The following is a 56,872-nucleotide window of genomic DNA, read 5'->3' on the forward strand; positions in this document are numbered from 1 at the left end:
ACGAAAGAAAGATAACATGACAGCAAGTCTCAGAGAACAGGTGCGGAATACAAACAGAGACGAGACTCACAAAAAATAAAACAGCATGAACGTTCAAGACTGAAACCACAAAATAACTTCATGACAGGTCCAAGCGTCTTTATTAGCAAAATTCAAGAGAGAAATTCAAAGGAATGATATAGTATCTCAGCTGTGTTTGTGGCAGACAGAGATCTTTCAAATTAGCTTACGTATTCATCACAGTGTGTAGGTGTTTCTGGAAAATCGGCCTATAAATCGAACAGGTCAGGGAGAGCTGCTATGTGTCACTTCGCTTTTGTTGTGTTTCCTGTCAAACGACCGATTGTGCGAATCTTGCTTCATTTCCAGCTAAACGTTTCCTCAAGGACATCATTATCAACAGGCAAAGCTCTTAAAGTCTCAGCGAATTTGAAAACCAGATGTTACGATGTAACCAAACCAGAGACCTTGACATGACGTAGCTAAACGGGCAGATTTGTGTTTCGTTTGTAACAGAAAGATGGGATATAGAGGAACTGAACACTTACACAAACTGAAAGCCACATCATTAGAATAGAATCATTATTTAAAGTAGTGATCATAAAAAAGTTTTTTTTTGTTAATCAGACCTGCTACTGTCAACAAACACTGTGCTGTATTCTACTGGACTGAATCAGTACTTTACTGTACCAAACATTACATAGTAAAGTATAGTAGTGTTCTCAATCTCTACTGTACTAAATAGTACTGTACACATTCTGTACTGTAATCTACTCTACTGTACTTCGCTGTACTCAATTTACACTCTATTGTACTGTATAAAAACAGTACTGTACACTACTGTAGTTAGTAGTATCTACTGTACTGAGTCTGTAGTGTGCTCCACTTTACCATTCACTGCTGTACTGTACACTACTGTACACAATCTCTGCTATAGACTAAAGTGAATCTGTACTCTACAGTATAGTACACTACTGTTTTCAATACTCTGCTGTAATGAATGTCCACTACTGTACACTACTGTTCTCAATCTTTACTATATTCTACTGTACTTTACACTCCTGTACTTATAATAATCTCTACTGTACTGAATAGGAAGTCATCTCTATTGTATCAAAAATACTGTACTCAATTCTTACTGTACATGACTGTACATTGTAAAACTTAGACGTAGTTTTTGCTGCAGGTTTGCCAGTAATTTACTGTAGATTTAATAACTACTTCATATACTTTCCCATCAGTACTGTTTTCAATTACTTTAATAAAAATGAATATACTTAGACCGTTGTGATTCAAAATGAACAAGAAGAGACTGGCATCAACACAGAAACACTGCAAAAAATGACATTCTACACAAGCATTTTTCTATTGTTTATTGTAAAAATATTGACACATTTACATAACAAGAAAAATGATGCAAGATATTAAGTCTTGTTTTATGAAAGAAAAATATATAAACTAGGTAAGTTTATGCTGGAAACTATATTTGACATTAAATTTACAGTAATTTACTGGCAAGCCTGCAGCGAAAGTACAGCAAAATTTGACAGTGTACTTACAGTAATCTCTACGGCGCTGTACCGTACAACACAATATGGAACTGTACACTGCCGTACTCCATCTTTACTGTACTCTACTCTAAGGCATGTGCTCCCTACTATACACTACTGTTCTAAATCTCTACTGTATTCTATTGTACTTTACACTCCTGTATTTACAGTAATCTCTACTGTTCTGAATCTGTCTACTTCACCATACACTTCTGTACTGTACACTACTGTACTCGAGCTGTACTATACTCAAAAGTACTGAATCTGTACTCTACAGTACTGTTTTCAATACTAATGTTCTCCACTGCACTACTGTACTCTACTGTGCCGTACACAATGGAACTGTCCACTACCATACTCAACCTTTACTGTACTCTACTGTAATGAATGTGCTCTCTACTGTACACTACTGTTCACAATGTCTACTAACATATCTAACACAAAGCATCTTCAAAACTACCTAAATAGAAACTGTCGACTGACTCACAGTACTTCAACTTTTACTGCATGCTGCTAAACCGAAACAAAATCAAAACAAGTGAATGGAGTTCTGAGGCCTGGTGACGTCTCTAAAACATGCTTTGAGTCCACTTATGGCTTCATCAGACGTTTTGTCGAGCACCTTTCCTACCTACCGGCAACCATTTATACACTGTTCTGGGAACTCATTCAAAGTGCTCATTCAGAGCGTGTTTTTAAGTGTGGATGGCAGCGGTATGTGGCCACGCACAGGGGCGTCATGCGTCCTCCAGGTAGAGTCCCCGTGGATAGGGTGGTCACATTAATGACCATCTGCTCACAAAGACCCAGTCAACGCCTCTTTAATGAAGATGAATGTGACGAGGGCCAGACCAGGAGGCATTCGGCAGGGGTCTAATGACACACCTTCAGCTGCTAACCTGCCACCCCGCTGTGACTGATGCGTAACCACCACTCCATGAACTTACAAACCAACGCTCCTGCAGAAGTTTTTAAAGTAGCGGACACTGACTCTTTCTCGGACTCGATGGCTTCAAGGCCACAGCAGTACTCTCATAGAGTACTGTAAACAAAAGGAAAGAAATACAGAAACATTAAGATTCTTGAGCATGTGCATTTAGTGTCATCATCAATGCATTGACCAGAAAATATTTCCCAAGAAAATCATAAAGAAATAACATCAACTGATCAACCGGTTGAATACAATTGAAGAGTCGGAAGTTTTGTCATAAGTGGGGCTTAACAATACAAACAATATGGATCGATGCTTCAACTACATTTCCAACGATGTCACGCGTAAAAAATCGATATGAGGTAACATGCCGTTTTCAAAGAGTTTAATTAAACGTTCAGTTGATATATTTTGGTTGCATTTGTAAATAAAAATGCTATTAAAAAGTGCTTGTGTAAACTAGGCAAGTTATAACAAAATATGATAAATTAATTTGATCATAATTGTATCAATGTATGAACTGTCTGATTTACAACACCTATTCATAACAAAGTTGAATTAGAGAGATCTATTTGAACGGTTAGTTCAGCTAAAATTGAAATTCTTCAAAATTATTTCCTCAACCTCACATGATTCCAAACGTGTATACAGTGTGGGACAAGTTACTCTGAAAAATGAATTACTAGTTACTAATTACATATACAATAGTGTAATTAGATTACCGTACAAATTACTCTCTCTAAAAAGCATTTAATTACTTATTACTAAAGATCTCAGTCTTGATTAATTAAGTGATTCAAGGATAGACAGAAGATAGTTTTAAATCATTCAAATAACTAATATAAAACTACATAAAGTAGTATTATTATCTGACGAATGTATTGGAAATGTGAGAATTATACATTAAAGCACAGATTTTAAAGTTACATTGTGAACTTTGACGTCCTTTCCACTATTGCACACATATATATTACACAAAGTATTTAGTTTAATTACTTCAGAAGTAATCCCTTACTTTACTTTTTCAAGGTCAAATAATTAAATGACAGTAACTGGTAGTTGTTACACCCAACACTAAAAAATCAACAGAAGAAGATTGGAAAAATGTGGGTCCCTATTGACATCCATCACAAAACCATTCAGACATTCCTCTAAATATCCTCCTATGTGTTCCACCAAAGAAAGTCCATGAAAATCCATCTCAACCAAGACCAACATTTTAAACTGTACATATGGACTACATTTGGACTACATTATTTTCACCCCCTACTGAAAAGAACTGCTGGTCCCCAGTCTTTTCCAAACACAAGTATCCTCTCAGGCCAAAGCAGAGTCCTGATACCATCTGTTAAGCTTGTTGGGTTTACACAGGACAAATGAAGAGGTAAATGCATTTCCGTTCCTTTAGATAGTGTGTGTATTTAACAGCAGTGGGTAATGGACGCCTCTTGACCACGAGAGTACACAAAAGCCGAACGTTATCATCACACAGAACACCGGCAGCTGTTTAACATCACAGAGCCAAAGAGCGTAGAGTCAATCGGTCGGTCGTTAACAGTGTTTTTAATTGGAGAAACATTAAAGTAACTGTGGTAAGAAGGAAGAGGACCTGACAGAGCACATGCAGAACTTCTCCCCCGTTCAAAAGATTTCATATATTTTATTGGGTCTGTGAAAACCGCGCTGACATATTTTATTGGATTTTTAAGAACTCTGTTGACACAGTGAATTTCATAGATGTTTAATGTGTATCTTGTGCAGCCCTGCAACCCCGGTCGATGCCGCAGCTCCGCCACGACAATAAAAAGCAAACAAACTGTAATCAAATCATACTTTGATCCATCGTCTTGCTTTTTTCAAATCAAATAGTCATAACTCAAAACAGCAGGTGCGGCGAGTAAAAACCGGCGTAATGAAGTCATATTCACAAAAACTTTATGATCTCCAGACGACTTCCTGCGGCGTGTATGGTTCCGTTATGTAATTTTAGGGAGTCACAGTATTGAAGAAAAATATGTGACACACAAAAGCAAATACAGATGTGAGTGCTCGGCAAAAAATACTAAAGCAGACAACCAGATTTCTGCTTCTGGAGCAACAGTTGGAAGAAAATCTCAGTTAGTCTGTTATCATCCTTGAATGACATCAGGTTCATTTTAAAGTCACCATGCAATCAAACAGGAAAAGTGTTTTACACAGTTTTTTAATAAATTACTTATCGGTGCACACCATTTGTTTATTTATTCATTTGCACTTGTAATCTTTAAGCAAAAACGTAAAGCTCCTCTCCCCCTCTCAACAACAACTCTTCACCACACGACGTCAGCAACAATAAAGAGGCGGGACTGTACCGACTGTCCAATAGGAAGGCATTTTTAACCCTCCCGTCCAGGCCCAACTTACAACAAACCAATCAAAAAAGGAAGAGCAAAATTAAATCCCGCCCTACATTTTTTTCTAATTTCAGAAACCGTTTCACTCGGATACACGTCACGATATGGAAAAGAAGTCTCAACTTCCGTTTCATGGTGACTTTAACGCAAGTCTGCCATCCCTTCATGAACAGAGCTTCGTAATCGTCATAGAAACGCAAGACCACACACTCACATGTCTGGTCTAAGAGTCTTGTGTAGGCCTACGTTCAGGGCCTGAAACTACTTTCACATGTCATATCAGATCTAAGTGTGAGCGATTAAACTTCTTCGGCGGGTCCGTTGAGTAGTCTTAATAACTCATCATAACCTAAGAGGGGGTGTTACGCCTCCGGACAGAACCCTGAGCGAAATCTAAAAACAAATTAAAAACAAGATCTGTGCCTAATGGCTCTTTCAACAGACGCTGTGATGATTCAGCCGGAGTTTATTGCCGCTGCCCAGTGCCCTCTCAACAAAAAAATGAACACGACTACCATGAAAATACAGAAGATGGCAAGAGTGCAGTCGCGGAGAACTTTAATGTCTTTTCATTTCTTCGGCGTGTATCTGATCACCTCGAGCCATTCATCGTGTTCAATGAACGCCTGCTTTGCCTGGAAGCATTTGAAAACAGCAGAAGAATTTAGATAAGGCGAAAGGAGGATGAAATAAAGCCCTCTCTCTCTTTCCCCCGATGATCTGACGTGAACACGCAGGGGTCTGCAGACGCCCCCCCCCTCACATCACCGTGACATTCACACCGTGCGTGACATTATACAGCAGAAAGCCATTGAAACGAGTTCTCTGAGCTTTTAAAATGGTGCCGCACTCTCATTAATCACCTCCAGACTTATTTCTGTTATCCAGGCCATTTCTCTGTGTGAAGACCTGCCTTTTATTCAAAAACAGGAGGAAACGTTCAGGGACAGCCAAGTAAATGAAATGTTTGCTGGTAACTTTCATTATGCACAGGAACACAATACAGGACCGAAATCTAATTTTAAGAACAATAGTCTGACCTTCAATGATGTAAATGATGTGATTCGAATCGATACTGAAAACGTGTGGGGCAACAAATAGCCGTCACGTTAAAAAAGAAATAAAAGCAAATGTTTTTGTAGCAGACGGCTCATCTAAAAGACTGAAAACGACTACAATGCCATTGGGAAAGAAACATCCACTTATCCGTTCTCTACCTTGTCCATTACCTTATTACAGTTCTTGGTAAGGAAAAGAAATGACTTAAATGTAGTGTATATAATGCAAAGTACAGTTTCATAGCTGGCACATTTTCTGAATTCAGAAGCCAGTGCATTGTAAATCTTGGGCCACGTTTGCAGGTCATGAATGTTGGAATTGATTTATAAAGCCAATATGCATGATCACTAATCCTGTGTCTCTGTTTATCGAATGAAGGTTTGTTTTTTGTACACATAATTTTTGCGTATGGTGATTATAAACACTCCCGAGACCTTCAGGAGAGAACATGAATTCCGGCACTGTGACATTGATGATAACAATATTTTTGGTGAATTTAGTTCAACATCAGCTCTCACATGCAGAGCGGATGCTGCTAATGTAAATGTGTCTCTCAGTGGTACAGAAACAGATTGACAAGGTGATTTGCTAGTTTTGTAAGGAGCCCATCTAGCCATTTAAAAGTATGAAAATTGATTGAGGGAAATCTCGGTTCCATTTTATAGTTTGACAACAATAACAGCCTTCTGTTTCTAGCTCTCCACAGCCAAAATTAATATAGCAATCATCATAGTGAAGCATTCACATGCAGAATTGTGAGTGCTTGTAATAGCAGATAGATGTCTGTGTCGGTCTGTGAATGTTCTTATACTGACACCTGCTGGCGAGAAACAATAACTACCTCAGTCTGAGTGTTCAGATAAATCATGCAATGCTTTCAAATTGAATCAACAAAGTTATAAAATAGTGATAAGCAGATATAAAGGTTCATTTGTAGGCCACTTGAGATTATCAAGAAATGTTTATTTGTTCATGGTAGAGCATTAAGTTAGCATGTAAAGGTCATGTTACAAAATTTCATAAAAATATTATATATATAAAATATAGTAAATATTGTGCTCAAAGTGCTCATTTAATTTCGGTATTTATGATGACAATGATATGCATAAAGGAGCATTATGTCATCACAAGGAAGAGTTCACCCAAACATTCTCTCATCATTCATTTACTGTCAGGTCATTGCAAGCCTAGATGACTTTCTTCTACAAAACGCAAAAGAAGATATTTTGGGTGAACTCTTCCTTGTGATGACATAATGCTCCATAATGCATATCATTGTCATCATAAATACCGAAATTAAATAAGCACTTTGAGCACAATATTTTTTTTTTTTTTTTACTAGATTTTGTAACTGGATACAAGGGAATTTAATATCTGGGTTTGAACCCCATGACCTATTCTTCATGCTAACACAACACAACATTTCTTGATGATCTCAAGCAGTATCGTCTGAGACTATTCAACGTAGTCTGATAATTACAGAGCGAAACACAAAACCTCCTTATTATTACCCAATAAATGCAACGGGCACCTCAGTGGCCCTATAAGAAGTTAATGATGAGACTGACTCATCAGTAACTTGTTTATTACAATTCTATATAAATAAACTTGAATTGACTGACTCTGTAAACATATTTTCCACATCTCGCAGCTTCGCAGTAATTGCAATGTCATTTTCCCCTGCAATTTCCACTAGAGGCCAGCACTTAATTCCCGTTTGGTCACCCAGAAGACAGATCTGATCAACAGAGGACCTGACACTTACAGCCTCAATACATCCAGAAAACACACACAGAATTATCTTCATATGAGTCATGTAATAACACTGAGCTTTTATTAGACCTGTGTTACTCCTCCACGCTTCTCTCCAGTAACTTGACTTGGCCAGGTCTCATGAAGAATAAACAATGAAGTTGCCGTGACAACAAGAAGCAGAACTCACTGTGCAAACATTCAAACTGGATGTGGTGCGCAGAAGAGCCTGGACTGAAACACACAGGTATCAGCTCAAATGGGAGGATCACTTTATAGAAGCAATGATGTGTCCTCACGGGGACAAAATATGAAAGCTCAAGAATTGATAAAGGTAAAGTAAAAAAAACAATTAACAAATAACAAAATAGTACAAGAGGACGATATTATGAAAGAGGTTACATTGCAAGTCACTGAAAATAAAATAAAATAAATGAAATAAATAAATAACAATAAACTAAACTAAACTAAATTAAATTAAATTAAATTAAATTAAATTAAATTAAATTAAATTAAATTAAATTAAATTAAATTAAATTAAATTAAATTAAATTAAATTAAATTAATAACTTAACAAAACAAAACATAAATACAAATACAAATATTTACAGAAAATACATAAAATAGAATAAAATATATAAAATAAAATACATAAAATAAAATATAATACAATTAATAACAAAACTAAACTAAACTTAACTAAACTAAATAAATAAATAACAATAGAATCAAACACATAAAATAAATAAAACAAACAAACAAACAAACAAACAAATAAAAAATAAAATAAAATAATAAAATAAAATAAAATAAAAAAATAAAATAAAAAATAAATAAATAAAAACAAAAATAAAACAAAAATAAATCAATCAATCAATCAATCAATCAATCAATCAATCAATAATAAAATAAAATAAATCAAAAAACAAACAAACAAATAAAACTAAACTAAACTAAATAAATAAATAAATAAATAAATAAATAAATAAATAAATAAAATAATAATAATAATATTAATAATATTAAAACAACAAGGTACATTCTTAAAAGTAAGTATAGAAAAAAAGTCTAAATAGATGCATATACCTACATTAACAATTCTATCCTAATTCAATACATCTTGGAGAGCATTTTGATGTGCTATTTCTTATTACTACATATATTAAAAGTATTTTAAAAAGAGGACAACATTCAAATGTCTGAAAACATCATCTTCATTCTCTGTACATCACATTATATGATAAATCATGATAAACATTATAAACTCTATTATGCAAATATATGACACGTATTAAAGTCCCCCATTATATATGTAAATCTCTGTAATTATTGACATTAGAAGTATGTGTGGGGTTCTAGATAAATCCAAATATGGTGCCTTGGGGACGCACGTGACGTAATGCTGCCAAACATTCACATGCTGCAGGTTTGTGGGGCAATAGGGCAAATAAGGCTGAACTACCCGCCCCTGACAACCATCACAAAGCCACACAAACCAGCAGCACATTCATCTGAATGACAGCAACATGAAACTCTGCACTAAACATACTTCATGCACACAAACAAACTAAAAACTTACTGAACTCTCTCTTTCAACGATTCTGCGGATCAGCGCTGATGACACAAGAGCTCGTCGATTATTGATCAAAGTGATCTGACGAGATTTTACAGGTGAGTTGAAGACATTAAGACTTTTAATCGTCTGGTTTTGGGAAAAATCATTCGTTTTTTCTCATTAAATGCGACAGATAAACTTGAATGTGTTGTTTTTATTTACGTTTTGAAGGACATCGTTTATGATGAACCTGCCACTTAAAAATGCGCTTATTTTAGTTTATAATAAATCACAAAAAAATGTAGAATGCGAATCTCAATTGAAGAGTTTCCGCGAAATATTGTCATAATAAAAGTTTTTTGTTGTTTACATGGTGCCGACTAGTTGGAGCGTTATGAAGACTACCACGACATAACACATTTATCAAATGAAAAAAATGTATAAAAATATAAACATTTCTCCCTAAAGTTGATAAAATCTCTACACTTAAATCTTTTTTAATTATATTGTGAATTCGGTCTCTAAACATAGAAAAGTAAAGGACTCTTATGCAGAATACTGTTATCTTTGTGATGCTGGGGTAGTTTCATTAATATTTTATCAGTGATTTTGGTAAGCAGGTGACTGAAATCTCTCCACTCAAGCTGAAGATGTCCACCCATCAGAGCAGTGATGGACACGAACAGAAAAGGCTGTAACCTTATGGTTTCTCCATCCAGTATGGCCCAGCCCATCACGGGACACCTGGCACCTCACCTGCGGGTCCACACGGGTCACTCCTTCTCTCCATCGCACCGTCCTGCTCCGACGTCCAGCACTGAAGCGGACATGAGCGCGGGCCCTGGAAACACTTTACTGTTCCCTTCTCTGAGTCTCCGTAGGCAGGTGCTGACCAATGGGAAGCATCATGGAATTCTGCACTTTTCCCAGTCGCCAGAGCATCCAGGTCCTTCGTTGCCATTCTCATCTTCTTCCATACAGTCAGTCCGATCCAGCTGCCATGACAACGGTAAGAAAGGTAAAAAATATGTTTGAGAAGAAGAAATACAGGAAATGTGGGCACATCAAACCTAAGGATTTAAACTTTCCTAAACTTAGGAGAAAGGGATAGCTGTTCGTAGGACTTCCAAATAAGCAAGTGTGTATGTCTTTTTATGGCCCTCTTTAGTTGTAGAGCTGCGATGAGAAAGGTTTACTTGAAGTTGAGAAACTTAACCGTGGAGCAAGATCCTTGTCTTTTGACATTGAGTCATTGGTTTGTGTGATGATCAAAATATCTCTGTTCATCTGGTCTCATCCCTCTGCTCATTTACACACTGCTGTTCATACCTCACTTCACTTCAATGCTGTCCAGCAGCCCGACCACATCTTCTGCACAAGCCCTCGCTCTCATATTTTTGATAATTAACCAAGCAGAAAGTCTCCGCCTAAATGAGCCTTGGAACCAAAGTAGAGACAGAAACTCATTAGTACTTAACAGAGCAGAAACCGTTCCTTGTCTTTACAGGTTTGTTATTGAAATTCCACTAGTGTTCATGTGTTTCTGTTTGATTGAGACACAAAAATCACGTTGAAGAACAAAGGTTTGGAAGCATTTGTCATTTTACTCAGTTTCAGTCAGCTTCTCCGTCACAGTCACGTTCAGTTTTATACTGTAATATCATCTTAATATATTTTATTCTGCAACTAATTAAAAATTACAATATGATTCAGATAGAATATGGGTCACCGTTATAATGAGACTTAGTCTTTTAGAGCTTGACAGATGTGGCCATTATAAACGATAAAAATAACTTGTAAAACGCTTTATGGGTCTTAGCATTTCCAGCATGGTGTGTACTGTTGTGCTTTATAGATCTACACATTGTTTTGAAGACTTTTGGTAATCGATCCATTCACTTGCATTGGTTTTGTCCATAGATTCTTCAAAATATCTTCTTCTGTATTCTGCAGAAAAAAAGAAAGACATACAGGTTCGATATGAGAAGAAGGTGAATTAATGATGGCAGAATTGTGGGTTTTGGGTGGACTATCCCTTTTATAGAGTAAATATTACAATGTCCTTAAAATGAAATTTCATGCAGTTTGTAATGTTGCTGTGTGTGAATACAAAGTTGCAACGCCGAAAGCGAACGAATAACAAAGTTATTGGTTTGGGAAAAAATTAGTCGACTCTGAATCACGCGAACGAGTCGTCTGTCGTTCTACTTTTAGCTCCGGGTCGGATTTGCGTCACTCTGTGTAATGCCCGCCTACGTTCTGACCAATCCGATCAGGGTTGGCTGACAGAAAGGAGGGGATTAGACAGATGAATCGCCGAACGAGTCAGTCAAGAGGTAAAGTCTTTTTTAGAAAATAAAAGTGTTTTTACAAGCATGTATGTACGTAAACTTGTTGTTGGACACTCCATAAGCCAAAGCAGGAACTTAAAAGTCACAAAAAAATTACTCTTTTAAAAAATTCGTCAACACATGAACAGTTCTGGTTCTTTTTTCCAAATCATGTGAGATAAACTGGCCTCTCAATGTGCACCGAACTCTTAAATATGTTACGTCAATGATCTTCACGCTCAACGTGTAGTTTGCAAGCAAACTGTTACGAGGTCTATACGAGGAAAGTAATAAAATGGATTTTCCACAAAAGTTAAGTTAGCTGTATATTGAGCATTCAGGTCATGTAGCTGATCAGACCGATCATAATCCTTTTTGCAGTACAAGGAAGAAAAATAAGTATATCTGCAGGGCAGAACGTCCCTCTGATCTGCTGGAAATGACTTCTGAAGAGGAACACAGACTTTGATTATTAGTTCTCTGCAGGAAATTGGTTTTTAGTCGTTTGAGTAGCAGTTTTTCCTGCTCTTTAATGGCATAATGTTATTATGACTGAAGTTAAGTATTATGGGACTGTAGGAGTGGGTACTTAGACTTTTCACAGTTTTTGTAAGAACTTAAAAGTGTGCTTTTATCGCAGAGGATATTTTAAAGTGAATTATTCAACGACGTGCCCGAAATGTCAAATGAAACTTCATTACGGCTTTACTGTTTCTCAGGTTATTTGTCTGTGGGGCCGAACAGAAAGACACTTGGTCCGCGTGGAGGATCAAACCTGCAGGTGACAAGCAGCGCTATGATGCTTCAGAGTTCTCCATCTGTTCCACAAACATCAACTCATAATTGTCTGTCTCATGCCGTGGGCCTCGTGGTTCCATTTACAGATGCCCGGTAAATCCATAAGAACTCATACCTGCTGTTACATTGTCTTTGTTGAATTTGAACATTTTTAAGAATAGTAGGGTAAATAAAAACAGTTTTAATGTCATCGCAGGTCTTTGCTCTCCAGAGAATCTTTAGCTTCCACCACACTCAGCATTGCTGAGACACAGTCCATACGTAGCAGTAAGTTGGACTGGCCCTTTGGTTATCACGTTCTTCCACCCCTGGGCCAACAGAATGCATCCACGCAGACATCAGAAGCGCTGGACCCCAACCAGGGAACTGCCCTGTCCGAGAGCACCCGTACCGCCAACCCCCCTTCTCTACCCCCTTATCTGTTCAAAGAGGACGCCACCAGCCCGCGTCTCTCGGCTCGATCCAAAAAGAGAGCTCTGTCCCTGTCTCCTCTCTCTGATGGCATCGACCTCAACTCCATCATCCGGACCTCACCCACGTCGTTGGTGGCGTACATCATCGGATCTCGTGCCTCCCCGAGCTCGTATCCCACCCCTTCGCCTCTGCAGTCGGACGTATGCGGCCACCTGCTGGGCGTCAGAGGGAGCTGCATCCCAAACCCACACATTTCTAAAGAGGACGATGTGGCGGACCGGGAAAGTTTCCGCATGCAGCGCTTAGAGGAAGCGACCCTAGAACATCAATTCACCAATCTGGTGGTGGAGCATCAACTTTTGCCCAGACAGGACATCAAAAATGCGACACCTGCCACACAGAGCGCATCCAACAACCTGTCGGCCTCAGTGCAGCTTCGGTTCGAACTTAGAGGCCCCCCGCCACCGTATCACAGCCATCAACACGTACGCAAAGCTCACGGCGAGCTCCCGGGTCACTATCCAGCGGTGACCTCAGATGACGTCAGGGTCCTTCCTGCGACTCTCTGCACCATGCTAGAGGAGGATGAGGAGGAGGATTTTAGTGGAGGCCACTGCTGCTGCTGGTTGGACTGTGGAGCACTTTACAGCCATCGGGAGGAGTTGGTCAAACACATCGAGAAGATCCACATCGATCAGCGCAAAGGTGAGGACTTCACCTGCTTCTGGGCCGGGTGTCCACGGAAAAACAAGCCTTTCAATGCTCGCTACAAACTCCTCATCCACATGAGAGTTCATTCTGGAGAGAAACCCAACAAGTGCTCGGTAAGCAAAGTCAGTATTGATTTTAAAACTTTTGGAATCATATTTATTTAGGCAAAAGTCATGACAACATTGGCTTAACCTTAAATCATTTAATGTCAATAGGCAGGTTGAAGTAAACCTGTAGAATGTTCATTCTTGTACAAACTGAAACACTGTGGACTATGGGAAACCTGTTTGAGAAGCATTATTGTTTTCACAATTACTTCACATTTATACCTCAACACAAACACCCATTTTAGCATTTAAGTATTATCTTTATACAAAATAAACATAAAAATAATTTTAATTCATTAGCATTTTTGAGGATTTGCTCAAAAAAAAAGGGGTAACTACACCCCCCTGTGGTTGTCATGGTAAATTTAGGTGCTGCATCTGTTTCTCTGCAGCACATTGTGATGCTGCAGTGCGCAACTGCTGTCAACAGACGCATTAGGAGAATTGAATGTTTGTACCTCTTTCTGTGCTACAGTCAAACATACTGTAGTAATCAACATTAAGACAAAAAGAAAAGGAAGTGATTCTGCGGTTAAGGCCGTAATCTATGAGTTTTTCTTCTCTCTTATAGCTCCTGCCATCTGCTAATTAGTGATCATCCTTGATAATTGACTTGCGAGTCTGTGCAATTATGGAGTTATTAAAAAAGAGACAAAAGACTGAGATTTAAGAGCTTGCGCAGACACAGCAACACACTTCAATTAACTGGACATGTTGTTTAGCGGCCAGTAAACGGCCAGCGTGTTGGAGATGCGGTCAGAGATGTGTGCATTCAGTGTGAGAGACTTGTTTCTGCACTAGACTTCCCTTTTTAAATCCAGAGTGACTTAATTAAGTAATAATAGCTACAATATTGAAACTAGTTTGTAGACAAGGACATTATTGTGCCAATAATATTACATTGTAAACAACTTTTTAATATTTAAAGTCCAGATGAAATAAAGAATGTCAATTCCTGTTTTTAATGGAATAATGCAGTGTTGATTATAAATAGCTTATCAGTGTGGGTCTTTCTGTTTTTATAATTCATGAAGCCTCAAAAACTTCAATCAAAATCGGAAAATGCACTTCCGCCCTCCAGTAGCTATTCACCTCAGATGAGGTCAGTCAGACGGCTTGGGCAGAGCACCTGTAAGCTCCTCCCCTCAAACTGTCAGTCTGCTGCTATTTTCATTTCAAAATGTAACACCTGTGTTTTACATCCAATCAAATCGCAGTGGAAAACACAAGCCACGGCCACTATTTTTCACAGTCAAATGCTGCGTCCCAATTCGCCTATTTATACTTTGCACTAAAAGTATGTACTGTTTTTGATATGGAAAAGTATATACATTTTAGTGTGTAGCAAAACAATATGAACGAACCGGAAACGGATGTAGCCGTTGTTGCCTAGACAACATTGTGGCCTTTAACTTTCACACACATCAAAATACAACTCTTCTTTCCATTTAAGTATTTATTTTATTCATAGTTTCATATGTAATGTGTTATCTCTTAATGTGTTAATAATTTAGTGATGCATTATTATTTTTTAATGCAGTGGAGCATCACTTAACTAAGTTGTGGGTAATATTAGTAGTTAGTCATTCTGCACTTCGAATTTCTACCGGAAATAGTAGACCGTCTGGGAATCTTTGAAATACTTTATTCAACAAACCACGATTTGGGACATACAAATTCAATTTTCAAATACTATTTAGGACGGAAAGTGTGCGAAATGGGACGGACCAGATATTCTGTTTCACTCCGAAATGTGTCAGAATACGGAAGTAGAAACTATCGCAACTTCCAGTTCTTTAAATAAAATTTGTTAACGGCCCAAAATAGACAGGAAGCCTTCAGTACTGCTTCTAAATAACATCTCAGGATGAGACCTGAAGAAGCTGTATCATTAAAAAAACACTTTTACAAGTTCTAGGGTTACATTAAAGGTTAAACTGAAAATGCTCAAATATAAGTGTTTTAAATTTAAACTTTTCCACAGTTTAATGAGTAGTATTAAAACAAAATAAAATTATAATGAAGAATATGTGATGACCTTAACTCAGTGACCATTTCATACATGCATGTGTGGGCAATAGATGAATGTGGGCGATTCATACAGTTGACAGTTTTCTGCCGTTGTCTGAAAGTATTTGGTCAATCATTAATCCCTCACACATACCTGTGGTCAACCTTCAGCTCCGTATTACTCATTACCAAAAACCTCTTCTGTTGCCATGACGCCACGAACAGTTGGATGGTTTTACGACACGTGTTATCAAGGTCTAAAGAAAGAAAACAACAGGCAAAGACATTAAATGTCGTTTCAGTGTAAACCACATCCTCTGGTTGTCAGCCACATATATTCATCAGGGCTTCATATATTACAAAAACTTCCTAAATTAATATCTGAGAATGTTAATCTTGTTCCAATTAAAATCCCAATGGTCACTAAACAGATTTTGAGTTTTTGAGAAATATCTGAATGGACTGGACTGGTAAACAGACACATGACTCCAGCAGTTTAATGACTTATGTCCAGCACAATCTGCAGGCAGGTCCCAGCATGCTCAGGGACCTACTTGCTCACACAAAAACACACACACACACAATTTGCATACTTATAAATTATTGAAAAATGATTTAGTTTGTTCAGATACCAATGGCACATTACTTTTTGTTTTTAGTTCATGCAATGAAGAAGTTAAACTTTCGGTCTTTTTACAGTGGTGTAATACAGTGATGCTCACAAGTGTCATCTGTCAGGAATTGGGGGTTTTTACAGCTGAAATGTGGGAAAGTACTGTAGCATCTGATGCGAAGGCGCCCTAACCTCTCTTTAAAGAAAGCTGTCTTTGTCAGCGCAGACGTGTCTTTGTTCAAGCAAAATGAGATCATGAGCTTGTCTCAGTTTAACGGATACAACCTCAAACAATAGACATTCAAACAACTGTCACTTCCTAACACATTAAATCCAACGAGTTTCGATTGTTTTGATCCTTGTTAAATTCATCGTTTGATCAACCTTTCAATTCGTAACTGAAATAGGAACTTTACAAAAGAGCCTAACGCTCCGCTTTGTCACGACAGCGCAGCACTTCAAATAATGTAGCCTGCTGAGACGCATTAATCGCCAACATTTCTCAAGCTTAAACAAATGATAATGGAAAAGTTGGAGTCGTCTTGGTGATGTCAAGCACTGGCAGGATGAAACGTTACTTGTTTGCTGGCACGCGCTGCAGCTGCCATTATGCAGCGAGGCATGGCGTGCTGCCACAGCCCGTCAGGGACCGCTTGTGACTCTGAGCAGCACATTGGAGCCATGTTGCCGTCTATTCAGGCCGCTGTCTCTCCGGGCAGCCGACAGGCTCTGAGCTTTATTAAATAAAGTCAGTCTGAAAGGTTCTCTAGTGCACCGGCACGGCCGGACACCGCTGGACGTCTGGCACTTTGTGCTGTGTGATGCGCCGTCTGTTTTCCCAGCAGTCCTGACCTGAATGCTTATTGATTGCCTCCCTTTCTGTGGCTTCGTGTTTGTCAGTCAGTGGACAGCTGGGGTAGTTAAGGTGTAGTTTAGATCTGTGGTGATTTCATGGTAATAAAAGTGCTTGTATTTAGTAGTTTAGACTGTAATGAGTCCTGTCAGTGACCTGAGAGGTTTGTGGTCAAAGTGAAAGCTGCAAAGAATTTCTGTAGAAATTACAGTATTAGTGGCACCAGTTTGCCAATAACTTACTGTAGGTAAACATTTGTGTAATGTACCGGCAACAGTTTGTTCAAAGATAAATGATTATAAAACATGAACAAGTCTTTATCCTTACAGAAAAAAACGATAAAATAACAGCCTCATGCAAAGCATTCTGGGAACCAAAATTAGAAAAAACGCAGAAAAAGGTGTATGTGGAACTTTGGTTCCCAGAATGCTATGCATGAGGCTGTTATTTTATCGTTTTTTTTCTGTAAGGATCAAGACTTGTTAATGTTTAATGATCATTTATCTTTGAACAAAGTGTTGCCAATAAATTCGATAAATATAAATCTACAGTAAGTTAGTGGCAACTAGCTGCATACTACAGCAAATGTTTACAGTGTGACTGTTAGAACAATAAAAATAATAATAATAATAGAAAAGTGTATCATGTAAAAGGATGTCTAAGAAAACTCATCTTCAGTTTGCCACGTGGTTGCATACTGGACCTAAAAATCTCATCCTCTTGTATCATAACGTTTTTATAATACTTTGGTCTCTAGTTATGACTTCAGTCTGTCATTCTCTTGGATTTTTCTAACCTGAGAATAGTCATGAGATGTAACAGCATGTTCTTGTCCGCATCACAAACCATCTTTTTTCTTACTGTATGAGCAACAGTAAAAGTGATGCTAGCTTTAAAAAACATCACACATTAAGACTCATTGTGAAAATTCATGATCATTCAAGTTTGTTTGTGATCAGTATTTACCAGTTGGAAATAAGAAGATCTTGGAAAGCTGACAGCGCGTGCGCGTGAAGAAACTGCAGAACGCCTGCGCCTTTCTCTCGCTGCTTTCAAAAACAATTCTGTTTAATCCCCGCCCAGACACTTCACGTCTAAAACAAACAGCATGTAATGAGAGGGACAAACCGTCAATACTCCAGAAAACCAAACGCCAGACTGGAGGAGAATTCATTTGGCGAGACTTACGATCGTACGTCACCCTATCTGAGAAAAAAGAACGAAATCCCTGTTATTTATCTGTTAAGTGAACTTCTAACGAATCCATACAGTTGAGGAAAACTCATAATGAGGCTGCCAGTTTTTCTATTCTTAAAAAAAACATTCAATTCAATTTTCAGAACAAACTTTTAACACAAACTTTGTGATTAAAATCCCAGTTACACCTACATAGAGATGTTTTACCTCCTGCTGACTGCAAACAAAGTTAATTACTTTATTAATAAAGCAAAATCAAAGCTCCCTGTCCTTACAACAGGGTTTAGAAGAGAAATTAAAGTAGAGAAAAATAGACTTTTAATGTCCAACTAACTGACTTCAGCAGATTCCTGTTATGCATTGTAATGAAAGGAATTTCAGCTATGGGTGAAGTCATTTTTCAGATGATATATTAGATACTCGTTGCTCTCGAAGCCATATTTAGCCAAATTTAACAAGGTCAGAAAGTTTGTTCACAAGTCAATGGTTTCTTGCATTCTTGTGAGCATTAGAAAGGACAAAGATCACAAACTGAACATTCTTTCAGAGTCACAGCATGAAATAACAGTGATGTCATGCAAGTCAGGAAAATGTACAAGATCTGGACTCATTCTTTTCTCCAAGATATTGTTATTGTTATGTTAAAACAATGCAACTATGTGGTGTGTAGTTCATACTATAATAAATTACATGGTGTAGGTTATTGAAGCATAAGAGTAAATTACAACAATTTAAAGGGACAGTTCGCCCCAAAATTCTGGCATCGTTTACTTGCCCTCAAATCTGTCTTTATTCTGATGAACACAGAGAAAGATATTTGTAAAAATGATTGTTACCAAACAGTTCTTGACCCCCATTAACTACCAAAGTAGGAAAACTGTCTTTACAGATATCTTTGTTCTGTTGAACACGAAAGAAGATATTTTGAAAAATGTACGAAAACAAAAAGCTCAGGGGCACTTTGGACTACAATTGTCATTTTTCCTACTAAATTTACAGAAGTTGAGGTTGAGTAAATGATGACAGAATGTTCAATTTTGGCTGAACTGTCCCTTTAACTGTCACGCTCACTCCAGAGATCACTGAGTTTGAGGTTAGAAAATGACTAACTGCGTCACGCTGTAATCTTTCCTATTTAATAATGCATAATTGCACAGAGAGGAGTGATGTTGGCTTTATCACACAAAGATGGCAGAAGTTTTAAACCGTAAAAAAAGCGTCCAGAGTGACAGTTCAGCCCTGTCCTTTATGATCCGTATACATCGAGGACTGGTCATTTAAACAGCAAAACACTGACCCCACCTGGTCGATCTGTGCCATGAAGGGTTTCTACACGTCTGCAGTATGATATGGATGTATCTAGCCCTTTAAATTTGCTGTCTGATTGTATATTTATGTTCCTCTGGTTAGTTTGAGGGCTGTCAGAAGGCATTCTCTCGCCTGGAGAACCTTAAAATCCATCTCAGGAGTCACACAGGCGAGAAGCCCTACGTGTGTCAACACCCCGGCTGTCAGAAAGCCTTCAGCAACTCCAGCGATCGCGCCAAACACCAGCGCACGCACGTCGACACGGTGAGCAGACCCCCCAAATGTTGTGAGCATTATACGAGCTACTATACTAGATTCACGCTTTAACACTCCCACACAAGACACCTGCAAACAAGATGAAAAGAAACTTGTTGTTACAAGTTGTGATGCTCTGCAGAAACCGTACGTGTGTCAGATCCGCGGCTGCATGAAACGATACACGGACCCCAGCTCTCTGCGCAAGCACGTCAAGTCTCACTCTTTGAAGGAGCAACAAGCCAGGAAAAAGGTAAAGATGTGTCAAATGGTTCACCCAAAACTGTGTTTGTGTACTCGGCCCGATGTTCCTTCAAACCTGTGCGAAGCTGTTGGATTATATTGAATAATTCACAAATGTGTAGATTTTATATTTAACTAGATTCACTTCATTCCTTAGTGGAAAGTTCAATCAAAAATAAAAATGAAAACCTGTATAAATGACTTTGTCACAAAGAAAGATATTTGGAAGAATGTTAGTCTTTTTCAGTTCCGGGACATCGTTGACCACCATAGTAGGAAGAATTAAATAATAGGCAAAGATGCCCGAGAATTCTTTGTTTTCATAAATTCTTCAAAATATCTCATTATGTGTTTAACAGAACAAAAAATACAATATTTGTTTCCTACTATGGTAGTGGATGATGTCCCAGAACTGAAAATTGCTGACATTTTTCAAAATATCTTTCTCTGTTGTTCATTGGAACAAAGAAATTTACACAGGTTTGAAACAACCTGAGGGTGAGTAAACGATGACAGATTTTCGGACGAACTATCCCTTTAACTTGCCCGATGTTGTACACGAAAGTGTAACATTCTACCAGAGACGTGTTGACAACGAAGTGTCTAAACTTTAGAGTTGTTAGCAGACTTGTGTAGGAGCCGCGTTCATTAACACCGAGAAAAAATAAAGGTCACGTCACCATAGATACAGATTCCTCAGGTAAAACTGTTCCCGAGAAAGACAAAAATATCCTAGCTTATCCACTTTGCTTAGACTATATCAGTCCAGTTTGTATAGATGCCTTTAATTGTAACTCACGATTGTTAAAAATCACGCTGAATATATTATTATTAGAGTCGCCAAATATATCACACGTCTCTGGAGGTCATGAGCGCCGAATGCAGCGATGTTTCGTATGAAACCGTACACTAAAGATAAACTATTGAACATTCTGCCCAATTAAGCTGAAGATTACGAGTCAATTAGCCAAGCCATTATCTCCAGCTGTTGTCTTTGATTTGCTTTATAGAATCTTGAAAGAAAATGGAGATGACATGAAGTCAAAATCTTATGAGTTTATTAATACACGTTTCTTGTTGTGTGCATAATTTATCAGTGCACGCTATTCTAACAAAGCAATATTTGTATTGACAATTTTACTGTAATGAAACCACTCCTGAATTCAGAATGGGTTTTATTATCCTTTATTTTGTGATTTTGACTGAATTTGATGTGATTTAGCTGAGATGGAGCACAGAAACCAGTCAGGACGGACTTACAGAATGCTTGACTGTTCAGCCACTGCAGCACATCCTCTCTCCACTGGACCTGATTGAAAGCAAGCGTCAGTCCCCTACTGATGATCTGTATGCAGGTAGAAAAAATTGACGCGGTAATATTCAGAATAAAAATTGTGTTTCTTTTTACCAGGGTGATCACAATCATCGCAGTAAAACAATATGTGAACCTGAACGTTTTCTAATTTTCAATTTGAATTAAAACCTCAGGTCACCTCACTGCCAAAAAGTGATATGTGTTTGTTTTCATTTGATGTACCAGGTGTCCTCACCCTAAATCTGCCCGGCCACACTGTCCCCCTGCACAGTCCGATGAAGATCGCAAGTGATCAACGAAACCAAATCTCTCCAAATGAACCCAGTATTCATCTGCCTTCCTTACCACAGAGCAACAGCAGGTACTGAATAAATCACAACGCATTTAACTTCTGAAGTGAAACAGAATATATAAATACAACGTGCAGCCGTTCTTGAATTTATTCACGAGGATTTGATTTTCTTCACCCAAGACGACTTGATTGCATCATCTGGAAAAAAAGAATCATTTCAGAAGAGTGAACTCAAGATGAATCATGCACAATAAGAGCTGAAAAGTGTTGAAGGGACATTTATATTTTATGTTATCTTTCAATTCAACATGATGGTGACCAAGGTTTGAGTGTCGTAGCAATTTTTACTGGCGAGTTTTCAATATTTGAACTGCTTTATGTGAGATTGTATATATAGATTTGATTAATTTATTGAGTAATCTGCTCATTTTTGAGGGACCGATAAATGCAGGCTCTCTCAGAGCCGTTATTACAGATAAGTGCATGTGAGCCTGCTTTTTCTGCTCCTGAGATCCTCAACAACCTCTTTTCTGCAGAGTTTCCAGAATCGTTCAATTCTGAGCGAAATAAAAGGAGAAAAGATCGTTGTTCATGCATCTGTGATTTGGAGAAAATGAAGGTGCATTTGTATTCGCTCAGAGATCAGAGCTGTGAAAAGCAGGTTTGATTCAACATTAAGTTGGCATCAGGTCTATACACTGGTGTCTCTCACAGCCTATTCAAACTTGATGAATTGAGTCTAATAATCTGATGAATGATGCATTTTTTCTATGACCATGTTTTGGTTAAGCCCCAAAGATCTTCTAGTTTACATTCATTTTGAGTTTGTTTGGCTGATTTAAAAGCCTTTTCTTGTCTGATGTGTGATAAATGCGTTCCTGCGCGCCGGTTGTCATGGGTTTACGCCTGTTTGCTTATAGTTACAATAATCGGAATCAAGTCAAGCACTATTTTCTTTTGTGAAAGATTCATTGCGACATTTGTGTGTTTCGCACGTTTACTGTGGCAAAAGTGTTTGGGAAGAGGTGGAGATTTTTGGACGGCCGGCTCATGGACACACATTCCTTCAGAGTTGCACTTCAAAGGACACAGAGAAACCTTTTCTCCTCTCTGGAAGCAGATGCGCATGGCTTCTCGCCGCTTGTGATTGTTCAAGGACCAGCAGTAGGCACGCCATGCGCCGCAGGATCCAAGGAAGACAATTGGCTTGTGAGATGAAGACCTGCTCTGCCTCATCGGTTTCGAGGGACCCGCATTAGCGGATGCTATAGCCACCAACCAGAGCCGACCAGGAATTCAATAAGTGAATCATAAAATCTGAGAAATACCACCTCAGACCAAGCCAAGGGATTGCTGTAATTAGTACCTCGCTTTGTGCTAAATCAGTTGAGAAACACCTCTGCCCCCGTTTTCACACATTTTATAAACACAATTTCTCTTGTTCTAGAGGCACTGTTCTGATGAACTTGTTACGTCCATGAATGCAACATCTTTTAGTACACGAAATTAAAGTAAAATGCAGTTAACATCCTGTTAATTTTTTTTTAATGTTTAGCGAGAAAAAGATGTTAATGCTAAATTGGAAATAGTCTGGATATTGAAAAGTGTCTATATGGCATTTCTGCAGAATAATGTGTCACGAAAAGAGCTGGTTTTGACATAATATTAACAAAAGTGCAGTCTTAAGATATAAGATTTTCGTTTTTTTACCATTTCATCTCTCAGGTTTAGGATTCCTCTGTCACATGAGATGACCCCCGGTCCACCACCGCTGTTACCGCCTACAGTATCTCCATCGCCTCACCTCACGGTGACACGAAACGCCAGCAAACTACCCAGATACTCCAATCCCAGAACATCCCATCTTCCTATTCAGGAGAGTATGTATCTGTTGATAATAGTTTACTTAAATGTCAAATAAAAATGCTCTGTAGGTTTGTAAAGTAGAAATAGCACAAGGTAAAAAAAAACACACACTTCATTATGTAATACATAGTTATGTGTATTATATTGAATTTCGTCAATAGGTCATCTTAATTTTACACACTGGTCCTTTAATATCAATCAAACTGCTATCGGGTTGTCTTGATGAAGCTAACTAACGCAAGAACACAATAAAAGCATGATTTTTAAAATTGTATCTGTTTTTGTAAATACACAGTGTATACATATTTATGTATAAATGTTAAAATGTCATAGAAGTAGGTGACATCAAGCGTTTAATTATCTTTGATATAAAAAAACATGCCTTGATAAACGCTAACAGTGAACTGCCAAACGCCACTCACCTAGCAATACCCTGACAAGCACAGAGAACATTCGCTTAATATTCAGCACTAGAAATGTGCATGTATGTGCAGTTTACAGCAGATGTCAAATGCATATTGAAGATCTGACTGCGGCCAGAGATCAAACTGATCATCAGTCAGTGATTCACACACGGGTCCTCTCTCCTCTTTGGAGCAACAGATGGCAGCCTGTCAGACACTGTTAAAAATAGATCCATCTAATTCACTTCTAATCTCATCATACAGACTGTAAAAAGTTTTTGCGAGCTCAAATAACACTCTAAGGAAATACAGTATCAGACTAAACATAAATGTCATGCTGAGGGAGTTGAGCACCGAGCAAAGCTATAAAGCTATTCTCTCTTGATTTTTTTGTTCAATGTCTATATTGATATTTACCGTAATATGAAGAGATGCAAAAGTCTGAAATAATAACCACATGCTATGTTTTTCTTGCAATAACACCCGCCAGGTTTCTCTGGTGATGCCCAGACCATGTTCTCATACAGTGAGTCTCCGCTAGTTATGCAAATGACTGAGGGCGATTTGGGCTCTTCTGACGCATCTCAGCAGGAGCTTCAGCTGGTGCACAGCGCTCTGTCGGGCATCTCTGGTAAAACGCAAGCAAACACATTTAAGTCAGTATTTTAGAAAAGATCGGACCTTAACTCTGCACGTGTGTTTGTGACAGCTGCGTTTGATTGCCAGGCTGGACCTGAAGACTTTCTAGGGGTGCAGGTGCCGTCAGTGTCCGAGGACAATTACCTCTACATCCACGCCGTGGACAGAAGCCCAAGCCAGACCTCTTGTGTTTATACCTGAGAGTGAATACTGTATATATCTCATCCACCTAAACATTGTCAGCTTCAATTGTTTCGATCATGGAGGTATTTGGTCGCTTAAGACACACCTGAAATATATTAATTTCATAATCGTGTGTGCAAACAAATGATCCTTGATAATACTTGCAGTGACTTGCTGGATGAATGAAGTTCACACAGGTGTCATGCAAAGTAACCACAGGTGTGTTCCACAGTGCCACAGTACTTTTAGTCGAACTTGTGCTATTTTATTTGATTAAATATGCAATTATTGTAGTTAATGGAATGGCACGCAGACATTTTAAAAAGTGACTTAAGTGTCCAAATACAATGAAGGGCCGCTGTATGTATATGCAAAACTGGTAGGTCTTTACACAAAACTGTTAAAAAGATGAAAACTGATATGTAAATATATATGCATAAATCAAATATCTGTACATGAGTTGTATTTGAGGGGTTTATAATTAAGACATCTGTAAGCAGTGATCATGTATGTTAATTATGGATCATTTGTGTTCTAATCCTATGCACATACAGACCAGACATTAGACAACTTTAATATAATACTAATGCCATTTACTCACCTTAATTCTCTGTTGCCATGTTATACTTTAAACCAAATCTGTAACATCTGCATTTTTTATCTTTGGCCAAAATGTCAAATTTCCACAAAAGTCTTTGCTGTTAAAGGTAATTCAGAGTAAAATGATTTATACGTTTCTTTATTCAGCAGGTGTCATCAGTGTTTTAAGTCATTTTTTTGTGTTATATAAACATGACCGAGTAACTCCGCCTCCTCTCAAATCGCCGGTGAAGCCCCGCCCACACATTCGCGCTTTACAAATACAGTCATACAAATTGCGTTGTTTTCTCACGTAACGTCGGTGGGAATAACATTGTCAACTATCCTATAATAAGAAAAACCGACATGATTTTGTTCAGCCGATATGAAGACTTTTGTCAAATATTTTTTTCTTACTATCCTCATCACAGAAACAAAATACACTCGAAATGATGACATCTACAAAGATACTGGAGGTTTGTGACCTATGTAACGTCCCGTTTACCTCAGTTTGAGATATTTCAGTCATCGGTAGCTCCGCCCCTCTCTCTGCGCTTTACATACACCCGTCCCTGACCCCGCCTCTTTCTTCAGCGTCAAGTTCGGTTGCACGGCGAGCTTTATAGCAACCGTTGCCCTGAGCTGCAGCGCCATAGTCACCGTAGTCCTGGCGACTGTAACCCACCAACAATAACAACAACAACCTCCTCCTCTCCGCTCCATCCTTACACCACCTTCCTACCATCCTCATCCTCACACTAGTCCAGGTGAATATTAAAAATATTAACTGCTGCTTTAAAGTCATGTTCGCTGTTTAACCGCCGCGCTGTGTCTGTGTTTTGTGGTTTGTTTTGCATTATTAGAGTCGTGTTAGACGTATTGTGTGTTTCAATGGCTTAAATCGGTGTTCGCCTGCCGTTCTTGTCACGCTCGCTCTTTCTCTGACGGTTCGCTGTGTTCTCGTTGATCCGCCGCGTCCAGATGTTCTCCGCTCATCTGCTTTATTGTGTTAAACCCGACGAGCAGACGACATCCTCCGACCTTTACATAGTGTCTATGCATAAGTGTAACAATACTCAAATAAATGTGTGAAATATCTGAGCGGAACAGTCGACAAAAGCGGGGTTTCATTGAAGCGCAGCATCGTTTTCTCACGAAGCAGGTGTTGCTAAGCGGCTAATATTAGCATCATGATCTGAAAGGAAGCGATTTGTAAATATAAGATGCGGTTGCGTTAGTTCACGCAACGTTTCGTGTATTATTCTTGCTTTTGCTCGTTCAGTGGGATATAAACATTAAAACGGGTCTTTTCAGTGACTGGGTGTTGCATTAACATTAGCTTCATGCTGACGTTCATTTAGCCTGTAAATGAATCGGAATGGTTTTTTCTTCGGTAGGATCTTCGTACTTTTGTTTTCTGTGGATTAATGCTGCCGCGTGGATTTTAAGAGCGATTTAGTGGGATGCAGTGCAGCATAAAAAGGTTTATCTGTCTGTCTTCTATTGTTATAAAGCAGGAGTTACTCTTGCTAAGCTATTGGCCCAAAGCCTCTGTGGTTGTGTCTCAAAACCTAGTAAGCTGCCTACCTAGACGGAGGTTTTGGGGACCAGTTTATTTGGGCATCATGGAAACATTGCTGGCGTAGTCACTAGATTGTATTTTTGGGGCTTCCTATAAAAACCCTAGTGAGCTGCCTATCTAGATAGCATCATTGGTTCATGCTGCATTTCTGCTTATAGACAATGGAAAAATAATAAATGGGGTACCTGTCTACATCTTTAAAAGCACAGTTAGTTCAAGTTGCCTATCCTGACTGCATTTTCAGTGTTAACTCTGAAGGTTTTGCCACAAATGATGGATGTGCTTATGATGGCCCAAATGCTGTCTAGGTAGGCTCTCGTTTGTTATTTTAGACACAACCTTTGTTATCACACTAGCTATTTGCACAGCTGTGTAAAATCCATCTGTTTCTATGCTCTTAACACCCAGCCAGATTCATTTAAAACAAAGCACACTGGCACATTTATGTCCTAGCCTCAGTTACTGAATGTTTTCTGCATTGGATGTGATCATCGCCAGCAGGCAGTCGCTGCTTTCTTGCACAGTTTTTGTTTGGGAGTGTCTTATTTTTTTCATTTGTTTTTCTGGTTGAATGGCATGCCATGAGGTTTTATTGATTCTTATTACTATGGATAAAATGCTGGGAGCACAGACCTCCTCTGTTGAGAACGAGAATGCTTTCGAGATCATATTCCAGTGATGCTGCTGATAAATGTTTGTCAGTGTTGCTCAGTTGCTTCGGTTCATTGAGGTCTTTGACAAGTGTTATCGTGAAAACTGCATGCAGGGAAGAAATGGCTCATTCATTCTGACATCTTGATTTCGTGTCGACATCACATTAAGGCCGTTTTTATAATCCTGCTTCTCAGTTGTATGAGACTAGAGGAATTCTGCATCCGCTCTTGTGAAGGGCCATAATTTGTACTGTCTTATCCTTCACGTATTTCACAACGTTTGCTGTGTATTCCAATGTAAAGGGATGCACAGGTTTGATGGCCATAAGGAATGATGGATGATTAAAATTTGTCAATAACATTGCAAGATTACATTCAACATGACGTGAAAAAATGATGTTACATCTGTAATGCATGTCTGTTTTACATTGAATTTATTAGAATAAACATTTTGGACTGAACATCACACGTTCTTTCACTACAGTAAGCTATGGTCTGAATCAAGCTTCTGAGTTTTCTTGGTCTATGTTTCTGGTTTCCTGTGACAGTAACAATGTCAGTTTTAGAAACATCTGTTTCGTCGTCTCTTAAGGCAGTGGTCTTCAAACTTTTGTGTTGGGTGCATCGCTTCATGGCCCCTTTCAAAAAATACCTATAATCTTAAACTTAGAATTTTAACTACACCAACAACATATACACAATGTTAAAACATCAATTCTTTTGGTTGGTGGTTTATTTCTAAAATGTATGATAAATTGAAAAAATGCCAGAATATCTGTGGCCCCCTGGATCCATCTTGGGACCCCAAGTTTGAGAACCACCATCTCAAGGAGGTGCAGAAATGTGACCTATTCCTGATATTCCAAAGCACTTCTGCTGAAGGTTTTGTTGTGCGAGCCTCGCCACCTAAACAAATCGCTGAGGGTTTCTCAGAATTGCATCAGGTTCCTCTGTGAGATGCCGTGCCGTCTCTGTTCACCTGTTGTCTTCATTATGCGCTGAGGAACAGGTGTGGTACCGTGAGATGCTGGAAAAGACCTGACATGTGCTTAGTGGAGCTACCTGATCTATGCAGCATGGGATAACTCCATCTAAGCAGCTTTATTAAGCCATTAATGCTCCAGTACAAAATGCACATGTTTTTGGAATAAACACAGATTTAATGTCACCTGTTTGAGTTTTGATGGTAATCTATACAGCGTTTTTCTGCGAACATACACAAACCATCCAACTAATGAAGTTCAACGTGTTATTCCAGGTGCTTCTCTAGGGTCCAAAGCTTAAGGCTTATTTCATGACTTTTCCTTCTCTGAGCTACGTTGTTAATGACCAAACCATGAGGACTGGATGTCAGAAAGCGCTAGTTATCAGCTCACATTACCACTTACCTACCGTCAGGTATAGAGTTGAAACGGGGCTGTGCCACCTGTCGGCAGTATCCCGTTGCCTTTCCAATCTCTTTAAGAGATACTGATTGAGTAAATAATTCATATCCATTTCAAGCTAAACCCATTGAGGTTCGTAGCTTACACGTGTGTGGGTGGAAAATGTACGGACAAAATCTTTCAAAGCCTTAAGTTTTTTTAATTAAGATTAATCAAGAGACTATTTTTATTTTGTGTTTTTAAATCATTCTGGCAGGTGATAAATATAAACTCTAAAGAAAAATGGTGCTATAAAGCACTAAAAATGGTTCTTTGTTCGTAATCATATGGGGGACAGCTTTTAGTGCTATATAGCACCATGTCTTGGTGCTTCAGTGGTTCTTCAGAGGTTCTTTGGGGTGACTTAGGTGCTTTATTGTACTCCTTATAAGGAACCTGATAAGCCCCTGTATGGTTCTTCAGTGGTTCTATATAGAACCCAAAGAACCACTGAAGCTCCAAAATATGGTTCTATATACACTATAGCACTATTTTTGTTTGAATGTAGATGTACAATCAGAAATTGATGAGATTTTTGGATAAACACAACAGTGGTCATGTCGAATGACATGGGGTTTTTCAATTGTTGTATGTCGATATCTGGCTATTGTCTAATATAACTATTTATATTGATTTAAGTTATGTTATGTTATATTAATGAATATTATTATTTTATTGTATAATGATTGTATTAAATAAACGATATGTAATTTTATTTTGTTAAATACATATCTTTGAATGGGTTCTGTAGTTTGGTCGCATTTAAATAAACCCTATGGTACACTAACATCTAGCGGTTGAGCTTGGCATCGCATCTTAATTCAAAATATTGGAGAGACAAGTTTAGCCAAGAATCGGTTCTTCTCGGTTTCTTTTGATTGTTATCAGAAATAATCTACAGGCACTCTATTGTTTTTTAACGTGAACCGGACATTTAGTTGGCAGTACGCATGCGCAGTAACGTTTGTTTATGTTGTTAAGATGAAACCGTCTACACAATGATTGTACTAATCACGTAACACAGTTATTTAACAACTTGACAGATATACAGATCTGTCAGTATATCGATGCTGTGATATGTAAACATGTTTGACTCGTCACTCTCTGTCGGTCAGAGGGGTGTGGGGGGTAGAGAGAGCGAGTCTTGCCCTCCTCTTGGGCCTTTGTTACCCTTCGGCTTTGGAGGCTGCAGTTGTTCAGCGGAGCTCTGAGTTTAAGTGGGCCACAGGGGAGTCGATGAATAAGAGGAGGTGAAGTCAGCTGGGGGTGGGGGGGCTTATTCAGACAGGTGCCTGTTTATACACAGCCATAGGGAGCAGGTGGGGTTAAGACAATATAATCTATTGCTTTGCCTTAGAACAGTGAACATTGAGCGGTGACCCAGCACTGTACGAGTATTGTTTATCTATCAGTAATTAATATATGCGAGAATAGACAAAAATAATCATTCAGATGTATTGCCATGGACTTCTTTTACCCAATAATAGGCAGCATTATTAAAATGACTTGGGCTGAACAAGACAAGTGTCAATGTTTAATTTGCTAAAGCTGTGTCTGACTTCGCCCCCCATCTCCTATATAGTGCACTATATCAAGTGTCCGCTGTTTTGTAGTGTTGTCCGAATTCTGAGTAAACGACTAATTTCCTGCATTTGTTTACTACTTTTTACCCATAATGCATTCTGATTTTGAGCATACACTCGCTCACTCATAATTCCCATAATATAACGCGAATCAACCGTCTGGTTAGAATGAGCTGGAGGAGAGTGACCGTTAATGCCACAAATGTACATATAAACGCTATAGCAGTGTTTTATTTTAAATATATCAAGTAATTTTATTAAACTTAATAAATGTGAAAACATTTGTTTTGTTCTCTTTATTAAAAATGAATAGCCTACAATAAACGTGGTGAATAATTAAAAATGAACTTGACCATTTTACAAAACAACCCATAAACCCACACAGGTGTTATATAAGCGTTATGATGAACGACCGCGACCGTACTGTCAGACGCAGGATATATTACGTCAGCGTCCTAAATTGTCACTCATTTTCACTCACTTCTTCCCCATATAGTGGACTATTTAGCATTCATTATTTAGGGAATAGTGCACGAGTGAACAAGTGAGCGAATTCAGACGCAGCTTAAATGTCAATTTAATTAGGTTCATCATTTTTGCATACTCAATTTAATCTTTTTTGAGGATTACAACAGGCCTGTCAAACCTCCGAGTGTCTAGCAATAAATGTAGATTTTACCAGTGATTTCGACTTTGAAAGGAAGCGTTGAACTAATGGCTGATATCACAATCATAAGTCACATCATGTCTCAGATTTGCTGGCATATTTATAAGCAGAACAAGTCATTTAAGGGCTTACACTGCAAATCCACATCTTTGGCAGCATTTGTCAATTGCAAACTTGCTTGAAGCAAGTTGCAGAACCGGTGTTTAGTTAGTCTGTTTAATGAAGCATTCTGGTGGATTTTTGTATTTATTAAGACGATGTTGTGTGTTTAAATGTTGGCGTAATCCAACGGTTATGCTCAGTCATGTAATAAAGGACAACATCAGAAAATCCACAGCCATCTACAGGGCACACAACGTTCCTTTCAATATTATAGCCTTGTTCCAGATCACACCAATATCCAGACCAAGTCTGTTGACTCATTAGCGTGTTCATTGGAAATGGCTGTGATTATGTGTGTGAGGCAGGAATGCTGGGTAATCAGACGTTTAGTGCTGAGGGGGAGGTGAAGTGAACACAACACCACCTGCACCCTTCAGGTAAATGAGGAACAGAGGAAGAGGAGGTGACCGGAGACCTCTGGGGAGAAATGCAGGTCTGTCAGGAGACACGGGGGTAATTAACCTGGAGAGACCTGCTCATGGAAACTTTTAGCCGGCGTACGCTGGGCTTGTTTATGCGCTGCGTTACGGCTATCGAAAGAAAAAAACCAACGCAAGCTGTTCTCATGTGAAAACGTATTTGTATGTTTTGTTCATTTAAGATTGTTTCGCGATTAATTGAAGAGGAACGTTAGCTGTGAATTCTCGACACCTATCTCTTGTAGGGACGGAGGGAGAAACCCACAGAGACCATTAAATATTAACTTCATTTATTGCCGTGGACACGGGCGGCATTCTCCAGTCATTGACTCATCTCACACACAGCACATATAGTAAACTTCATCCACGTCAGAACACTTAAATGTTCAAGTATACAAATCTCACAGGAAGTGATCTTTCAGTGCGTTTACCTAATGATCTTCTGTTATTTAGAAAGGGCCCATGTGATGGGGTTTTATTGGTTGGGTTTGCTAAGGCAAGCATCACTAGTATTAGTATTGCTCTGGGTTAGTGATTTGATCAAATGATTTATCCTGCACAGGTTAAACTCTGACAAAAGGTACATCATAGAGTTTTATGAGATTCAGTCGAGGCCAATATGCTTCAAATTGTGTTGACTTTTGGTTGCGTACTGTATTTAACAGACTGATGACGTTGAATGGATGTAAAAGGTTTCGCTGTGTGTTTCAGGCGCCATGCAGACCCCAGAGGCAGGCGCTGACTCCGCGTCCAATGTGCCCCTCCAGACCAGCGTGCCTGTGCAGCCTGCGGTCAGCGCGCAGCAGGTGGCGTCTCAGGTACCCATCCAGCAACAGGTGATACATGCGCTTCTACCACTTCTTCATGAGTACATAATGGTCAAAGACGAAAAAGAGTTAAAGCATAGAAACATCAGTGTAATGGTGCTTTAAATAGTTGTTGTTAAAAATAAAGGAAAAGTTTTCTGTTTAATATAATTGCATTTTTGTTTTTCTGAGCAAAACATTAATATCATACATTTTTCCCTGATTTACAGAAGACGCCCACTTAAATGTCATTCTCTGTAACAATCTTGTCAGGCATATTCACAACAAAAATCTATTTATGACTTATTAAAAGGCTTATTACTTTCACTCCTAATGCTATTTAGTTGTAATAAAACAAAATGTGTTGCCACTATGGTGGCACTGGGTTTTGTCAGTGAGATTTTTTACTAATTTGAAGCACAATAAAAGGTAATATGCTCCCTTATTCTTTTATATAATTTAATACGTACAAGTCAGAATAAGCTAGTTGTTTGAATTTGTACATAAGTATTGTGTAACACTGAATGACATGTAACATCATTTCAGCCACATTTTGACGTTTTATTCTCCAAAAACTTAAAACCATAAAGTAGACATGTATTTACATTTAATGTGCTTTCTATGGACATAAAATCACTTTTGTACATTTCTTTTGATGGAGAAATCTTAACGTCTTTGACCCATACACACTACAGTGGAAAGGTTTAGGTTCCATATTTAAGAATCAAAGTCAGAAAATACTAACTCATCATCAAAACAAGAATTTCACAAATATAACTTAAAGAATAAATCAATTTATATTTTAGCATCTGCAGTGTAGTAACCATTTGTTTGCTGAAATGTTCTCTTGGTATTTACTATTTTGTCAAGCAGCTTCTTGAGGTCATACTATGAGATGCTTTTTAAGAAGTATTGAATCTATTCTGGGCTAACCGGCTGATTTTTCTTCTTTATTTAGTCAAAGTTATCCATTTCTAAAACATTTTTATTGAATAAAAGATTTGTTTAGTAATGAAAGAAGAAACGAATAAGAGCACAGTTATAATAACTTGTTGACAAATCTTAAGACGTTTCTGCATACGCTGTCTCATTAAAAAAAGTCATGAGACATGTCTTAATGTTGATTGAGCGATGTTGAAAGGTAATTTGTTTTGAGTATCGCATTTGTATTTATCCTGAAAAGTTTTATTGATGAAAAGCAATTTGACTTCTCTTACGTGTGATTTTTGCTGGAGATCCGGCCGAATATATATTTGAGAGCCTGTATTTATTGTCTGTCAGTGTGATGGCGTGTGTTGTGTGGTTACAGGCGCAGACTGTTCAACAGGTCCAGCATGTGTATCAGGCACAGGTGCAGTATGTTCAAGAGGAAAACAACAGCGTTTACACCAATGGAACCATGTAAGTATCTCATTCTGTTTTATTTATCAGTAACATGTAAAAGCTCATTTCCTGACCTGAACCTGCAGTCTTGCATGCTGTTGTAGAAAAAGCGTTGCTCAGACATAGACTTTCGTGAAAAGCCCACAAGCAGTTGTGTTTGTCTGGTGTGTTGTACCCACCCGCTGCTCTGTCAGTAAAATGTGTTCCTCCGAGGGCACCTGAGCATCCATGAGAGATGATCGTGTTCACTCACCTGAAAATGACCACACGTATCGATCAGTTCTTGCCATGAAAGGGCGGAGAGCTTTCTTCTTCCCGAAGAAACGTTCACTTTCAGAAATTTACCTGCGGCCCACCTGAAACTCACCTAAGTGCTGCCTGGTGTTTTTCTCTCAACAGCGTTTGGATCTCTCACATTTAAAACTTCCCTCAGCATGAAGCTCCGATCTTGTAAATTGGCTATTATAAATAAAATGTCATCAGCCGAAAAGAGAAAGCACGTATCAGAATGGCAATCAAAAGCAATGTTCTCTATGAAAACAGTTATGCTTTAGTGATTTGTGTTTCCATGGAAACAGCACTCTCACCTGAAGCTAAAAGGATGCAAAGGCATCAAGACACGACTAATTATGTTTTTCAAGTCGCTTAAAGAAAAGCTTGTGCTGCGATATAATTTATCAATGTCAAAAACCATTTCAACTGGCAGCCGAATCACACAGTGTTTTCTTTTATTGATAGACGGACATATTCTTACTCCGAGCCGCAGCTGTACAACCAGAACAGCGCTGGGAACTACTTCGACACGCAGGGCAGCTCGGCTCAGGTGAGCACCGTGGTAACAACACACAGCATGTCCAACAACGGCAACGGGAACGGCGCTCTGGCCATGGGGCTGTCAGGAGGTCAAATCATCAGCAGCTCTGGAGCTTATCTGATTGGAGGAAACTCCATGGATGGCTCCTCCCCTCACACTGCAGCTCAGAGCACCAGGGCCTCCCCCGCCACGGTGAGTCAGTCACGCCCCATCTGATCAGATCGTGTCAGGACACACAAACATACGGCTTATTATCTTTTATAGGTCCGTGATGAAACCAGATGGCTGGGTCAGAAATCAAAACGATTAGTAATAATTGATGAATCATTTTCTTTCACTAATTGACAAATCAGAGAGCCTGTTTCTTTTTTCTTTCAACACAGTATGTATAACATCATTTATGTGAATGACTATGATCTACTTTAATGAATGAATTAACACTTAATGTTAATAGTTATACAGTATAAGCTGTTATCTATAAATCAACATGGCATATTTGATGCTATAATAAAGAAAAACAAGCCTCACACTTTTTATTGCCAGGGGAGTTTTTTAAGTGGCAACCTCTGACCCTGACAAATCAATCTCATTATGAATGAAATGTTGCTGGGGGACCTACAGTATATCTGACCTGAGGCTACTGGTGGTGGGATTTGGTAGTACTTGCATAAATCTGGGTGTAAACCATATTCCCTGTTATGCTGTGTAAACTTGTGATTGGACGACAGTGAGTGTCCGCTGTGTGTGATTGGTGGCTGGGGTGCTGTAGACGGGTCATTCTCTGCTGCTCATCTCTCTGTCGCTACAGCCTTCGTTTGATTTATTTTCTCTCTGTTTTGTTTCGTTCTACCTTATTCTTTTGCTCTTTGGTCTATTAGATTGAAATGGCGATTGAGACGCTTCAAAAGTCTGAAGGTTTGTCCAGTCAGAGGAGTTCGCTGCTCAACAGCCATGTAAGTTGTAACCATGACAACCATGCACAGCTTCGCTTTGCCCGTCTCCGAGCTGCCTGCTTCGGTACTTTACGCTTTTCTTGTCTCTATGGCAGACTGTCTCTCTACCTCTTATCTCGTGTTTTATAAGATAAACTGTGTGGGCCAATGCTGTTTAGTTTTGTACAGTTGTATTTGTCATTTATCCACTCGCCTGCGTTTTGACTGTTGACCGGAGTTAGCACAGGTCAGTCAAACATTAAGACAGACGAATAATGTTGATTGCTTTAGATTTGAACTAATCGTTAAAAATATGTTTCTACTTTCATTCTTTCAAACATGTTTAATATATGTACAGTTATCTGCGAAAGTCTGTATAAGCATGGAGTTTTAATACAAAATGGATTATTAATATATGTCACGAACAGTGTTACTCTGAAAAAGTAAGTTACTTTAGAAGTAACTGTATTTACATTACAGAAAAAATAAGAGTAATCCCTTATTTTTACTTTTTCAAGGGAAAAGTAATTAAATTACAGTAACTAATTACTAAGTAGCCTGTTACACCCAAAACCGATCATGAATAAATACAGTATAGTGAATATTTGAGCGCTCTATTTTTGAACAGTTGTGAACATTAGATTGATGGGATCTTGTCTGGACGACTGATGCAGATATCTCTCACTTCTCTACAGCTGCAATGGTTACTGGACAACTATGAGACAGCAGAGGGCGTCAGTCTGCCCCGCTCCACCCTCTACAATCACTACCTACGCCACTGTCAAGAGCAGAAGCTCGACCCCGTCAATGCTGCTTCCTTTGGGAAACTCATCCGCTCCATCTTCATGGGACTGCGCACTCGCCGCTTGGGCACCCGGTAAACTCACCCCCTCCGGCTTTCACACTGACACGTCCAACGCCGTCCTGTTCTGTGTAAATTCAGCAGTTTCGTTGTTTCCTTGAATTCAGAGGGAACTCCAAGTACCACTATTATGGGATTCGTGTAAAGCCAGACTCCCCACTGAACCGCCTGCAGGAGGACATGCAGTACATGGCACTGAGACAGCAACCCGTCCAACAGAAGCAGAGGTATTCTCATGCTGTGTTTATTGTGCTTATGAGTTTTAGTTCGGGTCTCTGATGTGTTTCTTGAGGATTTAGCGTTCTGCATTATGCTGGCTATGTACAGAGTTCTAGAGTCCCTCATGAGGTACCATCTCTCTGTCCTATTTCTAGATTCAAGCCAGTGCAGAAGGTTGATGGTGTGACAGGGGACAGCTTCTCCAGCAGTGGCCAGCACACACCCAGCGCTGCAGAGCAGAGCTTCATTGCTCAGAGTCAGCAACATCAGCAGTACCTTGGTACTAATAAAGCTTAATCGCTGAAGAAAGTTAGCACACGTTCAAGGTTTTAGCTGTGCATTTTTCAACCCCACTGTGTGCTCCTTTAGATGCCTCCAGGGCTCTGCCAGAGTTTGTTGAAATTGACCTCGGAGAGCCTGTGGAGGGCATCACCTCAGAGGATTCCAAAGCCCTTCAGACGCTGTACAGAGAACATTGCGAGGTTAGGCATTCAGGAAGTCCGTTGCGATCACTTCACATTGGAGCTTGTTAAATTAAAGTTGTTCTGTTTTCCCCTGCAGGCTATTTTGGACGTGGTGGTCAACCTTCAATTCAATCTCATAGAGAATTTGTGGCAGACTTTCTGGCGCTATTCTCCCTCCAATTCAATAGAGGGCGTAACCATTACAGAAAACAGGTTTGACCTTGGCCTTCTTTGGGGCGATTCACATTTCGTGTCTAAAACTGCTTGGAAAACACAATTGGAAAAATGATTAACTCCTCGATGCGGCGGCTACACAAATGTCTGCCATGAGTCTACATTTTAAATAATGAATTTGCATGCGCAAAAGATGCTAAATGTGAATCGCCCCTAAGTCAGCAATGTTAAGTCTTAACCAGAAGATCAAGCAGATATTTACATTGCAATAAATCTTGTGCAGTGGAATAAGTGAAATCGAGGGCCGTCTGCCGAGGGCCCAACTGATCCTGCTCTGCCAGAATGAGGCGGTCCTGAAGTGGATGAATGTCTGTGATCACCTCATGTATCAGGCCCTTGTGGAAATCCTTATCCCTGATGTTCTGAGACCTATTCCTAGTGAGTCTTTCTATTCTCCCACAGTGTAAGAGCTCTCTCTGAAGTTTTGATCACAAAGTATTACACACACACATATTTCAGTTATTTCTTCAGGGTTGTATGTTAAGGCCTCTTTTTGGGACCCAAGAAATCTGGTCTTGTGTGTCATCTCATTCTATACCTTCTCATTACTCAGGTGCCTTGACTCAAGCCATCCGTAATTTTGCCAAAAGCCTTGAGGGATGGCTCACCAACGCCATGAGCAGTATTCCCCAGAGGATGATCCAAACCAAGGTCAGTGTGGTGTTTCACCAGTCTTAACTGAGTTGTAACCAATGCACGAAACCTGTTCAAAAACACCAGTAGTGTTGAGTCGGTCTTCTCTTGCAGGTTTCAGCTGTTAGTGCCTTCGCTCAGACCCTCCGTAGATACACATCTCTGAATCATCTTGCGCAGGCGGCTCGTGCCGTCTTGCAGAACACCTCCCAGATAAACCAGATGCTCAGCGACCTTAACCGTGTGGACTTCGCCAATGTGCAGGTATGTCACGTTCTCTGTGGCTTCCTTTCTGTAGAGTTTCAAAGAGCTTCGACGCTGCAAGCTTCGACATGATGTTAATCAGAAGACCTGTGTGTTGATGACCTACAGGAACAGGCATCGTGGGTGTGTCAGTGTGAAGAGGGGGTCGTCCAGCGTCTAGAACAGGATTTCAAAGCCACCCTTCAGCAGCAGGGCTCCTTGGAACAGTGGGCAGCTTGGCTGGATAATGTGGTCACTCAAGTTCTCAAACCATACGAAGATCAGCCCAGCCTCCCTAAAGCTGCACGGCAGTTCCTGCTCAAGTGGTCCTTCTATAGGCAAGAAAAATATTGTTTTTCCATGGTTGTTTCAAGCTTTTACATTAAATGCGTGATTTCACGTCAGTCAAACAAACTAAACTCTTGCCACAAGACAGAGTCTGGTGCTCATCTTCATCTCTTAAATGTTCTTGCTTTTTCTGACTCGTCACAGCTCTATGGTCATCAGAGATTTGACCCTCCGCAGCGCAGCCAGTTTTGGCTCTTTTCACCTGATCCGTCTGCTGTATGACGAATACATGTTCTACCTGGTGGAACACCGCGTCGCCCAGGCAACTGGAGATACGGCCATTGGAGTTATGGGAGAGGTAAATACTGTCTTTATGGCCTGGTGCATGCGAAGCCCAGCATGAGCAATGAAAGAAATTAAGTCAGTCTTTCTCTATAATCGTCGTCTCTTTGTGTTGCTATTCCAGTTTCAAGACCTGAACAATATGTCGCCTGCCAACATTGACAAAGGTAAGACCCCAAAAGCTCGGACTTCTAGCAGAGACCTTGTGTCGCCTAATTAAAAGCCACTTAAGCGCAGCAGTAGTCCACTAAGAAACACTTCCACACACTGCTCTGTCGGAAACACTGCAAAGCCCAAAATGCGACCTCTTGTCTACAGCCTTGGTGGCAATGTTGACCTGTTGAATCGAACATTGTTGAGCGTGTCACCATACTTATTCTTTTTCCTGACAGACGAGATCAGCGAGATGGACAGTGACTTGGACGAGGAGCTCGAGGAATCCGACGAGCCGCTCGCCAAGAGAGAGAAGGCCGAGACGGAGGTAATCCAGGTGCTACAGCTGGGGGCGTTGGAAGACGGCAGCAGCGCGGTGGTGGGAGTGGTCCAGCCCAGCATGCTGGGTTCTTTGCCCCAAACCGCTGGCAATCACACAGAGCACATCCTCAGCTCAACTGGAACCAGCACCATCCGCCACTGCGGCAGTGTGGGAAACACATACGCCTCGGTGTGAACGGCGTTTCTCACCTCTCCCTTCGCTTTCTGTCTCTCTCACTACAATCTCTGTCTGTCTGCAGGACATCCCTTCTCATCCTTGGCAAGGATTGTTTTAAATTACAGAAACACAATGTCGATGCACAGCTGCTTCGGTCCGGCCCATCTGAAGCCCTGTGGTGGGTCAACTGCAAAGTTCGACAGAACTAAACGAAGTGAATCAACTTGAAGATGTGAAGAGATGCTGATTGTAATGTTTGAAGCCCTCGCGTTTATAGGACCCAGAACTCAAATCCAAGCCACTAGTTCCACAAGAGAATTCTGAAAAATACCATTTGGCTTGTCAATATTGATTACTTCTCTGTTTTGTACTGATCATTGTTTACAGTTTGTTTAGATTACCTAATTGGCCAAATGTCGCTTGCTGTTGAAGTGTTTGCTGTTTGGTTAGAGTTAAAAAGTCTCGCTGTGTAACTGTGCTGCTATGATAGAAGCAGGCTAGACAAGCGTACCCAACATAATGAGCTCGCCTTTTAACCTTCTGTACTCTGGAGTCTGAGTGTTTCCAATTGCCTTCTGTTTGTAGACTTCGCCGTTTGGTCGATTCAAGAGGAATTTTCTCATTGTACATATATGCTGCATGTACAAACTGTGTCGTGGCTCTAGGAGATTTTTACAGATCGGACCAAAAAACACGAGTGAGAGACGACCGGCTGTCCTGGGCCTTTCTGAAGCTCTGTTGGCTCTCACACCGGTGCGATATTGCAGAACAGAGTGAATGTCAGGGATTTTATGTACCTCGGGTTCAACGTAGTGCCTTAACCCAAACAACAGCTTTTTGTTTTATCTAGACCGCTAATGCGACAGTGAGGAGGTCGTTCGGTTTGGATCGTTAACCACATCGTCAGAGAATATTCATAGTCCCGTCTAGACATTTGGCTCTGGAGTTTATCGCCGTGGACTGTGGCTGGATTTGTGCTCTGATATACAGTAAGTGGTTATTGCTGTGTGATACTGAGCACTCGCGTGGAAACTCAGGAAGGAGGTTCTGCTTGTGCTGTAACACGTGTCTGTTGCTCCCTGTCCAGACCTGTTGTGTCGTTTGCCTTTGGAGTCTAGTGAAGGCATGTGTGCATTTGTCCATATGTGAGAGCTTGAATTGATTTGAACGTTGCTGGAGTGTTTGCCGTTTGATTGTGTGTGTGTGTGTGTGTGTGTGTAAATCGTGTCACCCTACCTCATACTGGCGTCCATGGTCTCCGTCAGAGCGAGTCCAGACGTCTACAATTGTGTTTGATCCTTGCTGGCCCACATGTTGTCACGATTTGAAATTCATATCTGCTGATCCCCCTACAAAAAAAGTGAATATTTGTATTGTGGACCAAAAGTTGATACGCTACCATAGAAATATCTATATATAGGTATAGAAATATATGATTACATGAATCATACGGTTTGTTTTTAACCTGCATGTATAGCTTATGGTCAAGGGTGGTGTTTTGTTTGGTGATAGGTTGTTGTTTGTTTAGTTTTGTTTGCTTTTTAATGACTGTGAAATGGAAAGGAGGATGTTAACCTGATGGTCGTGATGCTGGGCTAGACACTCCATTTCTCTTAAGTGCTGGATTGAAGAAAACGGCATCCATTAGTGTGTATGTTATTGATGAGGTCAGCTGCAGCGTTCGGACTGACTGTTTGTACTTGACCTCAAATCGATTGCTGTCCTATAATGAAAAACACTGGAAAATTGCAGTTGAACTGGAAGCGTTATTTTCTTGACTACTGACGTTTAAAACTTGATTCGTTTATTTTGTTATTGTGCACGGAGGCTGTTAGATTTATGCACCTGTATTATGAATCTTGTTTTTACTGTGAGGGAAATCATTCACAGAGATGAATATGTCTGCTGTAATATCTCTATTAATGGTATGATAGGGATCCAACATTTTCTTTAAAGGAAAACTCGTTGCCGTTTTGTTCGAAAAATCATCTAAGTTACTGATAATCATGAGATTGATTATATTTTTGTGCAATGTGTGGAACATACTGCAACGTCACCTTCTCAACAGTAATGACCAGTTACTAAAGATTTCCTGCCGTGAAGGAACTGCAACTTGTTTCTGAGATTTTGTGATTTACCTGTAATTGTTTCGGTATCATTTGAGGTGGTTTTCTTAACAAAACAACATTTGATTTCTACTTTCTTGGCTTTCTTTGTCTTTTGGTGCCTGGAGCACACAGCTCTTCACTGTTGGATAGTTTCTTAGATGTCTTGATCTTGTGTGATGACACTTAAAGTGCTCTTGGTCTTGCATGCGCCTTTTCTTGTGCTGCTACAATGTTATAAGTTGCTTCTCTGTACTTTTTTGTTTCCTTTTTTTTGTTTTTTAACGGTGTGTTTAGAACAGTTTTTTTATTTCAAATAACATGCCTGTTTCTACTCGAACTTTGCCAAAATACAGATTAAGATTCACATTTTGAAAAGTCTTGGTACATCACATAGGGACACCTGTACTTGTTGTTTGTACCAAGTCGCGGAATTTGGCTCGGCCACCTCCGAAATTGAAATCCTGGTTGAACATTTGCAACTCTGGACATCACTGCAGGCTTTCCAAGTAAATGACAGATATGAACAACATATCAACCCCCTGAGTTAACGCAGCCGGGCGAAAGGGCAGCTTCATGGATGAGAGAATACAGTGCCTTTAATTTCAGACCTCCAGAACCAGTACAAGCCAACAAACAGACGGACCTTCAGCGCACGTCTCCCGGCCCGCCACACTCACCTATGACACATATGCACATACCAGTTTAAAGGCACCCAAACTTCACCTGCTGGTGACGTGAACTGTACGAGCTGCACTATCATTGTCATCAAGACGTTCTTTCCTTTCTATTGTACGCAGAGTGAAACGCTTGTTTTTTTCTCTTTTTTTTATTTTGAGGAATATTTTAAGTGCCATGTGACTGTTTACGTAGTGAGTCATGGCCTGCTGTAGCGCGTTCAAGCACAAGCATCGTGATACTCTGAGAAAACATGTCCTACGTGTAAATAACGAGAAAATGGAAGGATATTTATTTACAGTCCCTTACTTTTCAGCGGTTTAATGCGAATATGTTTGAAAGTGTAAATTGTGATTTTTATTTTATTTTTATTCTTTCCCCTCTCTATGGATTTGGATGATGTACCTTACATATACAGTAGGCTACATATGTGTTTTTTTCTTTTCTGTGTGTTGTTTCAATTGACCTCTTAGTAAATTATATCCTCTGAGAATTGGTAAAAGCTAACTAATAAGTGTAGAGTGATTTGTATTGTGTATTTTACATGAAGGATAACAAAACTGGGGAACTTTTATATTTATAAAATGATATATTAACATTTTAGTGTGTCAATATGAGGAAAATATAGGAATTATCCAAGACACATGTAGTTTGTTTTTTCTGAATATTTCAGACTTCAGCTCAGGCTAGCTTATTAGTGTTGTTTCTTAAATTTGTGGCTTGTCTTTCAATTAATAAACATTTTCTTGTTGAAATGAAGGCTGGTGAGATTATTGTGACGGAATTCAATCAAAGGCATATTTCACCCAAACATACAGTATACGGTCAGTTTCACTATTAAACATGTGACGTTATGCAGTTAAGGATCGTCCAGCTGTGCGAGATGTAAACTAAAAGTTTATTGACAAAAAATCTGCAGCTCTAAAATCTCTTTAATCCGAAACGCTTTAAACATAATGTTACGTGATTCAAACTAATCACTCAATTCCACAGTTAAGATAATAAAGATTAAAGTTAATTTAGTTTATAATTACCTCTTCTGTTTGGTTATTCACATTTATTCATTTGGCAGATGCTTTTATCCAAAGCCACTTACATTGCATTATCTTATACATTTTGTTTCCAAGTATTTGTAATCCCACAACCTTGGATTGTTTACACCATGCTCTTACCACTGAGCTACAGGAAAGGTTATAAGCATTCTTCCAAATATCTTTCTACGTGTACATCAGAAATAAGAAATGTATACAGACTTGGAGCAAATCGATGGTGAATAAATACGATTTTTTTTGGTGAACTGTTCCTTGAACTGTTTGGTGAATACCTCCTGAAATGAAATAGAATATAAACAAATTACTGAATTAAATTAAAGTGGCATTTAAAAAAAATCCTTTCCACATGTGTATCAAGCACGCAGCAGATTATACAAACAGATGCCTGAAACACGTTCAAATATTTTTTTAAATATCTAAAATATCTCATAACCAATGTGTTATTATTGTTTAGCAAACTACAAATGCAAAATATTTTTTTCTTGTAAAAGAGTCGTTATAAACAGGATACATTACGAATAAATCAAAACAAGATATTCCAAAGAAACATCTCCATCATTTTTTATTAGGTAATCGTTTTCTTGTTAAACATCTCGTTTCATACAGAAAATACTAACCTTCACCAAATAAAAGTTGATGTAAAAAAAACTGCATTAAAAGTTTTATTTGGGAGTGTTGTGATATGAAGTCAACGAGAATTCACATAATATAAAAACAAGCAAAAGTTCAAATTAACGGCAAGAATACATTCCCCATCAATTCATGATAGTCCAAACCTGCCACCTTGTGACATAAAGTTTGTCATTTTTTAAACAAAAACCGAAGCTCTGATAACACTGACCGACAAAAATTATACTGCTTTTAATTTCATTCATGTGGTTTTCTAAATTTAAACACAGATTCCAGATCAAAACTTGAATGTCATTTACTAGATGAATAACTGTTCCAAACATCAGAGAGAAATGAAAAACATCTGATGGATTCTTGGTGTAACAGTGCTGTATGTCTTTGAGAAAACGAGATGAAGCCCTTGTAGGATGCCATATAACCAATGCTGTTATCAGAACAAACACATTGCAGTAATCCAGTTGACCAGCACTGATTAACATCTCAGTACCGTCTCTTATTAATAAGAGTGTTAATTTGGTTAAAAGGTCCTCAGAACATTTTATTGACAGGCTGCAAGCAAAGAAACGGAAGATGGAAAAAAGCAAAATACAAATAAAGTGCTAAAACAAGTTATAATAGAACACAGCTAAGATTAAAAAAGCATTTAGAACAATAAAACCCAGCTGGTCTTATTGCTTGTGCATGTATGAATCTGGACTAACCGTTACTTCTTGCTGTCACGGTTAACTATAAATGGCTTAACTAGCCCATTTCATCCATCTCATCTGACAGAAGATGTTTAATGTACATGCAGTCTTTCATTAATCACCTCGGGTGTAAATCACTTTAACTGAAACACAGCACCAGAGAAGAGGAAATGCTACATGATTATCAGGTACACAATAATCGGGAGCATCACACCTCCAAAGTTTTGGCCACAAAAGGAAACGTATGGCCTGAATGGATATCTGATGACACTGTTATTTTTGACTTCACAGTGAACCAGACCGTGATTCTAATGCAATTGTGTTTTGATATTCAGGCAAAAACACTTTCGAGGTTTAATATTTCAACATCTGCATTAACACCACCTGCAGCACGTCACTCACTTGATCAGATTAAAATATGAGAAGAAATGAAACAGGAGAAACAAAAAAGAAAATGAAACTTTTCAATAAGAAGTAAATGAGATTGTGTCAATGAAACAAGGCAACAACTGTCCAGGTGTCCTGTTATGTTGAGCATATCTCAGTGATGTTGACATCTGTAAGAGCAGGAGAACGAGCGTTCGTTCCATTGCTTCAGTCACACAGGTCAGCAGTATCTGTCATTGTGGGAACAGTGTCTCAGTCTAAGGGAGTGGGGTCCGCGATGGGCATTGTGTGGAGAACCTCATCCAACAGCTGCAGCGCCCTGTGCAGGTGAATCTCGATCCAGCATGGGGTTTCTTTGATGCTCTGTCGGGGGTAATCGGGACCCCAGCCCTTGACAAAACTCATGCGCAGAATACAGAGGCGACGGAGGTCATCCACACCGATACCGGCAGCCGCAGACAAACCTGCATGACGGTTTAATATGGAGTGAACACACAGGGACTTTGTTGGATATCATGATAATGTTCATCTAGTATATAAAAATAGTCATATAAATCTGACATGGCCAAAGGGTGTGCGTTTGGGGTGAACTGTGAAATACTTACTGATGGCAGGTGCGATTCCTCCCACAGATCCAGGCCCTGGGATATTTCCAGCCACTGCGGCCGCCTGTGCTGCAGCCGCCGCCTGCGCAGTAGCCGCCTGCTGCTGCATCTGTCTGTGACACTGACGTAAATCAAACACCTGCAGCAGAAACACGAAAACAAGGGCACGATCAGATGGTTATCAGACGGGTCAGCTCCCAAAAATTGCGTGAAGCTGAAATGTTGTTCTGACCTTGATGTATGCACTGGGGTAAATCTTGTGTACAGCGTCTCCAGGAGCCCGGCCGGCCTCACGGTCTAGATAATAGCTCTGGACGAAGACGGCGTGATCGCTTAGACAACGAACCCAGACGTCTCCTTCACCTTTACACTCCAGCTGAACACCCTTTCCTATGTGCAGTCTAAAGACAGATTGGATCGCATCAGACCGGGCCGGTTGAGAATCGGTCAGACGGAGTGTTCACCAATACTGTGCTTACCTCGCCCTCTCAATGGCCTCCGTTCTGTGGACGTTGCTCAGCTGGCCGAGACAGAACCGATCTCCTCCAGAGGGGTCCACATACCCATCCACAGTAACGATTGGACAGGAAGAGAGAACTTTAAACGTCTCGCCCACCTGAACGTCCATCTCGAAGTAAGCAATGGAGCACCAGTATTCTGGAGCTATTGGGTCAATTTCCATAAAATTGAATTTCACAGAGAATTTCCGTCAAAGACTCATATCTAAGCTTTAGAGCAAACTCGGCAAAGTATATTTTCACAATTTTCAAATTTTCCTGGTTTTAATGACATTCCGGTTGAAATTGACAGTCGAAAATGTTCAGGGTGAGACAATTCTTACCGGGGTGGTTGGATAAGGGCGGCTGAAATGCTATGTCGTTGTGTACAGGCCCTGAAAGGAAAGAACATACAAGACAAATAAGAAATTCACATGTGACCACAGAAAACAGTTTTTCAGACATTTCTAACAGAATATTACAGATTTCATTTTATAATGACAATGACCAATTCAAGACTTAATTCCTGTTCACCTGCTACTTTGTACATCCCTGCACAGCATCACAAGACCAACTACTACAATAAGTTTGCATGCCAGGAGCTAGATCTGCTAGTCAAGATGAATCTAAAGAGTATTCTAACAACATCTCCAGCTCACGCGAGACACTCACAGTAATGTGCCGGATGGGCCATGGGTGGATGATGCTGAAGATGGCCGTTCTGATGGTGCGACACACTCGGGGTGAAGTTATTGTTCCTCGTCCAGGTGGAGGTTGCATCTAGTGAGAGAAGAAGAAGAAGAAGAGAGCACATCTTACACGGAACAGGACACATGCATCAAGACAATCGCTGGTCTGAAGTGAGGCTGTGCTGGAGGCAGGAGATGCTGAGAAGCTTCCAGACTCTAACGGGAGCTGCTGGGTGGAGGGACGCTGATGGCTTACTGTGGTGGTACGTGGACGTCTGGCCTGGGGGGAAGCCATTCTGCTGTGAACTCTGCCCAGTCCCTAAGGCAATCTGCAGCAGCCCTTCACTGCTGTGTCTTCCTGTGAGGACACTAGTGGGGTGAGCTGGGGAGAAAGGGGGGGCATGCACATGTCAACACACACACACAAACCATTAAACCCCAGGGATGGCGGCTGGAATGAGCAGACCAGATCTATTATGGTAGACAGCATGTCATTTTCTGCTTGAAATTCAACAACTCCATGAAAGATGATGATAGAAGCATCAGACCGCCAAGTTTAAATTCTCATGACAGGTCCATCTACACTATAAGTACCATATTCTGTAAAATATGTAATACGTGAAAGCTGTACCAATGACACATCAAGCCTTGCTATCCATAGCACTCCACAGAAGCAAAATAAGTTTATACAGTAAAGCAACAGGCAGGAAATTCCATCCCCAACCAAGAGCAAAGACGGACTACTTGTCACATTAATGCTAAATTTACAACACTTAGTATTTAATGCTAAACTTACATCACATGACAGCAGGTTTACTGCACTCAGTTACATCATGCCATTACTATTTTCCCTACTTATAACATTCCTCTGTTATCTGATATGACCACAAAAAAAAGACCTAAACAGTTTCAACAAATGATAAAACTAATAAGCTCTCCCTATTATTCATAGATATTTACTCTAATCAAAGTCAATGAGTGCAGCTGTGACATGTCAGAGGAGAACTGGCCCTCCCAGCTGAGATATTACTTATTAGAAGGATCTAGCTGTGCTGTGTTTCTACCTTTTCTGTGTTTTTCTTATTTTTTGCTTTGGAACAATGCACATTGTAAAAAGCGCTATATAAATGAAATTGAACATGATTTGAGTCACGTCATACCATCCTATTAAAGAGCAACAGAGATCATGACCTATGCCCTAAAGGATATAAAGAATGGAATGGTGGATGTCATACTTGTCGATCCCACTGCAATGCTGGAGAATGCAGAGGTGGAGGCTGAACTGCTGCCCTCTGTGGGAGGCATCATGACCGGGGTGTTGAAGGGCTCTTGGGCCACAGGTCTGACGGGAGGATGTTGAATTGTCTGCATGTGTCCCTCGGTGCTGGGGAGAGATGGCTGACCTTCATAGTCATATTCATCCTTCACCATCAGGCCGGACGGACCTAAAAATATTTATATATATGTGTTCTATCTTTAGCTGTAAAACTGTATTGCGTAGTCAATGAAACCCTTAAGTCGTTAACTGTCATGTAAAAAGCCTGGAAAAACTACCAGAGCCAATTTATTTCAAAAGTATTACATTTCTGAGCAAAACAGGATAAAATAACAGAAAATAACATGTCGCTTATTTTTTTTGAGACTTTATGACTTGATGAAAATCAAGTCCTAAACCTAAACAGGTTCAATTATGAATTCACGTTAGAATTTCTTCAACATGGGGAAACAGCGTCACTCACCAGAGCTTGACAGAGTCAGTCCCGACAGGTCTAAGAAAAAACACATGCCAGTTAAATGATGAACCTCGATATATATGGTTCTAACAAAAACAGAAGTCACATCCCAAACGGACCTATTCCTGGAGACACCACTCTCTCATAATGGTACGGGTTCACACAGACACTGTCACACTTCAAGTCAAAGGCAAACTGGCAGTACTTGACTTGTTTCAACTCGTTCTTATGAAGATCCGGCCAGCGCCATAAGCGTGCGTAAATCACGTGTGGAAAACCTTTACGTCCAGCCACCTGGACACAGCGGGAGAAGACAGTTCAGCCACACAAATCGAACTTGACATTAAAAATCACAAAGACTACTTAATATCTCAATTAAGTTCTAGCTTTACTGTACTCTTATATTTGGTGTTGACAGATCCACACACCTGCAGACGGCCGTCCAGCGTACGCTGTATAGTCACACATTTACTGGGATGAGCTCCGTTTGTGGTGATGGCGGTGATGAGAGAATCCAGCTCATCTTTCTTCTCCTTCAGTTTCTTCACCAGACTCTCGATGGCCCTTTTGGCGAACGTCTCGCTCTCGCCGCCCTGCCTGTGACACATCAGACTGTGCACGATACTCAGACAGGCGTCGTTGCTGGTGGGCGTGTTTGTGATGGACATCCTGAGCTGTTGATTGGCCTCTGACAGATGGTTTATCTTGTCACACTGGGTTCGGACCCTTCAGCACCGACACACTGCTGTCTGTGAGAGGTCCATTCACATAGTGACCTGTGGAAAGATCCAGACTGTGCCGATCATTCAGTTACGGTGCAAATCCCTCTTTAGACTAAACAAAGCACAGTGACACAAACACAGGCATTATATCATCAGAGTATTGACTTTGTAAGACACAGTTTATTACATTTGTGCGCATTCTGACTTCATGAAGGCTAAATGTGATCAAACATTTAAAGCAACAGAACTGATCAAATAAATATAACACTTATGTAAGAAAATAAAGTTCACTATACTGAACGAACAATGTCGTGAGTGTTGAACATTTACTTGAATAAAGAGATAAAGTAATATCCAAAGCCTTCTTGAGTACTCAAATATGATTGGCTTAGAAATGCACTCAATGTGGTTTATAAATAAGCTCGAGAGAATGTAAACAACGTGTTAGCACAACCCCGCTAAACCAAGAGGTCACTTCAGTTTTAAACTATCACATAAACATAAATACACATTATTTGAATATTAACACATGTATAAACTCGAATAGCTGTCCTGTTACCTCTGTGTGAGTTTGTCCGGTTATATTCAGAGTTTTTTGATGTTTTGAAGTAAATCTTGTCAGTGGCTAAAGCGCGTGACACTGATATTTGAACTCGTGTTGGAACGATTTAAAGCGACAGGAGACTTCAAGAGTCCTTCATCTGAGCAAAATACGTTGAATCAGAGATGTGTTTTTTATTAACAAGACCACTGAAAAGTCGAGGCGAGCGATGAAAGTAAACAATGTACCCGCGTTGATTTCGACGCACCGTCTCACGCCCAGCTGCGCAATATGGCGAACCGCGCATGCGCGCTGCATTCAGCGGCACGGATTCAGCCTTCCTGTGCAGCGCTGCCTCTCTGGACCTCTGTTGTGAGGAAGAGCGAATTCAGAGTGTGAACTTCAAACCACTAACTTAGCATTTTAGGGCACAACGTGTCTGTGGCCGAGAAATATCGACTTCGCTGAAAACAACAATAAAAATGAGCACATATGTGACCCTGGACCACTAAACCAGTCTTAACCCTGATAGCACAAATATATCTGGCTTACGTGTAATTTGACGTCTGCATTTACATCTGCAAGACATCTACAATACATAGTTTGCTCATCTGCAATATGTCTGGGAGATATATAGACCTCTAGAAGATGTCTGTAAGACGTTTATGATTTAGAATGGATGTAAAGCTGCTCTTTCTAAAGATGTTTAGCAGATGTGTTTACGCAGCAGATCTCCAGATCTTCAACAGACGTATTACAGACGTCTCCAAGACGTATTGGAGATGAGCAAACTATGTATTGTAGATGTCTTGCAGATGTAACTGCAGTCGTCAAATAGACGTAAACCAGATGGATTGTGCTATTTGGGAAGTATTTGGAAACATTTTTAGTAATGGCCAAAAATACATTGTAGGGATACAAATTACCAAATTTTCTTTTTGCCAAATGTCATTAGGATATTAAGTAAAGATCATGTTCCATGAATATATTTTATACCTTTCCTACCGTGAATGTATGAAAACTTTCTTTTTGGTAGTGGGTGGCCTGCTACAGTGCCTCAGATTAACAACTTCAAAGGCGTTTTTCCTCAATATTTTGCTTTTTTGCACCCTCAGATTCCAGCTTTGTAAACAGTTGTTGTTTCCCATATAGTGTCCTATCCTAACAAACCATATATAAATAGAAAAATTGTTTCTTCAACTTTCAGATGATGTAAACATCTTAATTTAAAAAAATTGACTGGTTTTGTCGTGTTTTCTGGATTGTATGGGGAAGTGTATTGGTTTGAATGTTGGTCTTAACTGGTATTGATCTAGCATATGGGAACCGACAGAACACCATTAAATCTTACTTGAATAATGTTCTCCAAACACACCACATAAAATAATTTTGAAGGGTTTAAATGGTAAAGAGATGTCAGTTCACAGTGGTGTTTATGATAGAAACCCCCAGCAAATACTGAACGTTTCCCTAACGGTAGTTTTTGGTTCCTTTGGGTTATTTTTGGAACCAAATAATAGCGTTTTAAGAATGTTCTTTTCAGGATACTTTTTTACGTAACCAGAAAATAACATTCTCTGATGGTTATTTATTGGGTTTTTTTGGCAACCAGAAAATAACCAGAAAGTAACGCTTCCTGATGGTTATTTATTGGTTATTTTTTGCAACCAGAAAAAAACAGAAGGTAACGTTCCCTGATGGTTATTTCTTGGTTTTTCTTTGCAACCAGAAAAAAACAGAAGGTAACGTTCCCTGATGGATATTTATTGGGTTTTTTTGCAACCAGAAAATAATCAGAAAGTAACGTTCCCTGATGGATATTTATTGGGTTTTTTTGCAACCAGAAAATAATCCGAAATTAACATATCCTGATGGTTATTTCTTGGTTTTTCTTTGCAACCAGAAAATAATCAGGAAGTAGCGTTCCCTGATGGTTATTTACTGGTTCTTTTTTGTAACCAGTAAATAACCGTTATGGTTATTTTTTGGTTATTTTAATAATGGTAAAAATTGTAAAAACTGGTAAATGTCAGTGACACGTGCAATACAGAAATTAAGATCACATTAACACATGTTATACTTACCAAATGAAATGAATAAATGTGACCTTTAATGCCTGAAAATAATAAACTAGTTAAGCTAAATGAAATATGACCTTCCGATTATATAAATCCATTTATGTAAATGTCTCTCAGATTAAACAAAACGCACTCTAAAACTCTACAATTTTCAGTTGTGTGTATCATTGCTGTATCATCCAGCTACCCGGTATGTGTCCTTATCTCTGCTCCTAAAGGTCTTTACATATGAACACTTAGTGCTGTAGATAAGATCCCAAAACGTAACAGATATTTCTTTCATAAGACCTGTTTGATTCAGCTTGAAACACATAAGCAAACAACGTGAGTATCTACAGGTTTATTCACATCGTACACACACAAACTGTGGATGGCTTGTTTAATAGAGAACACAAGAAACATTTCACGTCAGATCTCCTGAAAGTCACACACCAGCTTGTTCGTTTTAATGTGTTGGTTTGTTTTCCTTGTCGGGCTGTTTAAACCTCGCTTTGAGGTCACAGGTCTCTTAAATATATTTCAGGGTATAGGCTTCACATTGCAAGCATGAATCAAGCAGGGTTCGGGCAAAACAAAGTCTAAGTTTTGTTGGAGACTGTTGCTGTTGTGGAATCTGACAGCTCGCTCCAGTCCGCATATGCACCACTTGGAATGAGAACTCGTCCTGAGTGAGGGGTTACGCACTTCTCGGTTTTTGACACCTCCTTATCACAGCTGTGTGGAAGAGGAGGCGTTAGCGGCTCGCACGGCATGCGGGCAACATCAGGGGGAACAGACTGCAGATTATCTGCCCTCGGCATTTTGCATCTATTTAGCAATTTTTTGTATGATGCTAGAAAGGTTAAAAGAGAAGACCGTATTTAAGTTCTAGCTCCAAAATGTTTGATTGTCTTCACAAATTATATTTGAAAATGTGATCTTAATAAAGAGATTTTTCATTCGTTGGTAAAAAAAGAGTGGAAATTCTTCCACGCACACATGCCCATGCCGTTTCAAACCTGTATGACTTTCTTTCTCCTGCATAACACAAAAGAAGATATTTTGAAGAACGTTGGCTGATCCTCAGTATGTGGACACAAGAACACGTAGGCATTCCTCAAAATATCTTCTTTTGAAGGAAAAGTCATTTGTAGAGTTTGAATGGCATGAGCGTGAATAAATGATGAATTTTTATTTTTAGGTGAACCTGTCCCTTTAAAAGCTGTCTGATAACTGGATAGTCAGACAAATTCAATGATATAAAATAAGTGTAATATAATATTATATAATATGATTTGTCACGCAAAGCATGTTGTGTTTCATACTGCACTATTGCAACTATAATGGGGCAAAGAAAATATACCAGTTATCCCAGAAGAATTAGGCCTAAATGAAACGGTGATGTTCCAACACTCCCTTCAGCATCTGATCTCTATCTGACGTGAAGCAGGCGTTCAGACAACAACAAGATTTTCCTATTGTGGTTAATGAGCAGTTAATTTCCTCCGTGATTGGCTTTCTTTAATCAGTTTTGTGTCGAGTTTCTCACGCAATTCCTCTTTTCAAGTTCTTCATTATCTACATCCACATTCTGCCACCACCATTCCCTCGTATTTATGTTTCAAAACCACAACACCATTTTGATTTTGATACAGAAGGGAGATTGGGTCTAACTTGGTAGGCACACAGCAGGCTTTGCCGGCTTTTTGGGGACTCTTCAAATTGAGCAATGTCTGGATTATAGCATGTTTGGTGGGCGTCACGTCTGAAGCTAGGGGATAACTGCACACGCCGCGGCAAGTGAAAGCTTGATAACCACCGGGTGCGACGACCCACGAGTCCCAGCCTATGTCCTTAAAATCGACATACATCTCAGTCCTTTTGCAGTACTCAACTTTAGCGCTGCGACGCATGCGTGGCCCGTTGTCGTAGATTGCGTTTGATCGCATCTGCATTAACAGTGCCTCGTCCTGCTCGGCCTCTTTCTCATCATCTTCATCCATCCACCGTCCACTGATGCCTGGCACCTCGTTCTCCTCTTCAGCCATGTGCTTGAGTTTTCCACTGTCTTCGGTATAATCGTCTGAGAAGATGATCAGCGCCGGCTCGTGTTTTCCATTGAGGTTCCGGTCAATGTCCAGTTCATGAAAGTGCGGGCCATTCCATCCGTTGGTATTTTCCGAATGTATTGCTGCATCATCACTATTCAAGTGTTCAATGTGAACTTCCAGCCTGGGGGTCAGATCTCTTGACCTTCTCCAGATCTGGACAGCGTTTGTCAAATCAAATACCTCCCAGCCACTGTCCTTACGCCGGACATGCTTTGATGCCAACTCTTGCATTCCACGCAGATCTCTCTCACCTGCCCAGTCGCCGACATCCTCGGCATTCCGGCAGTGGACGCTCCTCTGCATTTCAAACACGGTCACCTTCCACCCCGCACCGATATGATGCCACGGGTCTCGCTTGAGAAGGGTGTAAAGGCGCAGCTCGGCGGTGACGACGCGCTCGTGTTGCGGGACAGAGATGTTGAACTGAAGAGGGTGTGTCCGAAAGCTCTTACGCATCACGGTGGGTGTTGAGTGATCTGCAAATCAGAGAGTCAAGAACGATTTCACTTCTAAATTCATACATAGACAGAAATGAAATGTACACTAAATTGATGGTTCTTAAAATTTTCTTTGTTGTTCCATGCGGAGCCTTTAACATCTGCAGGAAATTTCTGTTTCACAAAAGGTTCTTTGTACTGGACAGAAAGTTTCACAGACTATAAAAGGGTAAAAAAATATTATTTTAAAAAGTTTTGACTGGAAGGTTTATAAGGGAACCAACAATGGTTGTTTTTATGCAATCACGACATATAACTATTTTCAACAATTTAAAAGGTTGTGGTACTAAAATTAAAATAATACATTGAAATAAAATAAACATTGAATTCTCTAAATCTCCAATAATCATTTCAAATAATAACAATAATAGATGGGCTTCAATTTATATATATATATATATATTAAAATAATAATTTAATAAAAAAAACAACTAATTGAATGTAAATCCAACGCTAATTATACAACACAAAACCACGGAGAAAAAGACAAATAATCAGATCATCTCACAGGTCAACTTGCATCTTTATTTTAATATTAGCTATATTTTAAGCACATATTGTTTAATTTGTATAAGTTAACTATTAACAAATCGTACAAGCTACAATTATTTTTTGACCATTATAGATTAAACGAAAAAGCTCTTTGTACCTTCATTCTTGAAACTGCGCACAATGTTGGCTGAGGGCATGGCAGAGCGGTCGCTGGCGAAGCGTTTGAAAAGTTCCAGCATGTACTCTGGAGGCTCAACACGAGTGTCTCGGGCTCTGCTTGGGCCCCTGATCTGTTAAGTTTATCATGTGGAGGAATTGCCCCACAATCTTCTGGATGTCCACATTATCGTCTGACTTTAGAAGAACATCGACTGGCATGGAGCGCTGCTCTTCAGTAGATGGAATAGGAGTACATTGACCCCGGGAAGACAAGAAGAGGATCCATAGGCTCAGGGTGGACACGTACCCGACTCTCCAAACCCCAGAAAGAGTCATGGTTGAGGGCAAAGATGTGTTCTGATAGGATCTCTACGGATATGGAGATGTGACATAAGATCCTGGGTTTCGGACACCTGCACAGGTCTTGTGCGTTTGCGCTGCTCGATTTTTCTCCACTGGACTGACAGGTTGATGTGGTGCGGGAGGAAAAACAGTCTCGTCCTTGTTGATCTTGTGATCGAGCGCAGAGGGCAGGACTACGCTGACAACCTGCTTGTGCTGACAACTTTGGAGATGTTGCCACTTGCTGTCTGGGCCTTTCATAGTGTGGCCTGTGAGGGCCACGGGGTTCCTCACACATCCTGTATCTTCTTTCCATGCATGCCTTCGTCAAACATATGGCCTCAGCACTTCATAAACCCATATGAGGCATTATGTTTTACTGCTTTGAATTTACATTTTCATTCAAATTGACGGAAGCTGTAAGGATTTGTGTTTTAACCTTCTGAGGTTGTTTTTAGAATCTGTTCACATTTTGGACCGGCAACAAACAACACAGGAACTAAATCAAACAACAATTTTGGGGGGAAGACCAAATGGGGAATGGACACCAGCTCCTTTCCTTACCCTCATTTCATCCCAAACCTGTATGAATTACTTACTTTGGAAGAACACATAACAAAAAATAAATTTTGAAGAACGTTGGTAACAAAATAACTACACTCCCTGTTGATTCCATTATATGGACGCAAATCCATTGAGACATTTCTCAAAAGAAACAACAAGAGGGTGAATCAATTATGACAGGGTGTTTAATTTTGAGTGAACTAACTACAATAATACTATAAACCCACAAGGTGTCAGTATAAAATCACGAAGACAGGTGGACAAAATGTTCACTTTTCCAAGTCAAATATATACATTTCTCTGTAGATTTTTCAGACAATTTTGATAATTGTCTTTTATCCAAAGGGATTTAGAGAGAATTTAGGAAACAATAAAGCGATTTGCCTAAGGGGCAATAATCCAATAAGTGCTAATTCCAAATAGTTTTCAAGCCAGAACTATACCTGTAGAGAGAGAGAGAAAGAGAGAGGTTTTTATATCATTTACCTGTCAAGTATTCATTGATTTGGAATTTTTTATGAAAATTCTAGCAAGTAAATGTAAGTTAAAATAGCAGGATTTGGAAAAGGAACCTGCTCATCCAGAGGATGAAAATTCAGGAATCGA

General features: G+C 39.6%; 3 protein-coding genes and 1 pseudogene across 10 annotated transcripts; 2 read left to right on the forward strand and 2 right to left on the reverse strand.

The window, feature by feature from the left end:
- Nucleotides 1-9,007: 9,007 nt before the first annotated feature.
- On the forward strand, nucleotides 9,008-25,520 carry glis3 (GLIS family zinc finger 3). 6 transcript variants are annotated; one of them, XM_056735811.1, is made up of 11 exons: nucleotides 9,008-9,356; nucleotides 9,845-10,258; nucleotides 12,290-12,461; nucleotides 12,565-13,606; nucleotides 19,684-19,845; nucleotides 19,979-20,089; nucleotides 21,302-21,434; nucleotides 21,620-21,755; nucleotides 23,412-23,566; nucleotides 24,447-24,587; nucleotides 24,666-25,520. In XM_056735811.1, the coding sequence occupies exons 2-11, from the start codon at nucleotides 9,913-9,915 to the stop codon at nucleotides 24,794-24,796; spliced, it is 2,529 nt and encodes an 842-aa protein (XP_056591789.1). In that variant the 5' UTR covers nucleotides 9,008-9,356; nucleotides 9,845-9,912; the 3' UTR covers nucleotides 24,797-25,520. The 6 variants fall into 6 exon arrangements, with proteins under 6 accessions (XP_056591789.1, XP_056591788.1, XP_056591787.1 ...); XM_056735810.1 differs by having other exon boundaries at nucleotides 9,858-10,258; XM_056735809.1 differs by having other exon boundaries at nucleotides 9,861-10,258.
- Nucleotides 25,521-25,958: 438 nt separating this feature from the next.
- rfx3 (regulatory factor X, 3 (influences HLA class II expression)) lies at nucleotides 25,959-43,257 on the forward strand. 2 transcript variants are annotated; one of them, XM_056736688.1, is made up of 17 exons: nucleotides 25,959-26,124; nucleotides 32,559-32,683; nucleotides 33,963-34,054; nucleotides 34,775-35,042; nucleotides 35,729-35,803; nucleotides 36,478-36,659; nucleotides 36,752-36,871; nucleotides 37,019-37,143; nucleotides 37,233-37,345; nucleotides 37,425-37,540; nucleotides 37,785-37,939; nucleotides 38,115-38,212; nucleotides 38,309-38,458; nucleotides 38,567-38,775; nucleotides 38,930-39,083; nucleotides 39,192-39,234; nucleotides 39,460-43,257. In XM_056736688.1, the coding sequence occupies exons 2-17, from the start codon at nucleotides 32,564-32,566 to the stop codon at nucleotides 39,735-39,737; spliced, it is 2,298 nt and encodes a 765-aa protein (XP_056592666.1). In that variant the 5' UTR covers nucleotides 25,959-26,124; nucleotides 32,559-32,563; the 3' UTR covers nucleotides 39,738-43,257. The 2 variants fall into 2 exon arrangements, with proteins under 2 accessions (XP_056592666.1, XP_056592667.1); XM_056736689.1 differs by lacking the exon at nucleotides 35,729-35,803.
- A 1,206-nt stretch (nucleotides 43,258-44,463) lies between these two features.
- On the reverse strand, nucleotides 44,464-50,355 carry smad4a (SMAD family member 4a). 2 transcript variants are annotated; one of them, XM_056736467.1, is made up of 12 exons: nucleotides 50,063-50,355; nucleotides 49,210-49,557; nucleotides 48,901-49,075; nucleotides 48,788-48,817; nucleotides 48,284-48,493; nucleotides 47,305-47,430; nucleotides 47,032-47,139; nucleotides 46,704-46,754; nucleotides 46,342-46,525; nucleotides 46,095-46,263; nucleotides 45,863-46,001; nucleotides 44,464-45,721 (listed from the first exon to the last, which is right to left on the reverse strand). In XM_056736467.1, exons 2-12 carry the CDS (start codon nucleotides 49,447-49,449, stop codon nucleotides 45,510-45,512), a joined length of 1,644 nt encoding a protein of 547 aa, XP_056592445.1. In that variant the 5' UTR covers nucleotides 49,450-49,557; nucleotides 50,063-50,355; the 3' UTR covers nucleotides 44,464-45,509. The 2 variants fall into 2 exon arrangements, with proteins under 2 accessions (XP_056592445.1, XP_056592446.1); XM_056736468.1 differs by lacking the exon at nucleotides 47,305-47,430 and having other exon boundaries at nucleotides 50,063-50,353.
- A 2,092-nt stretch (nucleotides 50,356-52,447) lies between these two features.
- Nucleotides 52,448-55,939, reverse strand: LOC130411335 (bone morphogenetic protein 10-like; annotated as a pseudogene).
- Nucleotides 55,940-56,872: the final 933 nt, after the last annotated feature.

This window comes from Triplophysa dalaica, chromosome 22, assembly GCF_015846415.1.
Source record: "Triplophysa dalaica isolate WHDGS20190420 chromosome 22, ASM1584641v1, whole genome shotgun sequence".
NCBI classification, from domain to species: domain Eukaryota; kingdom Metazoa; phylum Chordata; class Actinopteri; order Cypriniformes; family Nemacheilidae; genus Triplophysa; species Triplophysa dalaica.

Excerpts from the sequence above, each read along its gene's own strand:
- glis3 (XM_056735811.1), top strand. The coding sequence starts at position 9,913 with ATGGACACGAACAGAAAAGGCTGTAACCTTATGGTTTCTCCATCCAGT. Across the intron at positions 19,846-19,978 it reads AGCGCACGCACGTCGACACG|AAACCGTACGTGTGTCAGAT; the intron begins GTGAGCAGACCC and ends GATGCTCTGCAG. Across the intron at positions 24,588-24,665 it reads CGCTCTGTCGGGCATCTCTG|CTGCGTTTGATTGCCAGGCT; the intron begins GTAAAACGCAAG and ends TGTTTGTGACAG.
- rfx3 (XM_056736688.1), top strand. The coding sequence starts at position 32,564 with ATGCAGACCCCAGAGGCAGGCGCTGACTCCGCGTCCAATGTGCCCCTC. Across the intron at positions 35,804-36,477 it reads GTTCGCTGCTCAACAGCCAT|CTGCAATGGTTACTGGACAA; the intron begins GTAAGTTGTAAC and ends ACTTCTCTACAG. Across the intron at positions 38,776-38,929 it reads CTCAAGTGGTCCTTCTATAG|CTCTATGGTCATCAGAGATT; the intron begins GCAAGAAAAATA and ends GACTCGTCACAG.
- smad4a (XM_056736467.1), bottom strand. The coding sequence starts at position 49,449 with ATGTCCATCACAAACACGCCCACCAGCAACGACGCCTGTCTGAGTATC. Across the intron at positions 48,818-48,900 it reads AGTGGTGTCTCCAGGAATAG|ACCTGTCGGGACTGACTCTG; the intron begins GTCCGTTTGGGA and ends GTTTTTTCTTAG. Across the intron at positions 48,494-48,787 it reads ACTGACTCTGTCAAGCTCTG|GTCCGTCCGGCCTGATGGTG; the intron begins GTGAGTGACGCT and ends AAATATTTTTAG.